This window comes from Bufo bufo, chromosome 1 (assembly GCF_905171765.1).
Source record: "Bufo bufo chromosome 1, aBufBuf1.1, whole genome shotgun sequence".
Classification (NCBI taxonomy): Eukaryota; Metazoa; Chordata; class Amphibia; order Anura; family Bufonidae; genus Bufo; species Bufo bufo.
This window is the reverse complement of record NC_053389.1, coordinates 308,798,916-308,871,004: the sequence shown is the minus strand read 5'-3', so window position 1 is coordinate 308,871,004 and position 72,089 is coordinate 308,798,916. Positions and strand designations below refer to the sequence as shown.

General features: G+C 44.6%; 1 long non-coding RNA gene across 1 annotated transcript; it reads right to left on the bottom strand.

Annotated features, from left to right (window-relative positions):
• Positions 1 to 40,145: 40,145 nt before the first annotated feature.
• Positions 40,146 to 57,683, bottom strand: LOC120986986. Its single transcript, XR_005775863.1, has 3 exons — positions 57,550 to 57,683; positions 56,832 to 56,835; positions 40,146 to 40,155 (listed from the first exon to the last, which is right to left on the bottom strand). It is a non-coding gene; the product is annotated as an uncharacterized LOC120986986 (long non-coding RNA).
• Between the last annotated feature and the right edge of the window lie 14,406 nt (positions 57,684 to 72,089).

Genomic DNA, 72,089 nt, shown 5'->3' with positions numbered 1-72,089 from the left:
GCATTGTGAGCGAGCACATGCAGTATTCTGCCTAATACCACCATGTGCCGAGCATTGAGATGCTCGAGCCAAATTGGTGTTCGGCCGAGCATGCTCGATCAACACTACTCTTTTCCACATGGTGTCCTATTTAGAGGAAGCACAACATGTGCATTTGAAAAAGAAATGGTAGTGAAACCATAAAACGCACCACCTAGTGGTACATTAGAAATTTACATTTTCTGGGGGGCGGAGCTTTCCGTACAAGATCCTATAAAGCACCAGCCTACATAAGCCGACAGACGAAACAATGGTCAAGATCGGGCACCCCAAATCCGGAGACACCTCTAATGTCGGCAAACCTCCAAACAATAGCGGAGATATGGATAAATTCCTAAAAAAAAGCTGCCGCTTCTCGGGTGGCACGCGAAACCAACATGACGCTGACCCCATCTTACAAGGTGAGCGAGCGCGCCGCTGACTTCTCCGAAGGAGAAAGTGACACAGAGGACTCTCATAGCAAGACGGCGCTTTCGATCACTCGCCGCTTCTTGAAACAGACGCTCAGCAAAGCTATGAAGCTAGTCTTGAGTGAACTCACAGCACATCTCCATGACATGCATCAAATTGGAGACTGGGTAGTAGCCCTAGAAACGCACCAGGCCGCAGTCCTGGATCATCAAACAGCTACCGCGTCATCCTTACAGAAATGTCACACTTATCTTAACGACCTCCATAATGCCCTGGAGAATCAAGAAAATAGAGGACGCAGGAACAATCTGCGATTCAGGGGAATACCCGAAACTGTCCTTGCAACTGACATCCCTGAGGCAGTACTCATGATTTGCAATTCCCTATTGGGTCAGGAATACCAGACGGACATAATCATCGAACGCGCTCACATGGACTTTCCCATTTGGATTATCCTTCTTCCATGCGGGACGCCGCCTTACCATCTCCACATTTGCCGATTTAATTGGAGCCTACGACCATCTACAGATACCTCCGCTGGAAGTAGAAAACTGGGAGCTGTGCCAAGACATAACGAAGCTGCCATATCTACCAAAAATCTCACCTTTCGAACTTCCACGTACCCCGAAGACACAAAGATTCAAGCGGAGGAACACATGTCTCATCCTTTTCAATTAACCTAGATGTGTTGAGGACCCCTCTGGCATCCATCTCTCCCGTCCAGACAACCCAGAATATGTCCGGAATAAATGCGTTTACCTGGGGAGTAGACACGTTTCAGCAAGGTAATGCCCACCATTGAAGACACTATGGCTGATCTATTGTTTGCGTCCTACAATGTTAGGGGCTTTAACTCCCCTTCTGAGAGGAGTCAGGTCTTCACATTGTTACGCAAATCTGGGATCAGTATCTTACTCCTCCAGGAGACGCATTTTAAATTTAATCAATACCCCAATCTATCTTTCGCTCACTACTCCCAATGGTATCACTGTGAAGGTGACTCATCTGCCTGTGGGAGGGGGGGTGAGTATTGGATTCTGGAGGAAGGTTCCCTTTAAATACATCTCCCATCTGCAAGACCCAAAAGGGAGATATTTACTGGTTAAGGGCTATATAGGTCCCCAACTCTGGACAATCTACCTAGTTTTCCAAAGTTTTCCCTATTATTGAGACCTTTGCTGAGGGCCTAACTGTTGTAGGAGGTGACTTGAAAGCCACTTTAAACCCACAACTCGATTCATCAGCCCGGAAAATCAGCCCTTGTAATTAGTGCTCTGCGCTCCATAAGAGAGGACTTTTGGAATCTGCACCTTATTGATGTATGGCGCACATTATACCCCGAAACAGCTGACTACACCTTTTATTCCCATGTCCATGGTACTTAGCAAAGTTTGGATTATTTATTTGTCTCCAAAGAACATCTCCAGCTCTGTCATAAGGCTAAAATAGGCTCCATCCACCTATCTGACCATGCCCCCGTCTTTCTATCGGTCTCTGCTCCTCTACTTAACCCGGGCAAATTTAAATGGCGTTTTAATGAATCCCTATTAGGTTTCCAGACTGTTAGAGAGAGGATCTCTGATCTCCTTAAGGAATATTTCTCCTTGAATAAACACCCAGAGATATCAGACCAATCCCTCTGTGATGCCCACAAACCCTATATTAGAGGACATTTCATAAGCTTTGGATCATTCTTAAAAAAAGAAAGAAATAAAAAGCTTGATTCACTATGTAAAAAGATACAAACCCTAGAATCCCTACACAAATGCTCCTTCTCGGAGTCACAACTACAAGAATTGTCAAATCTTAAGGCAGAAATGAAATCTCTCCTGTAATATTCCACAGCTAAATACTTTCTAAATCCACATCATAAATTTTTCGCACATGGAGATAAGGCATCTAAATTTATGATGCGTAGGGTAAAAAACAAAAGATCAGCGAATTATATCCACCAAATAGAATCCCCTCAGGGAACTCTCCTCTAGTCCTCTAAACTAATAGGAACCCAATTCCATGAATTCTATGAATCCCTATACAACCAACGCTTACTCCAAAGGCCCATTCCTCCCTTCTATCTTCCTTCCTAGATTCACTTACATTACCGACCATTTCAACAGACCATAAACAAAAATTACCTTCCAGGTACTAACTGCAGCTCTGAAACAATCCCCCCATGGCAAAAGCCCAGGCCCAAATGGGCTACCTGTCTCATACTACAAAACTTTCCAGCAACACATCCTCCCTCATCTGCTCTCGGTTTGTAACCGTGGACTGCAAGGGAAACAGCTTTCCAGAGATATGACAATGTCCCATATAACCCTGATACCCAAAGAAGGGAAAAATCCTAACCAATGGTAGATCTCACTATAGTTCTCACTTCTTAATATAGACCTCAAATTACTAGCGAAGATTTTGGCAAATCGACTAACGGTCCTTCTCCCATTGTTGGTGCATGGGGATCAGGTGGGCTTTGTCCACGGCAGAGAAGGCAGAGACAACACGTCCAGGGTTCTAAATGTAGCATATTTTTCTAACATCCGCTCTAAACCTCTTCTTCTCCTGAGTACAGATGCGGAGAAAGCTTTTGACAGAATCAACTGGACATACCTGCAACAAGTCCTAAATGGATTTGGCCTACCTGATCCCTTTGTACAAGCCACCTTTGCAATGTACTCCCAAGCATCTGCCTCGGTTAATTAATGGTGACTAGGGATGAGCGAACCCGAACTGTATAGTTCGGGTTCGTACCGAATTTTGGGGTGTCCGTGACACGGACCCGAACCCAAACATTTTCGTAAAAGTCTGGGTTCGGTGTTCGGCGCTTTCTTGGCGCTTTTTGAAAGGCTGCAAAGCAGCCAATCAACAAGCGTCATACTACTTGCCCCAAGAGGCCATCACAGCCATGCCTACTATTGGCATGGCTGTGATTGGCCAGTGCAGCATGTGACCCAGCTTCTATTTAAGCTGGAGTCACGTTACGCCGCACGTCACTCTGCTCTGATCAGTGTAGGGAGAGGATGCAGCTGCTGCTGTTAGGGCGAGATTAGGCAGGGATTTACTTGCTGAAGTGATCGATATACAGCTGTGTATCATACAACCTCTGCTATTCAATTGCTCACTGCTTTAAGGCTGCCCAGAGCGTTTTTCAGTCACTTTTTTCTGGGGTAATCGGCGGCCATTTCGTGTCTTGTGGTTCGCCAGCACAAGCTGCCACCAAGTCCATTTTTAACCATCAATAGTGTGTTGTTTTTTTTTTGCTATATCCTACATCAGGGGCTTGGCTGTGCTTGCTATTTTATTGAGGGGTAAAATACAATTGCCAAAATAGCAATACCCTAAATCTGGTGTTTCAGCTGTGGCTAGCCAATTGTAATACTGTCTGCTGTCTGCCGAAGCACAGTTTTTGTGCTGGGTTGAATACAATTCCCAACTTAGCAATTCCCTAAATTAGTGGTTTCTGCTCTATCAGGCCAAGTTTAAATCTATCCATAAAAGGGTATATTAGATTGAAGGTGAGGATAGGGTCATCCTCAATAACTTCACACGCTACCGTGCATTTCCAAGTCTAATTATGTCCGTAAAAGGGATACCTGTCATCAAGCGCCTAAATACTAGGCCTACAATTTATATTCAGCTAAATCTGTCGTTACTGCTGTGCCTGTATTAGTGTAATATGGTACCTAAATAGATAGCCAGATAGTGTTAGGTGCCTGTAAAAAAGGCCTGAATTTGAATTCAATACATTGGGCCAAATATTTCTTTTCTTATTGTGGTGAACGGTAACAATGAGGAAAACATCTAGTAAGGGACGCGAACATGGTCGTGGTGGTGTTAGTGGACCCTCTGGTGCTGGGAGAGGACGTGGCCGTTCTGCCACAGCCACACGTCCTAGTGAACCAACTACCTCAGGTCCCAGTAGCAGCCAAAATTTACAGCGATATTTGGTGGGGCCCAATGCCGTTCTAAGGATGGTAAGGCCTGAGCAGGTACAGGCATTAGTCAATTGGGTGGCCAACAGTGGATCCAGCACGTTCACATTATCTCCCACCCAGTCTTCTGCAGAAAGCGCACAGATAGTGCCTGAAAACCAAGCCCATCAGTCTGTCACATCACCCCCATGCATATCAGGGAAACTGTCTGAGCCTCAAGTTATGCAGCAGTCTCTTATGCTGTTTGAAGACTCTGCTGGCAGGGTTTCCCAAGGGCATCCACCTAGCCCTTCCCCAGGGGTGGAAGAGATAGAATGCACTAACGCACAACCACTTATGTTTCCTGATGAGGACATGGGAATACCACCTCAGCACGTCTCTGATGATGACAAAACACAGGTGCCAACTGCTGCGTCTTTCTGCAGTGTGCAGACTGAACAGGAGGTCAGGGAGGAAGAATGGGTAGAAGACGATGCAGGGGACGATGAGGTCCTAGACCCCACATGGAATGAAGGTCGTGCCACTGACTTTCAGAATTCGGAGGAAGAGGCAGTGGTGAGACCGAGCCAACAGCGTAGCAAAAGAGGGAGCAGTGGGCAAAATCAGAACACCCGCCGCCAAGAGACTCCGCCTGCTACTGACCGCCGCCATCTGGGACCGAGCACCCCAAAGGCAGCTTCAAGGAGTTCCCTGGCATGGCACTTCTTCAAACAATGTGCTGACGACAAGACCCGAGTGGTTTGCACGCTGTGCCATCAGAGCCTGAAGCGAGGCATTAACGTTCTGAACCTTAGCACAACCTGCATGACCAGGCACCTGCATGCAAAGCATGAACTGCAGTGGAGTAAACACCTTAAAAACAAGGAACTCACTCAGGCTCCCCCTGCTACCTCTTCTGCTGCTGCCGCCGCCTCGGCCTCTTCCTCCGCCTCTACAGGAACATTGGCACCTGCCGCCCAGCAAACAGAGGATGTACCACCAAAACCACCACCTCCGTCACCAAGCATCTCAACCATGTCACACGGCAGAGTTCAGCTCTCCATCTCACAAATATTTGAGAGAAAGCGTAAATTCCCACCTAGCCACCCTCGATCCCTGGCCCTGAATGCCAGCATTTCTAAACTACTGGCCTATGAAATGCTGTCATTCAGGCTGGTGGACACAGACAGCTTCAAACAGCTCATGTCGCTTGCTGTCCCACAGTATGTTGTTCCTAGCCGCCACTACTTCTCCAAGAGAGCCGTGCCTTCCCTGCACAACCATGTATACGATAAAATCAAGTGTGCACTGCGTAACGCCATCTGTGGCAAGGTCCACCTAACCACAGATACGTGGACCAGTAAGCATGGCCAGGGACGCTATATCTCCCTAACTGCACACTGGGTAAATGTAGTGGCGGCTGGGCCCCAGGCGAAGAGCTGTTTGGCGCACGTCCTTCCGCCGCCAAGGATCGCAGGGCAACATTCTTTGCCTCCTGTTGCCTCCTCCTCCTACTTGGCTTCCTCCTCCTCTTCTTCCACCTGCTCATCCAGTCAGCCACACACCTTGACCACCAACTTCAGCACAGCCCGGGGTAAACGTCAGCAGGCCATTCTGAAACTCATATGTTTGGGGGACAGGCCCCACACCGCACAGGAGTTGTGGCGGGGTATAGAACAACAGACCGACGAGTGGTTGCTGCCGGTGAGCCTCAAGCCCGACCTGGTGGTGTGCGATAATGGGTGAAATCTCGTTGCAGCTCTGGGACTAGCCGGTTTGACGCACATCCCTTGCCTGGCGCATGTGCTGAATTTGGTGGTGCAGAAGTTCATTCGCAACTACCCCGACATGTCAGAGCTGCTGCATAAAGTGCGGGCCGTCTGTGCGCGCTTCCGGCGTTCACATCCTGCCGCTGCTCGCCTGTCTGCGCTACAGCGTAACTTCGGTCTTCCCGCTCACCGCCTCATATGCGACGTGCCCACCAGGTGGAACTCCACCTTGCACATGCTGGACAGACTGTGCGAGCAGCAGCAGGCCATAGTGGAGTTTCAGCTGCAGCACGCACGGGTCAGTCGCACTGCGGAACAGCACCACTTCACCACCAATGACTGGGCCTCCATGCGAGACCTGTGTGCCCTGTTGCGCTGTTTTGAGTACTCCACCAACATGGCCAGTGGCGATGACGCCATTATCATCGTTACAATACCACTTCTATGTCTCCTTGAGAAAACACTTAGGGCGATGATGGAAGAGGAGGTGGCCCAGGAGGAGGAGGAGGAGGAGGAAGAGGGGTCATTTTTAGCACTTTCAGGCCAGTCTCTTCGAAGTGACTCAGAGGGAGGTTTTTTGCAACAGCAGAGGCCAGGTACAAATGTGGCCAGACAGGGCTCACTACTGGAAGACGAGGAGGACGAGGATGAGGAGGAGGTGGAGGAGGATGAGGATGAAGCATGTTCACAGCGGGGTGGCACCCAACACAGCTCGGGCCCATCACTGGTGCGTGGCTGGGGGAAACGCAGGACGATGACGATACGCCTCCCACAGAGGACAACTTGTCCTTACCTCTGGGCAGCCTGGCACACATGAGCGACTACATGCTGCAGTGCTTGCGCAACGACAGCAGACTTGCCCACATTTTAACGTGTGCAGACTACTGGGTTGCTACCCTGCTGGATCCCCGGTACAAAGACAATGTGCCCACCTTACTTCCTGCACTGGAGCGTGATAGGAAGATGCGCGAGTACAAGCGCACGTTGGTAGACGCGCTACTGAGAGAATTCACAAATGTCACAGGGGAACAAGTGGAAGCCCAAGGCGAAGGCAGAGGAGGAGCAAGAGGTCGCCAATGCAGCTGTGTCACGGCCAGCTCCTCTGAGGGCAGGGTTAGCATGGCAGAGATGTGGAAAAGTTTTGTCACCACGCCACAGCTAACTGCACCACCACCTGATACGGAACGTGTTAGCAGGAGGCAACATTTCGCTAACATGGTGGAACAGTACGTGTGCACACCCCTCCGCATACTGACTGATGGTTCGGCCCCATTCAACTTCTGGGTCTCCAAATTGTCCACGTGGCCAGAGCTAGCCTTTTATGCCTTGGAGGTGCTGGCCTGCCCGGCGGCCAGCGTTTTGTCTGAACGTGTATTCAGCATGGCAGGGGGCGTCATTACAGACAAACGCAGCCGCCTGTCTACAGCCAATGTGGACATGCTGACGTTCATAAAAATGAACCAAGCATGGATCCCACAGGACCTGTCCATCCCTTGTGCAGATTAGACATTTATAACTACCTCTCCTTAACCATATATTATTGTACTCCAGGGCACTTCCTCATTCAATCCTTTTTTTATTTTCATTTTACCATTATATTGCGGGGCAACCCAAATTTGAATGAACCTCTCCTCTGTCTGGGTGCCGGGGCCTAAAAATATCTGACAGTGGCCTGTTCCAGTGTTGGGTGACATGAAGCATGATTCTATGCTATGACATGAAGCCTGATTCTCTGCTATGGGACCTCTCTCCTCTGTCTGGGTGCCGGGGCCTAAAAATATCTGAAAATGGCCTGTTCCAGTGGTTGGTGACATGAAGCCTGATTCTCTGCTATGACATGAAGCCTGTGTCATGGTCTTACCTTCTTGCTGTTCTCCTTCGTTTGACATGTGCTGGCAGCCATCTTGGTTTCTGGGTTTCTTGTAGCCTTCCACCCTGCGGCTCCTCCTTCCCACTGGGAGGAGCTGGATGCCTAGCTCATATATATAGGAGGTCTGTGGCTTCAGTTCCTTGCTTGGTCCTCTTGTGTTCACATGCTTCTAAGACTGCTGCTGCTTCTGGTTCCTGATCCTGGCTTCGTCTGACTACCCTTCTGGTTCCTGACCTCTGGCTTCGCAAAGACTCTGCTCGGTTTCACCATCCGTTTGGACTTTTCCTTTACAGCTTTATTTTCAATAAAGCCTTCTTATTTTCACTTATCTCTTGTTGTACGTCTGGTTCATGGTTCCGTGACAGCCTGATTCTCTGCTATGGGACCTCTCTCCTTTGTCTGGGTGCCGGGGCCTAAATATCTGACAATGGCCTGTTCCAGTGGTGGGTGACGTGAAGCCTGATTCTCTGCTATGCCATGAAGCCTGATTCTCTGCTATGACTTGAAGCCTGATTCTCTGCTATGACATGAAGTCTGATTCTCTGCTATGGGACCTCTCTCCTCTGTCTGGGTGCCGGGGCCTAAATATCTGACAATGGCCTGTTCCAGTGGTGGGTGACGTGAAGCCTGATTCTCTGCTATGCCATGAAGCCTGATTCTCTGCTATGACTTGAAGCCTGATAATCTGCTATGACATAAAGCCTGATTCTCAGCTTTGGGACCTCTCTCCTCTGTCTGGGTGCCGGGGCCTATATATCTGACAATGGCCTGTTCCAGTGGTGGGTGACGTGAAGCCCGATTCTCTGCTATGACATGAAGCCTGATTCTCTGCTATGGGACCTCTCTCCTCTGTCTGGGTGCCGGGGCCTAAATATCTGACAATGGCCTGTTCCAGTGGTGGGTGACGTGAAGCCTGATTCTCTGCCATGAGACCTTTCTCCAATTGATATTGGTTAATTTTAATTTATTTTATTTTTATTTTAATTAATTTCCCTATCCACATTTGTTTGCAGGGGATTTACCTACATTTTGCTGCCTTTTTCAGCCCTCTAGCCCCTTCCTATTTTACAGCCTTTTTAGTGCCGAAAAGTTTGGGTCCCCATTGACTTTAATGGGGTTCGGGTTCGGGGCGAAGTTCGGGTCGAGTTCGGATCCCGAATCTGAACATTTCCGGGAAGTTCGGCTGAACTTCTCGAACCCGAACATCCAGGTGTTCGCTCAACTTTAATAATAAGTAATTTTGGTGGGAGTATAGCTGGTCAGCTAAGACCTGTCCTAGGTTGCTAATATAGCTTATATGTTTATACAGCTAAACCTGCCAATAACCTTAATACAGTTCCTATGTTTGTGTGTTAAAGACAAAAGCAGAGTTATTTGCAGTGACTTCATGTTTGGATGTCATAAAACTGTTATACTGTATATTGTGTTCACAGAAGCAGAAAAGGTGAAAAAAAGGGGGAGAAAAAGAATACCGAAACAGAAGCCGCACATCTAAAACATATCAAATTTATTTAAGGCAACAGACACGACAAAGAAGGATTAAAATCGTTGTATACAACAAATCAGGGCCATGTGAACCATGTATGTGCACATGCCACCCTGGCTCACCACAAAATCATGAACATGCCCCCACATCAATGAATATATAACATTATAAAGTGCATGAAATCCATCAACAATGAAAAAAAAGCTGAAATACTTATCATAGAGGTAGCATAGTGGGGGTATGTGTGGCGGTCAGGTAAGGTGCCCAACGCGTATCGCCAGGCTTGCTGGCTTCCTCAGGAGTTCCTCAAATTCATGTTCAAGTCCTACCACTAAGAACATAGAATAATAAGTAATTTTGGTGGGAGTGTAGCTGGCCAGCTAAGACCTGTCCTAGGTTGCTAATATAGCTTATATGTTTATACAGCTAAACCTGCCAATAACCTTAATACAGTTCCTATGTTTGTGTGTTAAAGACAAAAGCAGAGTTATTTACAGTGACTTCATGTTTGGATGTCATAAAACTTTTATAATGTATATTGTGTTCACAGAAGCAGAAAAGGTAATATGCCTTTAAGATTCATTATATAATGTAAGGTAAGTTAAATGACACAGCAGTTAAACTGTTGTTGCTGGGCAGGAGTCTTGACGAGTGTTGATCGAGCACCAAAGTGCTCCAGTGCTCAGGTGCTCTGGCCAAACACATCGGGATGCTCGGGTTCTCTACCGAGCAACCGAGTATAATGAAAGTCAATGGGAGAACCCGAGCATTAAACCAGGCACCCCCTGCTCTGAAGAAGGGAGGGTGCCTGGTTCATAGGAAAGGTTCAGAAATTGATGTAAACACCACTGAAACGGTTTGGAAACAGCATGGGGAGGATGTCTGGATGCATCTTGGATTACAAGGTTGATGCTGGGAACCATGTTGTCCGAGTAGTACGCCACTTTTACAGAATGACAATAATGCGCACAAAACCGAAAAAAATAGAGGAAAAATTGTTAAGAAACATTCTTTCCTGTATATTTACTTGTATATAAAGTGCAAAAAATACAAGGAAGAGGTACTCCGATACTACATGTATATCACATAATGGAGGGCCTCATTCACATTGTGGTACAATTGTTCAGGTAGTGGAACTCCTACACTCATAAAGCCTATACACTAAGTGAAAGGGCTGCCAAAAATTACAAGGAACTGGCATTGCAAAACACCCTTTGTTACACATAAAGGAGGGCATCATACACACCCTTGAAAAATTATGATTGATGGCCTGCTGATGACCCTCAAAAACATTTGGAGCAAGGGCCTGCTGATCTGACCATCTAAAACATTAGGGGCGAGGCCTGCTGCTGCATTGGTAACTCTAGATAACCTCTGGGTGATTGCACTTCCCAGTGACGGCAACGATCCATTCAGATGTCTGCACCATCAACTTTCGATGTTCTTTTCTGCGCCTACCATGGTGATCACGGGTAACGGGAAATCAGGATTCGATGCCGGAGAGGGAGCCTGAGAAACGGCTACCACATCCAAGGTAGGTCAATGGCTGAAATCTGATTGGCTGCTATTGCCTTGCCTCTTTTTTTCATAATTGTGAACCACCCAGGGTGGGTGGGACAAGTTATTAAAGCACAAGCGTCCAAGGAAGGCAGCAGGCGCGCGGCAATTACCCACTCCCGACTCGGGGAGGTAGTGACGATAAATAACAATACAGTACTCTTTAGAGGCCCTGTTATTGGAATGAGTACACTTTCCTTTAATGAGGATCTATTGGAGGGCAGAAGTCTGGTGCCAGCAGCCGACTTGCTCCCGGCCTCCACAACGTTCACCCAGTGCGCCGTCATGGTAAGGATTGTGTTGACCAGACTCTTGGCTACTGAGACTGGACTTGCAGGGGGGGGGGGCCTGCTGATGCTTGGTTGACTCTAGATCACTTCTAGGCGATCACACATCCCAGTGATGGCGACGATCCATTTGGATGTCTTTCCTATCAACTTTGGAGCAATTTTTCAACAAGGACCTTCTGGTATAGCACCGTTTTGCTTGTCCTTTCCACTAGAGGAATGAGAGATGAGTTCTCTTTGTAGCGGGGGTCGAGAAGGGTCAACAACCAGTAATCCGTGTTGTCTAAAATGCATATAACACGCGGGTCGTATGAAGTCAGCCATGTGTGCCAGAGTACCAACAGGCAAGACTTTGCTGTCGTCATCATAAGGTGAGCTGACCCTGGAAAAAATTGTAGGTGAGGGCCTGCAGGTGAGCTGACCCTGTAAAACATTATATGCGAGGGCCTGCAGATGAGATTTCACTTATATTTTTTCTATCTCTGGCCCTGACACACACTGCAGACACCCTTCTATAGAAAAAGTACGTAAAAGTATGGAAAAAATATACTAGATTTCAGTTATATTTTTTCTATCTCTGGCCCTGACACACACAAGGTATTGCACAGATGTCAGAAGTCATTGCAGACACCTTTCTATAGGAAAAGTATGGAAAAGTATGGAAAAAATATACTAGATTTGACTTATATTTTTTCTATCTCTGGCCCTGACACACACAAGGTATTGCACAGATGTCAGAAGTCACTGCAGGAACCCTTCTATAGGAAAAGTATGCTAAAGTATTGAAAAAATATACTAGATTTCACTTATATTATTTCTATCTCTGGCCCTGACACATACAAGGTATTGCACAGATGCCACAAGTCACTGCAGACACCCTCTATAGAAAAAGTATAGAAAAGTATGGGGGAAAAAAATTATGGTTATATTATTTTGCTGCCAGCCTGCCACCACAGATATTAGTCCTTAAAAGGACTTTTGGGTCTTTGAAACGTTTTTCAACTAAATAGATTGCGATCACACTCCCTATACTATCTGTCCGTTTCTAAGCGCAGCTCTCCCTGACTAATAATGAGCCGAACACGCGACATCGGGTGCTATATAGCAACCAATCACGTGTCCCGGCCAGCCAATTAGTGCAATGCCAGTAACCAACAAGGCTACAGCATTACAGTGATGGCAGTACATACCTGCATGTTTATTAGCTGCATAGCAGCCAAGAAACGTGCGGGGAGGAGACTCGAGCAAGGCGCTTGAGCACATGCGATACTCAGCCGAGTACTGCCATGTGCCGAGCATAGTGATGCTCGAGCCTAACAGCAGTTCGGCCGAGCATGCTCGCTCAACACTAGTCCTGACCAATCACAGCTAGCCTCACACACAGCAAGAGTTTTGACCAATCACAGCCAGCCTCACACACAGCCTGTGCGGGAAATTCCCAGAGTCATTACACCAGAGGAGAGGAGCTGAACAGACATTCACTGCACTAAGAGCTGTGTTTTATGAAAGCAGAGAGGCCAAAATTGTTCCACCATACAACTGCAAACTATAAAGTTCACAATCCAAATTCAAATTCCATATTGCAATCCAAATTACATGCAACCATACCAGATCATACTCAACCAATCTGCAAATAGTTACTGCTAACTAGTGATGAGCGGGAGGTGCCATATTCGATTTCGCGATATTTCGCGAATATTCACATGAATATTCGTGTTATATATTCGTCGAAATCGAATATTCGCAATTATTCCAATTATCGCGAAATATTTTTTTCGCATATTGCGAATATTTATCTTGATAGTATAAGGCAACGTTCCTATGCTAATGACTATGGCTAGGCTAATATGTGTATTTTACGAAATTTCGTAATATTGCTCTAACTTCGTCTCTTAGAATATTACGAATATTCTAAAAGATGAAGTTAGAGCAATATTAAGAACATTTGCAAAAGTCGAAATTGCGATGCGAGTAATATAACACGAAATAGTCGCATAAAGATTTAAACTTAGCACTGCTATATTCCATATTCTAGCCTAATATGGAATATAGCTGTGCTAAGTTAGCACTGCTATATTCCATATTAGGCTAGAATATGGAATATAGCTGTGCTAAGTTGAAATCTTCATGCGACTATTTCGTGTTATATTACTCGCATCGCAATTTTGACTTTTGCAAATGTTCTTAATATTGCTCTAACTTCGTCTTTTAGAATATTCGTAATATTCTAAAAGACGAAGTTAGAGCAATATTACGAAATTTCGTAAAATACATATAGATTGTATTTAAGCTAATATACTGCTATAGTAATAATTTTTAATAGTGTACATATTTTACAAAACTTAAGTTCAGAAGAGGCAAAAAAAAATTACAGGAAAAAAAAGGGATTATAGCACTATATTAGCTAAATTACAATCTATATGTGTATTTTACGAAATTTTGTAATATTGCTCTAACTTCGTCTTTTAGAATATTCGTAATATTCTAAGAGACGAAGTTAGAGCAATATTACGAAATTTCTAAAAGACGAAGTTAGAGCAATATTAAGAACATTTGAAAAAGTCGAAATTGCGATGCGACTAATATAACACGAAATATTCGCATGAAGATTTCAACTTAGCACTGCTATACTCCATATTCTAGCCTAATATGGAATATAGCAGTGCTAACTTAGCACAGCTATATTCCATATTAGGCTAGAATATGGAGTATAGCAGTGCTAAGTTGAAATCTTCATGCGAATATTTCGTGTTATATTACTCGCATCGCAATCGCGACTATTGCGAAATTTCGTAAAATACACATATAGATTAGATTGTAATTTAGCCAATATGGAATATAGCAGTAAGTTGAAAACGCCACTGACTGGAGCAGCCAGGAAGCCAGGAATCCAAAGGACAGGTAAGAACAACTTTAGGGAAGTGGGAAAGAAAAAAATATAATAAAAAAAAAAAAGAAAAAAAACGAATATTCGATTTCGCGAATATATAGAACGATATTCTAAATATTCGCGAAATCTCGAAATTGCGATATTCGAGAAAAAAATTCGCAATTCGAATATTCGCGCTCAACACTACTGCTAACTGCATACTGCAAATTGCGCCCAGATTCAGCAAGTAGAACTATTAGTTAGACCTCAGATATACCTCTCAGAGAGATCATAAAGTGCTTAAATAACTTAAAGTGAGAGTACAGATACTGAAGAGAGAAATATATCCACCATTTTATGTTGAATGACAAGATTGAACAGTTGAACCACCATCTTATGCATACCGCCATTTTGTGATATCTTTTCAATACATGTTATGTACATAGACAATCTGGTTTGGAGGCGGAAGTGTTATATATGAAGAAAAGTTGAATTTAATAAAGAAGTTATTTCAAGCATTTGGTGTGCTCTTTAAACTTACTGTTTCCATAGAACAGCGCTAGAGGAATTACAGAGTAATAGGCAGTCTGGATAGACTAAAAAGTCAGAGATATCAGAATTCTTCTAATGCCACAGCGCAAAAGGCACTTCACAGTGCTTTGTCTGCCACACTTGCTGCAGCAGTGCTATCCTTGAACTGACACTTCCCTCATCTAACAACTTTGCAAACCTGTTGGGGTGTGTCAGATCAGTGCGAACCTCCCTGGCACTCTTCCCTCTACCCTGCCTTCTGTTACCCAGCTAGCTACCTCACTTTCCTGTTCCTCCACACCACCACCCCTCATCTACTCTATCGAGTGTCTGTTCCGTGAGCAGCAAACAGGGGCGGACTGGGAACTTAAAGGGGTATAACCATCTTCTTCATCCTAATTTATTAAATCAAATACCCCCCCAATAAACTTTTTCCTAAATATATATCTTTTAAAAAAAAACTACTATTCTCTTTAATTCCAATTCTTTGTTGATATCCATGGGTTGCGCTTGCACAGATCTTTCCCTGGTGATCTAGTGGCCAGCCTCAATTCTATCCATGATCGCACACATCGCCGGCCGGCCGCACATGCGCTGATCTATTTTCCTTTGAGCCGCGTCTAAAATAGAGCCGCGCATGCACGGCTCCAACGCAGCTCAAAGGAAGATAGTTTAGCGCATGTGCGGCCGCCCGAACAGTTTGTGGGAGGAAGAGAAGAGTCCGGACATCGTTTGAGAGCCAGCGAAGGACCGGGACAGTACTTCAGAAGGGGTGAGTATTTTTTTTACATGCACTTCCAATTCCACCAATGATTGGAGGCTGATGGAGGCACTTGGGGGGTAGATGGAGGCACTTGGGGGGCAGATTGAGGAACTTGGGCGACTGGAGGCATATGTGGGGCTATTTGAGGCATATGGGGTCTGATGGGGGCATTATGAGGCTGATGGGGGCATATTTGAGGCATATTGGTGGCTATTCTAGGCATATGGGGGCTGTTTGAGGCATATGAGGGGCTATTTGAGACATATGGGGGCTGTATGAGGCTGATGGGGGCTGATGGAGGGTGATGGGTGCTGTATGAGGCTGATGGGGGCTGTATGAGGCTGATGGGGTCTGTTTGAGGCATATGGGGGGCTATTTGAGGCATATGGGGGCCGATTGAGGCTGATGGGGTGCTATTTGAGGCATATGGGGGCTGTATGAGGCTGATGGGGGCTGATGGAGGGTGATGGGGGCTGTATGAGGCTGATGGGGGCTGTTTGAGGCATATGGGGGGCTATTTGAGGCATATGGGGGCTGTTTGAGGCATCTGGGGGCTATTTGAGGCATATGGGGGCTGATGGGGCTATGAGGCTGATGGGGGCTGATGGAGGGTAATGGGGGCTGTATGAGGCTGATGGGGGCTGTATGAGGCTGATGGGGGCTGTATGAGGCATATGGGGGGCTATTTGAGGCATATGCAGGGCTATTTAAGGCATATGTGGGCTGATGGGGGCTGTAGGAAGCTGATGGGGCTGTTTGAGGCATATGGGGGCTATTTGAGGTATATGGGGGCTGATGGGGGCTGTTTGAGGCTGATGGGGGCTTTTTGAGGCATATGGGGGGCTATTTGAGGCATATGTAGTCTTCTGGGGCTGTTTGAGGCTAATGGGGGTTGATTGAGGCTGATGGGGGCTGTTTGCGGCATATGGCGGGCTATTTGAGGCATATGGGGGCTGATGGAGGCTGATTGGGGCTGATGGATGTAGCAGAGCTGAATATGCTGCTGTTCAGCCATAGTTCTAGTGGGGAAGGGAATAGACAGATGTAACAGAGCTGTATATGTGGCGGGTCAGCATCAATGCTGGTGTAAGAGAGAAACTGATGTAGCAGAGCTGTATATGTGGTGGGTCAGCATCAATGCTGGTGGAAGAGAGAAACAGATGTAGCAGTGCTGTATATGTGGAGGGTCAGCATCAATGCTGGTGGAAGAGAGAAACAGATGTAGCAGAGCTGTATATGAAGCTTTTCAGACACAGTGCTAGTGGGGGGAGTAGAATAAAGATGTAGCAGGGCTGTATAGGAAACCATTTAGCCAAAGTGATGTTAGGGGACTGGAGAAGACACATGTAGCTCAGATGTATATGCATCTATAAAGATACATAGTGTAAGGTTTATACACAACTGGAGTATAGCTGTAATGGAAACAAATCTGCATCAGTGCTGGTGGGTGGGGGTTGGTCAAGCTTTTGAACTAATGTATATTATGGAATTATAGTTTTTGATGCACAGAATGGGTTTGTAAAAGATCAGACTGAGATTTTATGTGTAAAACTGTGCAGAAGAGCCACGTGTTACTGTACACTGAGCTCACTTCATGTGGCTCTCTGATGATTCCCCAGCAGGGGGAGGGACCTCACAGACACTGCAGGCTGCCAGACTGATGAGTCCTACTCTTCACATGAACTAGCATGCAAGGACTGAGTTCTCAGTGTGATGTCATAAGGAGGCGTGGCCGGCCTTCACTAAAGCTGCCTAAGCCCCGCCCAGCCTTAGCAGCAGAAAACCAGGAAGTGAACAGCTAGCTGGCAGCAATTGAGGATGAAGTAGCAAGATGGGAATCCCCTTTAAAGTGGCCCTGGAAAATATACTAAAAGTGTTCCAGTTTTGTAGTTGGGTTAGAATTGATGGAAGGCAGGGCCAGCAATCCCATAGTGTGGCACATTATACCACCCCAACTGAGCCAAATAAAATATCATAGTGCATCACAAAATACTGCCAGCAGCACAAAATACATCCTCAAAAAACTTCCACTGGTCGGCCGTGAGGAGGGCCCAGGCAGCCCCCTGGCCATCGGTCCACCTGGAAATTTCCCTATAAGGTCTATGGCCAATCCGCCCCTGGAAACAAACCCCTTTCTATACTCTCAAGGTATCCCAGGGTTGTAATTAACTCATTTAGATACAGGATACATGCTTCTATGTAAACGTGCAATTTTCTCACATTTTACACAGCAATATGCACCCTCAAATGCCTGTTCCAGGACTGCATACAATGTATAGCATGTGCACTTGACTGCATTGTAAATCATGGAGCACATACTCCACCAGATTACACCAGATTTACCAGATTACGCAAGAAAAAAAAAAAAAAAAAAACATGCTGAATTATAGAATGCAGTCCTAAAGTCCCTGAATCTAAAATCACTTAATATCAAATTACACTTCTAAGACAAAACACATTTTAGATCAGGGATGCCCAAACTGCAGCCCTCCAGCTGTTGCAAAACTACAACTCCCAGCATGTCTGGACAGTGAATGTTGACAGTTGTAGTTTTGCAACAGCTGGAGAGCCGCTGATTGGGCATCCCTGCTTTAGATTAAAGCACACTTGTATGCTCTCCAATTTACTGCTGCTATTCCCAGTCAGCTTCAAGAGAGTCTGCAGATTTTTGATTTGCTCTGGAGTAGTTTAATATCTTCCAACCTAGAGATAATAGTAAAGGGAGCATCGGTAGGGAGAATTTTGTAGGATATCTTAAAGAGCATCTGTCAGCAGATTTGAAACTGGCTGACCTGTTGTATGTGAGCTTGGCAGCTGAAGGTATCTGTGTTGGTCCCATGTTCAAATGTGCCCGCATTGCTAAGAAAAAATATTTGAATACATGCAAATTAGCCTCTAGGAGCAATGGAGGGCGTAGCCATTACTTAGCTATCTCTGAAACTGCCACTTTGATTGACAGGGCCAGGCAGTGAAAACATTATCATGTATGGATGACCCTGTCAATTAAAGTGCAGAGGAAGCGGTAGTTGCTGAGCCTTTAGGATTAACGGCAATGTGCAAGTTGCTCTTAGAATCTCATTTGAATATAATAAAACATAATTTTTCTCAGCAATGCGGGCACATGTGAACATGGGACCAACACAGATGCCTTCAGCTGCCAAGTGCACATGTAACAGGTCAGTTAGCTTCATAGATACAAATCTGCTGACAGATGCCCTTTAAAGGGAACCACAATCTTGGACTATCATCTACCCTTAACCCCTTAGTGACCAGCCTATTATGGGCCTTACTGACCAAGCATTTTTCTTCCTTTTTTCATTGTCGACTTCCAAAAGCTATAACATTTTTATTTTTCCGTCTATGTAGCTGTTTGAGGGCTTGTTTTTTGTGGGACAAGTTGTAGTTTTAATGGTGCCATTTTGGGGTACACAGTACTTTATGATGAACTTTTAGGAACTCTTTCCGGGAGGGAGATGGAAGAAATAGCAATACTGCCACTGCGTTTTTAAGTTATAAATTTTACTGCGTTCATTCTTCGATATAAATAACATAATATCTTTATTCTCTGGGTCAGTATGTTTACAGAGATACAGAAAGGCACAGCCTTCTGGAGAATACTGAAGGCTGGCTTGGGGCCTATATGACACCCCAGTCAGACTTTACACGCATCAGCACCCCACAGTCGCATTTGCGGGGTGCTGATGGGAGACAGAGGGAGTCTGTCAGCGATCTACATGCGGCGGGTGCCATTGCCCATGGCATGTAAAGCATTAAATAGCATTAAGTAGCCTGGATCGGCACTCCTGCCAGACCAAGTTGTTAGAGCAGGAGCTGTGCTCTCATGTGTGAGCCGGGCCCCCACTCCCCACCCAGCCTAATGCCCCTAAGGTGTCACTAAGGGGTTAAAATAACTATTTTGGAACATATTTTCTTAGAACACAGCATTGTTCCACTGCTATTCCTCCTGAAAATGTTTGAATAAATTAATAACTGGGTAGTAGAATTCTCCTTTTGTGTTTCTTCATCTCTGCATTGTCCACATAATGCAGAGATTGTCAAATTCTATAGGGAAACACCCTGCCAGCAAAGGATATGCATTATGAATAGTGTTGGGCGAGCGTGCTGTTTTACTCGAGCATCACGTTGCTCGAGTCTCCTTCCTGCACGTTTGTTGGCTGCTATGCAGCCAATAAACATGCGCGGAGGTACTGGCACTCACTGTAATGCCGTAGCCATGTTGGTTACTGGCATTACAGTGATTGGCTGGCCGAAACACGTTATCGGGTGCTATATAGCACCTGATGACATATGGTTCGGCTCAGACTTAGTAAGGGAGAGATGTAGCAGAAGGGACAGATAGTGTAGGGACAAGAATTTATCTGGCTGCCATATATATTATTAGCGCAACCTGCGCTAAATTGCGTGCAATTGTTTGGACGTTGCTGACAGTGACACAACCTCTGCTACATCTGTTGTGTTCAATTTGCGCTGTGAAATTCAGCGCAATTGTTTGGCCGCTGGTGACAACGACATTACCTGCAGTACATCTCCAGTATAACGTTAGCGCATCCAAAATATCAGTGACATTCAGTGTAATTTTCTTGCCGCTGGTGACAGCGACGTTACCTGCGCTACATCTCCTGTATAACGTTAGCGCATCCTAAATATCTGTGACATTCATTGTAATTTTTTTACTGTTGGTGGCAGCGACATTACCTGCACTACATCTCCTGTATAATGCTTGCCAATCCTAAATATCAGTTAAATTCAGTCTAATTTTTTCGCCGCTGGTGACAGCAACATTACCGGTGCTACATCTCCTGTATAACGTTTCCGCATCCTAAATATCTGTGACATTCGGTTTAATTTATTTGCGCATACACTTACAAAACCTGTGCTACTGTACGTGTGACATACCTGCAAGCATATATACCATTTAATATGCTCAAGGCGAGCAGTAGGGATCGGGGAAGTGGCTGTGCTGCTGATGGTGCACGCAGAGGCCGTGGCTCTGGGCGTGTTGAAACTGTGCCTGCTGCCAGAGCACAAGAAACTGTCACGGAACCATGAACCAGACGTACAACAAGGGATAAGTGAAAATAAGAAGGCTTTATTGAAAATAAAGCTGTAAAGCAAAAGTCCAAACGGATGGCGAAACCGAAGCAGAGTCTTTGCGAAGCCAGAGGTCAGGAACCAGAAGGGTAGTCAGACGAAGCCAGGATCAGGAACCAGCAGGGTAGTCAGACGAAGCCAGGATCAGGAACCAGCAGGGTAGTCGGACGAAACCAGGATCAGGAACCAGCAGGGTAGTCGGACGAAACCAGGATCAGGAACCAGCAGGGTAGTCGGACGAAACCAGGATCAGGAACCAGAAGCAGCAGCAGTCTAGAAGCATGTGAACACAGGAGGACCAAGCAAGGAACTGAAGCCACAGACCTCCTATATATATGAGCTAGGCATCCAGCTCCTCCCAGTGGGAAGGAGGAGCCGCAGGGTGGGAGGCTACAAGAAACCCAGAAACCAAGATGGCCGCCAGCACATGTCAAACGAAGGAGAACAGCAAGAAGGTAAGACCATGACAGTACCTCCCCCTCAAGGGCCCCTCCTCCGCGGAGTAAAGAACGGTTTCTGAGGGAAGCGTGCGTGGAAGGCTCGGAGCAAGGCAGGAGCATGGACATCTGCGGAGGGAACCCAGGAACGCTCCTCTGGACCATAACCACGCCAATGGACCAAAAACTGCAACCGACCGCGGACCAGGCGTGAGTCCAGGATATTGCTCACCTCATACTCCTCACGATTACCCACTTGGACCGGACGAGGCCGAGGAACCGAGGAAGTGAAACGATTACACACCAGTGGCTTCAACAGGGAGACATGAAACACGTTGGAGATCCGCATGCCAGGAGGAAGCGCAAGGGCATAGGCTACCGGGTTTACCCTGCGAAGCACTCGGAAGGGACCAACAAAGCGAGGCGCCAGCTTGGGAGTGGGCACTCGAAGGTTGAGGTTGCGGGTGGACAACCATACACAGTCTCCGACCTGGTAGGAAGGAGCAGGCGCTCGTCTGCGATCAGCCTGGAGTCTCTGGCGCTGCGCAGAGACCTCAAGGGGCTTCTGGATAGTACCCAAGAAGCACGTAGGACGGAAAGGTGATCCTCCACAGCCGGAATATCCTGGGGAGAGAATACCTCCGGTAACACGGCAGGTTGGAACCCATAATTGGCCATGAAGGGAGACGTCCCAGAGGAAGAGTTCACCGCCATGTTCCTGGCAAACTCAGCCCAAGGCAGGAGGTCAACCCAATTGTCTTGGTGATCGGAGACATAGCAACGAAGGAATTGCTCCAAGGCCTGATTGGATCGTTCTGCGGCCCCATTGGACTGAGGGTGGTAGGCCGAGGAGAAGGAGAGATGAATCCCCAACTGGGAGCAAAAGGCGCGCCAGAACCTGGACACAAACTGACTCCCCCGATCCGACACAATCTCCTTGGGCAAACCGTGCAACCGGAAGACCTCCCTGGCAAAAATCGTGGCCAACTCTTGTGCAGAGGGTAACTTCTTGAGAGGAACACAGTGGCACATTTTGAAAAACCGATCCACAATCATGAGAATGACCGTATGGCCTCGGGATGCAGGGAGGTCCACAATGAAATCCATCCCCAGGTGTGACCATGGGCGCTCCCCGGTGGCTATGGGTTGCAGAAGGCCCAACGGAAGGTGCCGACTTACTCTGGGCACAAACGGAGCATGCCGCTACATATGCGGCGATGTCGGAACGTAGGGAAGGCCACCAGAACAGACGTGAAACAGCCCAGGACAGCTGATTCTTTCCAGGATGCCCCGCGGTCTTGGAGTTATGGTAGGTTCGCAACAACCGAGTGCACAACTCCTCAGGCACAAAACATCTGCCGTTGGGTCTCCCAGAGGGAGCACCAGATTGAGCCGCCAAAATCTGCTCACCCAGGGGAGAGGTCAGGCTGGTGCGAATGGCGGCCAAGATCTGATTCGGAGGTATGACCGAAGTCGGAATCGACTCCTCCCTGGACAGCTCGGAGTACTGCCGTGATAAGGCATCCGCCCTGATGTTCTTGGAACCGGGTAGGTAGGAGACCACGTAATTAAAACGTGACAAGAACAGAGCCCATCTGGCCTGACGTGGTGTCAATCTCTTGGCCTCAGAAAGGTAGGTCAGATTCTTGTGGTCCGTCAGGATGAGGACCGGAACCACCGAACCCTCGAGCAAGTGCCTCCATTCTTTAAGGGCCTGCACGATGGCCAATAACTCCCTGTCACCAATCTGATAGTTGCACTCCGCGGAAGACAGTTTCCGGGAGTAAAACCCACAAGGAAGCAGAGGACCCTCTGGTGTTCTACGCTGAGACAGAAGGGCGCCTACTCCCGTCTCAGACGCGTCCACCTCGAGGACAAAGGGCAACCCAGGGTTGGGATGCGACAGAATCGGAGCCGACACAAAGGCGGACTTTAGAGCCTCAAAAGCTCGGATGGCCTCGAGCGGCCAGACCTGGGAATTACTGCCCTTCCTGGTCAGATCCGTGAGAGGCTTGGCTAGCATGGAAAAGTCCCTGATGAACTTCCGATAATAATTGGCGAAGCCCAAAAAGCGCTGCAGGGAACGAAGACCACTGGGCTGGGGCCACTGTAAGACAGCCGAAACCTTCTCAGGATCCATGAAGAACCCCTCAGCGGAAATGATGTAACCTAAGAAGGTTACCTGGGATCGGTGAAATTCGCATTTCTCAAGCTTACCGAACAGCTTGTTCTCTCGTAACGGTTGCAACACTCGTCTGACATCCAGAATGTGGGCCTCCATGGATTCAGAATATACCAAGATGTCATCCAAATAGACCACCACACACTGCTGCAACAGGTCACGGAAAACATCGTTGATGAATTCCTGAAAGACTGCGGGCGCATTGCACAACCCAAAGGGCATAACCAAGGATTCATAATGACCGGTCCTGGTGTTAAACGCGGTCTTCCACTCATCGCCCGCCTTCATCCTTACCAGGTTATATGCCGCCCTCAGGTCGAGTTTGGTAAAGACCGTGGCCCCTTTAAGGCGATCGAACAGCTCGGAAATCAAGGGTATCGGGTAAGCGTTCTTGATCGTGATGCGATTGAGACCCCTGTAATCGATGCAAGGCCTCAACTCACCGCCCTTCTTTTTCACAAAGAAAAATCCAGCCCCTGCCGGGGACGAGGATTTGCGAATGTGTCCGCGTGAAAGCGCCTCCCTCACGTACTCCTCCATGGCCTCATTCTCCGCTACCGACAGTGGATAGACTTTGCCACGAGGAGGAACGGCACCAGATTGTAACTCTATGGCACAATCGTATGGGCGGTGCGGAGGTAGGGCAACCGCGCGCACCTTATCGAATACATCCCGGTACTCCTCGTATTCAGGAGGCAACAGAGAGTCCTAGGAAGTACACAGCAACTTGACAGACCCATGGATGCAACTAGCCCCACACTGCGGTGACCACGAGAGGATCTCGGCCGATCTCCAATCGAAAGTCGGATTATGCTTCCGGAGCCAGGGGTACCCCAAGACCACCGAGTAGTGTGGAGACAAAATAACCTGGAGGCAGACCGACTCTCTGTGAACGGCACCAATGGCTATCCCCACTGGAAGGGTCTCATGAGTCACGTGTGGCGGCAGAAGGGGTCTGCCGTCTATCGCCTCAAGAGCCAGTGGGGAACCTCGAGCCTGCAGAGGAATGGAATTGGCGGCAGCGAACACATTATCAATGAACAAACCACCAGCACCAGAGTCCACCAACGCCTGGGTCGTCACCGAGCCCCCGACCCAGGAGAGGACAACAGTGATCAGTGGTTTGTCAACACGGGAAACCGGGGACGAGGAGACTCCACCCAAGATCTGCCCCCGACAGGATCTCAGGTGCGAGCGTTTCCCGGACGGTTCGGACATGCCAACCGAAAATGCCCACCGAGACCACAGTACATGCATCGGCCCTCGCGTCTCCGGAGTACCCTCTCCCCCTCGGACAGGCGAGCAAACCCCAGCTGCATGGGTTCACCCCCAGACAAGTCATCCCCAGGAGGCGTGGGAGGAGAGGGAGGCACGGGTGGGACAGCAAACGTAGGCGCCAATCTGTTAGAAAACCTCCGCAGGCTCTCCTTAAAGGAAGGTCTCTCCCTGAGTCTGGTGTCAATCAAAATCAGGAAAGAAATAAGAGACTCGAGCTCCACTGGTAGGTCCTTAGCTGCAACCTCATCCTTCAAGGCATCCGAGAGACCATGAGAGAAAGCAGCGACCAGAGCCTCATTATTCCAGCCCACCTCTGCTGCCAGGGTACGAAACTCAATGGCGTATTCAGCTACGGATCGTGAACCCTGTCTGATGGACATAAGGAGCTTCGCAGCAGAGGCAGCACGAGCCGGCACATCGAATACCTTCCGAAGAGAAGCAACAAAACCGGAAAACTCGGCAACCACCGGATTGTTGTTCTCCCATAAAGGGCTGGCCCAGGCCAAGGCCTTGTCCGAGAGCAGCGAGATCAAGAAGCCCACCTTTGATCTCTCAGTAGGAAAGGCATGTGGCAGCAACTCGAAATAAATGCCCACCTGGTTAAGGAAACCTCGGCACTGAGTTGGCTCTCCCCCAAAGCGCTGTGGAAGAGGGGCAGAACCGGTCATACCCCGAAACACCGCAGGTGCAACAACAGGTGTCGGGGTAGACTCTGGCGCAACAACCGGAGCGGCAGTAGGAGCGGGCCCAGGAGCGACAACCGACACATCGGCAACGGGAGCGAAATGAGCCGTGCGTTCAAGCAGGGTTTGCAACGCCACAGCGAACCGACCCAACAGGTGATCCTGCTGATCAAGTCTGGCAACCAGCGTGGGTAGCGAGGATGGCCCTGTACCGTCAGAATTCATGGCTTGGTCCTAATGTCACGGAACCATGAACCAGACGTACAACAAGGGATAAGTGAAAATAAGAAGGCTTTATTGAAAATAAAGCTGTAAAGCAAAAGTCCAAACGGATGGCGAAACCGAAGCAGAGTCTTTGCGAAGCCAGAGGTCAGGAACCAGAAGGGTAGTCAGACGAAGCCAGGATCGGGAACCAGCAGGGTAGTCAGACGAAGCCAGGATCAGGAACCAGCAGGGTAGTCGGACGAAACCAGGATCAGGAACCAGCAGGGTAGTCAGACGAAACCAGGATCAGGAACCAGAAGCAGCAGCAGTTTAGAAGCATGTGAACACAGGAGGACCAAGCAAGGAACTGAAGCCACAGACCTCCTATACATATGAGCTAGGCATCCAGCTCCTCCCAGTGGGAAGGAGGAGCCGCAGGGTGGGAGGCTACAAGAAACCCAGAAACCAAGATGGCCGCCAGCACATGTCAAACGAAGGAGAACAGCAAGAAGGTAAGACCATGACAGAAACACACTCATTCTGGATACCTAGCTTCATGTCCCAGTTTGCAGGTCGGCGCAGAACACCACTCTCGTAATCAGATCAGTGCGACCAGGTGGTCTGTTGGATTGCAGCAGATAATGCTTCCAGTCGTTTAACCCCTTAAGGACTCAGCCCTATTTCACCTTAAGGACTTGGCCATTTTTTGCAAATCTGACCAGTGTCACTTTAAGTGCTCGTAACTTTAAAACACTTTGACTTATCCACGCCATTCTGAGATTGTTTTTTCGTCACATATTGTACTTCATGACACTGGTAAAATGAAGTAAAAAAAAATTTTTTTTTGCATAAATAAATACCTAATTTACCCAAAATTTGGAAAAATTTGCAAATTTCAAAGTTTCAGTTTCTCTACTTCTGTAATACACAGTAATACCCCCAAAAATTGTGATGACTTTACATTCCCCATATCTCTACTTCATGTTTGAATTATTTTGGGAATGATATTTTATTTTTTGGGGATGTTACAAGGCTTAGAAGTTTAGAAGCAAATCTTGAAATTTTTCAGAAATGTACAAAAACCTAATTTTTAGGGACCACTACAGCTCTGAAGTCACTTTGCGAGGCTTACATAATAGAAACCGCCCAATTCTATAAACTACACCTCTCAAGGTATTCAAAACTGATTTTACAAACTTTGTTAACCCTTTAGGTGTTGCACAAGAGTTATTGGCAAATGGGGATGAAATTTGAGAATTTCATTTTTTTGCCTAATTTTCCATTTTAACCCATTTTTTCCACTAACAAAGCAAGGGTTAACAGCCAAAAAAGATTGTATCTTTATTGCCCTGACTCTTCCGTTTACAGAAACACCCCATATGTGGCCGTAAACTACTGTACGGCCACACAGCGGGGCGTAGAGTGAAAGGTGCGCCGTATGGTTTTTGGAAGCCAGATTTTGCTGGACTGTTTTTTTGACACCATGTCCCATTTGAAGCCCCCCTGATGCACCCCTAGAGTAGAAACTCCATAAAAGTGACCCCATCTAAGAAACTACACCCCTCAAGGTATTCAAAACTGATTTTACAAACTTTGTTAACCCTTTAGGTGTTGCACAAGATTTAATGGAAAATAGAGATTCAATTTCAAAATTTCACTTTTTTTAGCAGATTTTCCATTTTAATATTTTTTTCGAGTTACAAAGCAAGGGTTAACAGCCAAACAAAACTCATTATTTATCGCCCTAATTCTGTAGTTTACAGAAACACCCCATATGTGGCCGTAAACTGCTGTACGGCCACACAGCATGGCATAGAGTGAAAGGTGCGCCGTATGGTTTTTGGAAGCCAGATTTTGCTGGACTGTTTTTTTGACACCATGTCCCATTTGAAGCCCCCTGATGCACCCCTAGAGTAGAAACTATATAAAAGTGACCCCATCTAAGAAACTACACCCCTCAAGGTATTCAAAACTGATTTTACAAACTTTGGTAACCCTTTAGGTGTTGCACAAGATTTAATGGAAAATAGAGATACAATTTCAAAATTTCACTTTTTGGGCAGATTTTCCATTTTAATATTTTTTTTCCAGTTACAAAGCGAGGGTTAACAGCCAAACAAAACTCATTATTTATGGCCCTAATTCTGTAGTTTACAGAAACACCCCATATGTGTCCATAAACTACTGTACGGCCACACAGCGGGGCGTAGAGGGAAAGGTGCGCCGTATGGTTTTTGGAAGCCAGATTTTGCTGGACTGGTTTTTTGACACCATGTCCCATTTGAAGCCCCCCTGATGCACCCCTAGAGTAGAAACTCCAAAAAAGTGACCCCATTTTAGAAACGACGGGATAGGGTGGCAGTTTTTTTGGTACTAGTTTAGGGTACATATGATTTTCGGTTGCTCTATATTACACTTTTAGTGCGGCAAGGTAACAAGAAATCGATTTTTTGGCATGTTTTTTTTTTGTTATTTACAACATTTATCTGACAGGTTAGATCATGTGTTAATTTTATAGAGCAGGTTGTCACGGACGCGGTGATACCTAATATGTATACTATTTTTTTATTTATGTAAGTTTTATACAATGACTTCATTTTTAAAACCAAAAAAATGTTTTAGTGTCTCCATAGTCTAAGAGCCATAGTTTTTTCAGTTTTTGGGCGATTATCTTAAGTAGGGTCTCATTTTTTGCGGGATGAGATGACGGTTTGATTGGGTTTGTTTATTTTGGGGTGCATATGACTTTTTGATCGCTTGCTATTACACTTTTTGTGACGTAAGATGACAAAAAATTGCTTTTTTTACACCGTTTTTAATTATATTTTTTTACGGTGGTCACCTGAGGGGTTAGGTCATGTGATATTTTTATAGATCCGGTCTATACGGACGCGGCAATACCTAATATGCATACTTTATTTTTATTTATGTAAGTTTAACACAATGATTCCATTTTTTAAACAAAAAAAAATCATGTTTTAGTGTTTCCATAGTCTAAGAGCCATAGTTTTTTTCAGTTTTTGGGCGATTATCTTAAGTAGGGTCTCATTTTTTGCGGGATGAGATGACGGTTTGATTGGGTTTGTTTATTTTGGGGTGCATATGACTTTTTGATCGCTTGCTATTACACTTTTTGTGACGTAAGATGACAAAAAATTGCTTTTTTTACACCGTTTTTAATTATATTTTTTTACGGTGGTCATCTGAGGGGTTAGGTCATGTGATATTTTTATAGATCCGGTCTATACGGACGCGGCAATACCTAATATGCATACTTTATTTTTATTTATGTAAGTTTAACACAATGATTTCCTTTTTGAAACAAAAAAAAATCATGTTTTAGTGTTTCCATAGTCTAAGAGCCATAGTTTTTTCAGTTTTTCGGCGATTATCTTGGGTAGGGTATGATTTTTGCGGGATGAGATGACTGTTTGATTGGTACTATTTTGGCGTACATGCGACTTTTTTGATCACTTTTATTACCTTTTTTGGGAAGTAAGGTGGACAAAATTTCAATTTTCTCATAGTTTTTATTTTTTTTATTTTTATGGCATTCACCGTGCGGGGAAAGTAACATGACTGTTTTATAGATCAGGTCGTTACGGACGCGGCAATACCTAATATGTGTAGTGTATTTTAGTTTTATTTTTTTTATTCAGTGATAAATGTTTTTTTTTTTTTCTCACATTTTTTCACTTTTTTAATTTTTTTTTTACCCAGACCCACTTGGTTCTTGAAGATCCAGTGGGTCTGATGTCTGTATAATACAGTACAGGACACTATATAGAGTTCTGTACTGTATTTTACTCACACTGAACAGATCTATGCTTTTAGCATAGATCTGTTCAGCACCATGGACAGCAGGACGCCTGAGAAGGCGTCCTGTTGCCATGGGAACCTTCCCCGTCTGCCACAACTTCGCAGACGGGGAAGGGTGAGCACGGGGCTGCAGGGGGCTGTCGGGGGGGCTCTCTCCCTCTCCATCGGGGGGAGAGGGAGGGAGCTCCCTGACCGATGACAGATAACCTTTTCCATACCGCGGTCCGTACGGACCGCGGTATGGAAAGGGTTAAACGGCTGACATCTGCACAGATGTCAGCCGTTTATACCAGGGTGTCAGCAATGTGCTAACACCCTGGTATAACCACTAGAAGCCAACGATCATTCAAAGGGAGGCGGGCGGGGGATCGCGATCCCGTCTGCCGCACCGCCCGCCTCCCGCACCGCCCGCACCGCCTGCGACACCCCCACCCACATAAATCATGCAGGGGTGCAGGGGGGTGCAAATCAGCATTTTGGGCATTTTAAAAGTTTCTGATTCCCGCAGTCAGGGACCGCGGGGATCAGAAACTGCAGAAATCGCAGCAAACCGCAGGTCTGAATTAACCTGCGGTTTGCGGCGATCGCCGATACGAGGGGGTCACATGACCCCCCCTGGCGTTGTGACAGGATGCCGGCTGAATGATTTCAGCCGGCATCCCGTTGCGAATAACCCCCGCCAGAATGCCTATTTAAAGTTAGGACGTACCGGTACACCCTGAGTCCTTAAGGACTCGGGAAATAGGGCGTACCGGTACGCCCTGCGTCCTTAAGGGGTTAAGCACCACCCTGTCTTCCACAAAGTCCAGTCTCAGTAGCCAAGAGTCTGGTCAACAGAATCCTCACCCTTATACTCCATCCACCCACCATGGAGAGTCTTGGCAAACAAGTGATCCCACACTTGGATATTCCGAGGAGCTGTTTTCATCACCGTTCCTTAATTTGGGCCTCTCACCAAGCCCGCTTGAAGAGGGACATGAGGAGATCTTGTGCCCTGATTCCCAAACTCTGGAGCACTCACAGTCAGAAGAAGATGACAGTGGGGAACGGCAATTAGTGTTTCACGAGGTGGATATTGATGATGAAACACAGTTGCCAATAAGTCAACCGCAATTAGTGTCTCAAGAGGTTCATGATGAGGATGAGACACAGTTGTCAATAAGTAAAGTTCTTGTTAGGTCAACAAGTCAGAAAGATGACCAGAGTGAGGAAGTGGAAGAGGAGGTGGACAATAAAATCACTGACCCAACCTGTTAAGGTGGCAAGCCGAGCGAGGACAGCAGTTCAGAGAGGGAGGGATCCGCCGCATCACAACAGGCCGGAAGAGGCAGTGGGGTGGCAAAAGGGAGAAGGCGGGCCACACCAAACAGGCCCACAACTGTTCCCCGGAGCACTCCCTTGCAGCAATCTCCCTTGCACATCCACTTCTGTGTCCCAGCGCAGCGTACAGATGTCCATACCCCAGGCCTTTGAACGAAAGCACAAACACCCAGCAACCCACCCACAGGCCATAGCACTAAATGCACACCTTTCCAAATTGCTGGCCCTAGAAATGTTGCCATTTAGGCTTGCGGACACTGAGGCTTTCCGCAGCCTGATGGCGGTGGCGGTCCCTCGCTACTTAGCACCCAGACGCCACTATTTTTCCCGGTGTGTTGTATCATCACCCGTGCGCTGACCAACGCAGTTTTTGGGAAGGTCCACTTAACAACTGACACATGGACAAGTGCTTTTGGCCAGGGATGCTACATTTCCCTGATGGCACAGTTGGTGAACGTTGTGGAGGCCAAGAGCGAGTTTTACCCTGGGATGGCACAGGTGCTACCGACAACAAGGATTGCGGGCCCAACTTCCATCAGGATTTCCACCACCCCCTACATTAGTGGCTGCAACCCTCCCTTCTCTTCCTTCACCGATACCTCCTTCTCCACTTCCACCTCAGAATTCTCATCTTGCAGAACCAGTCAGTCATCAGTCAGTAGCTGGAAGCAGTGTAGCACTGCAGTGGGGAAGCGTCAACAGGCCGTGCTTAAACTAATTTGCTTAGGTGACAAACAGCACACTGCCGCAGAGCTGTGGCAGGGTATAAGGGACCAGACTGAGCTGTGGCTCTCGCCACTCAACCTAGAACCAGGCATGTTTGTGTCTGATAATGGCCGTAACTTGGTGGCGGCTTTGGAGCTCGGCAAGCTCACACACATATTATGCCTAGCCTACATGTTCAACCTAGTGGTTCAGCGGTTTCACAAAACCTACCTCAATTTGTTTGAGCTACTGGTGAAGGTGCGCCGCATGTGTGCTCATTTCCGAAGGTCATCTACAGCTGCCGCTGTTCTGGCAACTCTGCAGCAGTGCTTCCAATTGCCAGTTCACCGACTGCTGTGCGACGTGAGCACGTGATAGAACTCCACGTTCCACATGTTGGCCAGGTTTTGTGAGCAGCAGAGGGCAGTAGTGGAATACCAGCTGCAACATGGTCATCCCCTTTCCAGTCAGCTTACTCTCTTCACAAGCGATGAGTGGGCATGGATGTCTGACCTCTATGAGGTTTTACGCAACTTTGAGGAATCAACACAGATGGTGATCGGCAATGCCGCTATTATCAACGTAACCATCCCACTTCTGTGTCTACTGAAACGCTCACTTCTCACAATGAAGGCGGACGCTTTGCATTTGGAAGAGGTGGAAATGGGGGAAGACAGTACACAGTGTGATAGCCAGACAACCCTTCGTTCATCTTCTTACCTCGAATTAGATGATGATAAGGAGGAGGAGGAGGAGCAGGAGACGGTTGCCTTGCTACAGAGGGTAGTACCCATAGCAGGTTTATTCCATCTGTTCAGTGTGGGCCGAAGAGGAGGAAGAGGATGAGGAGATTGAGAGCCATCCTCCTGATGAGGACAGCAAAGTCTTGCCTGTTGGGACTCTGGCACACCTGGTTGACTTCATGTTAGGCTGCCTTTCCAGAGACCCACGCGTTTTATGCATTTTGAACAACACCGATTACTGGTTGTTCACCCTTCTCGACACCCGCTACAAAGAGAACTTCTCATCTCTTATTCCTGTGGTAGAGAGGACTAGCAAAATGGTGCAATACCAGAAGTCCTTGTCAAAAAATTGCTACAAAAGTTTCCAGCTGACAACGCTGGCCGCATAGTACGTAGTTCCTTGGGCAACCGAGGAGGGTAAACGAGGGGAACAAACAGCAGTTCCAACAGAGGCAGGGCAACACTCTCCAAGGCCTGGGCCAGTTTCATGGCACCCCGCCAGCACCCTCACCCTGATGTGCAGCAGCCTACTATCACAAAGATGGAATAGTTTTGGAAGATGGTGAAGGAGTACGTAGCAAACCGTGTCAGCGTCCTCAGTGATCCCTCTTTGCCTTACAACTATTGGGCACGAACTGGCGCTCTACGCCTTGGAGGTGGAGGCCTGCCCTGCCGCCAGCGTTTTGTCAGAACGAGTAATTAGTGCTGCTGGGGGCATAATAACTGATAAGCGCATCCACCTGTCAACTGAACAAGGCCTGGATTGCCCCTGACTTAAAGCGGTTGAACATAAAGGCAGTTTAAATGTTGCTTTTATGGTACCGTATTTTTTGACCTATAAGACATACCTGCCCATAAGACGCACCTAGGTTTTTGAGGAGGAAAATAAGAAGAAAAGTTTATTTTTAACCAAAAGGTGTGCTTTTGGTGGGTTTTGAACTAATGGTGGTCTGTGGATGACACTATTATGGGGGATCTGTTGAGGACACTGTTATGGGGGATCTGTGGGTGACACTGTTATGGGGGATCTGTAGGTGACACTGTAATGGGGGATCTGTGGGTGACACTGTTATGGGGGATCTGTGGATGACACTGTTATGGGGATCTCTGGATGGCTCTTATTGGGGTCTCTGGATGGCACTGTTATGGGGATCTGTGGTTGACACTGTTATGGGGGGGATCTGTGGATGACACATATATAGCATCTTATGCTATGTGTCATCCACAGATCACCTCAAAAACAGTGTCCCTGTAGTGTGAATGACCCCCAATACAGGGGGTAGGGGTCACATCTGGTTTTATAATGACAGCGGGGCCTGTGCAGTGACTGTATTCTACTACACGGGCCCCGCTCACTGTATATAATCGTATCTGTAATTGTAGGCATTGTTAATGTATACAAATTCTGGGTATCAGAGCCTGTATTACGGTACTTACAAGCGCTCGGTAGCAGAGAGGAGGGAGGAGGCAGGCCGGGAGGCAGCGTGAGTCACTACGTCATGCACCCACGCCGCATGCTTCATTCATAAAGTGGGCGGCGCAGGCGCGTGACATAGTGACTCACGCTGCCAGTGACAGTCCTCCCGGCCTGCCTCCTCCCTCCTCTCTGCTACCGAGCGCTTGTAAGTACCGTAATATAGGAGCTGATACCCAGAATTTGTATACATTAACAATGCCTACAATTACAGATACGATTATATACAGTGAGCGCGGCCCATGTAGTAGAATACAGTCACTGCACGGGCCCCGCTGTCATTATAATAGCAGATGCCAGTCCCCAGCCCCTCCTCCCTCTCAGCTGATACACCCGCGGCGCGATGTATCATTGAAAATTGGGCAAGATGCAGCATTCGCCCCATAAGATGCACTGCTATTTCCCCCCCACTTTTTTTGGGGGGGGAATGTGTTTTATAGGGCGAAAAATACGGTATATTGAATACACTGTATTCTCATGCACCATTTCCACCACAAATAAGGGTATATGGTTCAATCTTCCTTTTCTCGTCCTCCTCCATCATATCAACATGCTTATTAGGCTGCCCTCGCTCCTAATGTTTTGGAGGGTCAGCTCAGCAGCAGACTCTCACCCCTAATGTTTTAGAGGGTCACCAGCAGGCCCTCGCCCATAATGTTTTAAAGGGTCAGATCAGCAGCAAGCCCTCGCCCCAAATTTTTTAGAGGGTCAGCTCAGCAGCCACTCACGTCTAATTTTTTAGAGGGTCAGATCAGCAGCAGACCCTCACCCCTAATGTTTTAGATGGTCAGCTCAGCAGCAGACCCTCACCCCTAATTTTTTATATGGTCAGATCAGCAGCAGGCCCTCGTCCATAATGTTTTAGAGGGTCACCAGCAGGCCTTTGCTCCAAATGTTTTTGAGGGTCACCAGCAGGACATCAATCATAATTTTTTAAGGGTGTGTATGATGCCCTCCTTTATATGTAATAAAGGGTGTATTGGAGTGCCTGTTCCTTGTAATTTTTAGCAGCCCTTTCACTTAGTGCATAGGCTTTATAAGTTTAGGAGTCCCACTAACATAAAAACAAAGACAGGTGCACTCTGCAGTCTTACTAACCCTCGTACTGGTGTAAAATAGAGAATTAGCCAACATATCCTGCTTGGAGGACATGTCTGAGCCCGAGCACCGCGCCTGTGTAGGATGTCCATTGTGGTACTTGTGGTCCGCTGCAGGCATCCTCCATTGTATGCATTTTTGCTGGGGATTGCCATTAGCAACGGGCCACAAGTGCAGGATCTGCCCTCCCGGTATAGATGCACCACTGCATATGGGGTTGAGCACTTCCTGCTTTTTAATACCACGCCAATTTGTAGTTTGTATTTTGAATTTTTGGAGGTGTAGAAACTCCTAGTCTGAATGTGCCTTCATTTCCATCCACAGGCAGCATTCTGGTGCACATGTGAGGCCCGGGCTATATCAGCCAGTCTTGGGTGGGGCTCAGAGCTCTCTGCCTCCTCCCATTGTATGCATGGTCACATGCTGGAGGTTACTGGGAGATTGCTTTGAGTCGGACCTTGCGCACCTGTAATTCGCCCACTGGCTCCTGGTATTGCCCATACGGCCCAGGTAGGTTTAGCGTTAGGTTCCCAAGCTACTTGAGAAACCTTGGCGCGGTGCTCGGGCTCAGACATGTCCTCCAAGCAGGATATGTTGGCTAATTCTCAATTTTACACCAGTACATACACACAATTGCTATCCTGTGTAGTACTTGTGGTACTTGTGGTCCGCTGCAGGCATCCTCTGTATGCATTTTTGCTGGGGATTGCCATTAGCAATGGGCCACAAGTGCAGGATCTGCCCCCCGGTATAGATGCACCACTGCATATGGGGTTGAGCACTTCCTGCTTTTTACTACCACGCCAATTTGTAGTTTAGGAGTCCCACTACCTGAACAATTGTACCACAATGTGAATGAGGCCCTTCTTTATGTTATATACAGGTTGTATCGGAGTGCCTCTTCCTTGTAATTTTTGGCATCACTTGCACTTTATATACAAGTAAATATACTGGGAAGAATGTTTCCTAACAATTTTTCCTCTAAAATCGATTTTATCTTCGGTTTTGTGTGCATTATTGTCAGTTTTACAAAAGTGGCGTACCACTCGGACAACATCCTTCCCAGCAGCAACCTTGGAGTCCAAGATGCACCCAGATATCCTCCCCATGCTGTTCCCAAACCATTTCAGTGGTGTTTCCATCAATTTCTCACCATTCCCTATGAACCAGACACCCTCCCCTCTTCAGAGCAGGTTTAATGCTCTAGTTCTCCCATTGACTTCCATTGTGCATCCCAAAGTGTTCAACTCGAGCACTCGAGCACTTTGGTGCTCAATCAACACTAATTATTAACAAAATGGAGGATTACTTGACAGATTTCAAAACACAACAGTTCCAATAAAAATTTCTTTGAGTAAGGTGCCACATGATGGAAGCTCTATACGTGTCCCATTAAAGCCTGATTATAATCTCTAATAAATTATACACACAAGTTAACATTGTGTTATTCTTTTCATCACTTAAATTGCCTTGTACCCATGGATGTAACATAATGTATCAGTGGCGCAAAGTAATGCAGTGTACCTGTCTGACCTATTTTAATCCTACTACTTGCAAGCAAAAGCCTTAAAATTATTTCTCTCAATCTCTTGACAAACAGATAAAAGTGGAAAAAAACTGAATGACTTAATCTGGCTGCAGAACAAAAAGAATAACGCTTAGAAATCAGCTTTGAGTGTATGATTCTTGTACATCTGACAGGTAAGAGAACCTTTAAGTTATAAAGAGGCTTTCATTTTTATGGTGGTTTGCAGAGATGCCACTTCATATTTGTATGCTTTTCTTGAAGTTTATACTGTCTCTTTAATAACTTTTTGCTGTTACAAATGCGTACAGAAGAGATATAAAAAAAAGTAGCAGTCTGGGTGCTATTACTGTATTTGGAACAGTTATAAATCAACTCCACAGATTTGAGATTTATCCAGGAGAATCAATGGTAAAAATAAAATTTTTAATAGTTTGTCAATCTTGAATTTGAAACAGAGTCGATTCTCTGTTTGTTGGCTCAATCTTTTTAGCCAGCCATATCTACCCTGAGATAACTTTAGGTAGAAAGATAGATGTGAGAAGTTATAAGACGAGGAACAGATAGATTAGATACATGTAGATAGATAGATAGATAGATAGATAGATAACAGATAGCCATAAGCTTTATTACTTCTGACTTTAATGCTGATAATGTCACGGGGTTCCGAAGGTGCACTCGGTCCCCCATCGCCCGCAGACCTGTTGCTTAGCTTTGGGAATGAGGATCTGTGTTTGACCTCATTCCCAGGGCGGCTTTACTAGCTGGGTGGCTCCCTGCTCCTAAGTCTGCCTTGAGCGCCGAGCTGATCACTCTGTGCTCGACTGGTTGGTCTGTCGGTCATGTGACGCTGGCCACGTCACATGACCCTCACTCCCCACTATAAATACAGGCAGCCTGCTGGCTACAGGTTGCCTGTTAATTTCTAGGTTCCTGGCTATTTGTTGGACTACTGAATATTTACCTGATCCTGTTCCCTGACGATCCTCTGCCTGCTCCTCCTGTACTGCGCATACATCCTGGTATTGTGACCTCGGCTCCCACCTGACTACTCTCTTAGGACTCCTCTTGTACTTCGCTACTCTCCTGGTATTTGACCCCGGCTTCTCCTGACCATTCTTTGCTTAATCCGTTGTACTGCGTAGCTCTCTTGGTTCTGACCCGGTCCGTTCATGTTCCGTATTTTGTCTTGTCTGTCTTCCCTGCACATATCCTAAGTTAGGGACTGCCGTCCAGTTGTCCCCTGTCATCAGGACTCGTGAGGCAAGTAGGCAGGGCCAGGGGTGAGGGTGGAGCGCAGTGGTCACTACCCTTCCCCCTGTGTGTGTGTGGACGTGACCGTTACAGATTAACAGGCCCAATAACCACTGTATCATGAATCCTCTTACTACCCTGACTGACCATGTCTCTAACTTGACACAGAGGGTGCAGGAGCTAGGAGAGAAACTCCGTTCTTGTGAGTTAGGGCAAGGTTCTTCCACTCCTCTGTCCTCCAGTCTATATTTTGAACCCCAGATCAAGCTCCCAGAACCCTTTTCTGGAGACCGGAAGAGGTTTCTCTCCTTTAAGGAGAATTGCAAACTCTACTTCCGTTTGCGTCCCGTGTCCTTCGGTCCCGAGAGCCAACGCGTGGGGATTATCATTTCTCTACTACAGGGTGATCCCCAGGACTGGGCATTTTCGTTACCTCCTGGGGCCAGTTGTCTAACTTCTGTGGAGGAGTTTTTTCAGGCCCTGGGTACCCTCTATGACGAACCAGACAGGGCCCTGGTAGCCGAGACAGCTCTTAGGGCACTGGTTCAGGGCCATCTCCCTGCGGAGGAGTATTGCACCCAATTCAGACGGTGGTGTGTCCCCTCAGGATGGAATGAACCAGCCCTGAAGAGTCAGTTTAGGTCTGGTCTATCTGATAATTTAAAAGATCTATTGGTCAATTACCAAATTCCTGAGACCTTAGACGAGATGATGACCCTAGTTGTCCGACTTGACAGACGAGTTAGAGAGAGACGACAAGAACGACAGTTCTGTTCTCAGATGGTGGTCCAGCCAGAGACCTTTTCCAGGGACAACACTGAGGTCTCCACCGAGGAACCCATGCAGGTTGGCATGACCCGGGGTAATCTTCGTCGCAGACGCAGAGAGTGCTTCTACTGTGGAGATCCTGGCCATTGGATCAACAAGTGTCCTAAGAGGGACCTCTCTGACAAGTCTTCTAAGGCAAGACAACCTAAAGACCAGGTACACCCTGATTTTTCTAAAGGTAAGCTTTTGGTACCCATAACAATTTCTCTGGGGGTTAATAAGTGGCCGGGTAAGGCCTTTATTGACTCCGGTTCAGCGGCCAGCTTTATTGACTTTGAGTTTGCTTGTAAATTGGGTATTCCAATGTTTGCTTTACCTACACCTATCCATGTCATGGCTATTGATGCTACTCCCCTGATTGGTGGTACGGTGAGGTCATGTACCTCTGAAATTTCTCTGTCCGTGGGTGTGTGCCACTCTGAGAGATGTTCTCTTCTAGTCCTGGAGAACCTACCGGTTGAGGTGGTACTAGGGTTGCCTTGGCTCCGTTTACATAACCCCACAATTGATTGGTCCAAAGGAGAGTTGGTGAAATGGGGACCTAAGTGTGACTCATGCTTGTCCGTGGTCAAGGCTGGGGTTTCAGTAAGGTCTAATACATTACCCTCTGTTATTAAGGAATATTCTGAAGGTTCTACCCCCCCATAGACCTTATGATTGCGCCATAGAGCTAATTGAGGGTGCCGAATTTCCTAAAGGTCGAATTTATAATCTTTCAGGGCCCGAACGCAAGGCTATGGAAGATTATATTAAGGAGAGCCTTGCTAAAGGGCATATTAGACCTTCAGTCTCTCCTATGGGAGCAGGGTTTTTCTTTGTTAAAAAGAAGGATGGTGGTCTTAGGCCTTGTATTGATTACCGGAGATTAAATAAAATCACTGTCCAAAATAGATACACTCTCCCATTGATTCCGGATTTATTTAACCAGGTTTTGGGGGCAACCTGGTTTTCCAAGATTGACCTGAAAGGGGCATACAATCTAATCCGAATCAAGGAGGGAGACGAATGGAAAACAGCGTTCAATACTTCGATAGGACACTTTGAATATCAGGTGATGCCTTTTGGACTCAGCAATGCCCCAGCTGTGTTCCAAAACTTAATGAACGATATTCTTAGGGAGTTCTTAGGTAAATTTATTATTGTCTATCTTGACGACATTTTGATATTCTCTCCTGATTTCGAATCTCATGTGTCCCATGTCAAACAAGTATTAGAGGTGTTGAGGGAGAACCAGCTATCCGCTAAGCAAGAGAAATGTGTCTTTGGTGTACAGGAGATACTGTTTCTAGGGCATGTTTTGACTCCTCACGCCTTTAAGATGGATCCTGGTAAGGTTTTAGCAATTAAGGAATGGGTAAGGCCTTCATCCTTAAAGGCTTTACAACGGTTTTTGGGTTTCGCAAATTACTACCGTAAATTTATCATGAATTTTTTTGTAATTGCTAAGCCATTGACCGACCTTACTAAGAAAGGGGCGGATTTGGAGGCCATTTCTTCATTTGAAACATTAAAAAAGGCATTTAGTAGCGCTCCCATTCTGATCCAGCCTGATCAGGAGAGACCCTTTATTGTGGAGGTGGATGCGTCCGAGGACGGCGCAGGAGCAGTCCTTTCACAAGGTCCTGCTAGCCTCACTAACCTGAGACCGTGTGCCTTCTTCTCTAGGAAATTCTCTCCCACGGAGAGAAACTACGACATAGGGAATAGGGAGCTTTTGGCCATTAAATGGGCATTTGAGGAGTGGAGACATTTTTTGGAGGGGGCAAGGCATCGAGTAACTGTTGTCACTGACCATAAAAACCTAATGTTTCTCGAGTCCGCTAAGAGGTTGAATCCCCGACAAGCCCGTTTTGATTTCTCCATTACGTTCAGGCCGGGAAGTAAAAATGTGAAGGCAGACGCATTATCTCGGAGCTTCCATGCTTTTCAACCCACTGAGACGCCGCCTGAATCCATCCTACCAGCAAACATCTTCTTAGCGGCTCTAACCCAGGATATCTCGGCTCGCATTAAGGCTGAACAACATCTGGCACCGGCATCCCCCCTAACAGATAAGTTGTTTGTTCCCGTACAATTTAGTCTCCAGCTGTTGGGTGAGTGTCACGATTCTGCCTTTTGTGGACATCCGGGTATTGAGGGCACTAAGGATCTGGTTTCTAGATCTTATTGGTGGCCCACTCTGACCAGGGATGTCAAGTCCTACGTGTCAGCCTGTGAGGTTTGTGCCAGGTCTAAGACACCTAGGACTCGTCCTGCTGGTAACCTACGACCCCTACCCATTCCCAGTAGACCCTGGTCCCATATCTCGATGGACTTTATAACTGACCTACCGCTGGCGGAGGGTAAGACTGTGGTTTGGGCAGTGGTCGATAGGTTTTGCAAGATGGTTCATTTCATTCCCCTGTCTAAACTTCCGAATGCTAAAACCCTGGCGTCTATTTTTGTGAGAGAGATTGTTCGTTTACATGGCATCCCGGAAAATATTGTTTCTGACAGGGGTGTGCAGTTTGTGTCCAAATTCTGGAGGGCCTTCTGTCAAAGATGTAAAATTTTGTTGTCTTTTTCTTCCGCCTACCATCCTGAGAGTAATGGGCAGACTGAACGCCTTAATCAGTCTGTGGAACAATTCCTGAGGTTGTATGTTGCTGATGACCAGCAATTATGGGTCAAATTCCTTCCGTTGGCTGAATTTGCTCTGAATAACCGTGTCAATTCTTCTGCTCGGGTCTCCCCTTTCTTTTGTAACCATGGTTTTCATCCCCGTTTTCATTCTGGGTCGTCCGTCTCCTCCTCTAACCCTGAAGCTGATAAACTCTCCTCCGAACTGTGCACAGTTTGGGCCCGGGTTCAATCGAACCTAGAAAAGGCTCAAAGTTCTCAAAAACTCAAGGCCGATAGGAGACGTTCAAGGGGGGTGAACTTTCAGGTTGGGGATAAAGTATGGTTGTCCTCCAAGAATCTATCTCTCAAGGTAGCTTCTAGAAAATTTGCTCCTCGTTTTATTGGACCATATAAGATCAGGGAGGTGATTAACCCGGTATCATTTAGGTTGGAGCTGCCCGAGTCATTCCACATTCATAATGTGTTCCATAAATCTCTGCTTAAAAAATATTTTGAACCGGTAGTACCATCAAAAGCCTCGCCTCCGCCGGTTCTTGTTAATGATGCTGTCGAGTATGTGGTGTCTAAAATAGTGGATGTCAGGAAGGTGCGTAATTCCTTGCAGTACCTGATTCACTGGAAGGAGTATGGACCTGAAGAGAGATCCTGGGTACCTGCCAGGGAGGTTCATGCTCCTATTAACCTACAAAAGGCCACCCGTCGGCTAAACAGTAAACAAAAAACCACTTGTATAACAACCAAGGTAAACCAAAAACTAACAAATGGGGGATGGTATAAAAATATAATTTTATTGATAAAAATTCAAAGGATGGAGCTACTACAGAATTACAAGAATGCGGAGAAGCACAGGGTCACAGACAACACAATACACCAAGATGTCAATGAATAATGACATCTATTACAGGTACCAGAGTAAAGTGCAAATGTGCATAAAAATAAACCAATGTGCAGTTGCTGTACGATTCCTTCCAACAATTGATGCAGAGTGCCCTGTTAGTAGCAGGGGAAAGACAAAGCGAATCCACACATAGCATAGAGGCCAGAGAGTAACAAATGAATTCCTCTCATAAAGAGCAGTATATAAACAATAATCGACATAAGTATGTAAAGAGGCTCGCTATGGATACGTGCAGAATCACCAGCAGGGTTAGAACAGGAAGAAATCAATGCAGACCGTACCTGAAGACATGGTGATGAGTGGGTGTGAGGACCCTGAGCGCACAACCTCGACGCGCGTTTCGCCCTGCGGCTTCGTCAGACTTGCTCCTAGACTTGTTCGTAAATTTCATTTAGAACACCCTGAAAAGCCATCGCCTGAAGTCTTGGGTCCGGTGGCCCCTCGTAAAAGGGGGGGTACTGTCACGGGGTTCCGAAGGTGCACTCGGTCCCCCATCGCCCGCAGACCTGTTGCTTAGCTTTGGGAATGAGGATCTGTGTTTGACCTCATTCCCATGGCAGCTTTACTAGCTGGGTGGCTCCCTGCTCCTAAGTCTGCCTTGAGCGCCGAGCTGATCACTCTGTGCTCGACTGGTTGGTCTGTCGGTCATGTGACGCTGGCCATGTCACATGACCCTCACTCCCCACTATAAATACAGGCAGCCTGCTGGCTACAGGTTGCCTGTTAATTTCTAGGTTCCTGGCTATTTGTTGGACTACTGAATATTTACCTGATCCTGTTCCCTGACGATCTTCTGCATGCTCCTCCTGTACTGCGCATACATCCTGGTATTGTGACCTCGGCTCCCACCTGACTACTCTCTTAGGACTCCTCTTGTACTTCGCTACTCTCCTGGTATTTGACCCCGGCTTCTCCTGACCATTCTTTGCTTAATCCGTTGTACTGCGTAGCTCTCTTGGTTCTGACCCGGTCCGTTCATGTTCCGTATTTTGTCTTGTCTGTCTTCCCTGCACATATCCTAAGTTAGGGACTGCCGTCCAGTTGTCCCCTGTCATCAGGACTCGTGAGGCAAGTAGGCAGGGCCAGGGGTGAGGGTGGAGCGCAGTGGTCACTACCCTTCCCCCTGTGTGTGTGTGGACGTGACCGTTACAGATAATTTGGTATTCTCGAAATCTGAGGAATGATGAAGGGTTGGTTTTTAAGACCAGGACCGACTAGATAGATAGATATAGATAGACAGATTTAGACGATATAGACAGATGATAAATAGATAGATAGATAGATAGATAGGTAGATAACAGATAGCAATAAGCTTTATTACTTCTGATGCTGATAATTTGAATAATGAAGGGATGGTTTTTAAGGCCAGACAGTTGTATTGGCAGAAAAGGCTTCAATTTTGGCATCAGTATCGGAATTGGACCTCCACCGATTGGCAAAGCCTTCTCCAATAAGTCATGTTTTTTTTGCTACATCGAAAGGATGGACATTGCACAGATTACACCCTGAAATTATTGTTGGAAGAACACAAGCTGGTGGTGGCAGAATTATTTTATGGGGAGTGTTTTTGTGGTGCTCTCTGGGACCCCTCCTCTATGTGGAAGGTACTCTCAAACAATTTGGGTATGAGTCCATCCTTGCAGATCACATACACCCATACATGCTGATTGTTTTCCCTGGCGTGTGTGGGATCTTCCGCAAGACAATGCAACATATCACACAGCAAAAATTTCCAACATTGGTTGGAAGAGCATGACCAAGACTTCTAAGTACTACCTTGGCCCTTAATTCCCCAGACTTGAACCCAACTAAACATCTGCATCATATTCCCTCTATGGATTCTCCCCCATGCACCCTGTAGCAGCTGTGGGATGCACTGCAGTCGGCATGGCCCCAGATACCTGTGACAACCTATCAGGACCTTATTGCGTTCTGGTCTTATTGAGTCCTTGTCTAGCTGCTATCTGTGATGCACACAGTGGTTACTCTGGATATTAGCTGGTGGTCATAATACCGTGAATCGATTGTGTATATTACACTTACTAATACAGCTTTTGTTGATATTCTGCATCATTTTCTATATTTCATAAGGTATGCCCCCTTGTTGGCCAAGTCTTTTGGGCTTTCCACAGGTGTCACGGACATTTCCGCGACAGGTGGCAGGAGATCGGTGAGACTGGTAACATGTGGTTTGATCTGACATGTTTTCTGTTTGGATCAAATGACATCTGTGTTGTTTCTGGTGCTTGCCACACCTTCTTTCCCCAGGTGTGGCTATTATGGTAATTTAACCTTCTCTATTTATTGTTGTTTCTCCCACTATGCTATGTGGTTAATAGCTTCAGTTTGAGTTGTGGATAGCTGGTGTGTGGATCTCGGCTGAGTTCCTGGTGCTGCCATAGCCACTTGAAGTTAAGTGTTTTCTTTCCCTTTTGTATTTTGTTTGGGTTATTTTGTGTATTGCATTTCCCTGTCATTTGTATTGAGGCCTGAGAGAGACTCCTGTTCGTCCTTCCTTTTGGAGGAACAGGTTTTCTCACTCCTGACATTAGTACCAGGGTCCTATAGGGTAAGTTAGGACATTAGGTATTCCTGTGTATGAACTTGTCTACCTTTGGGGTCTGTTCATACTGGTAGTTAGTCAGGACTTTGAATAGGGTTCTACTAGGAGGTGCCCATATACTTTCCCAAGTTTCCAGACCTTATTCCCTCACCCCTTGTTCGGTGTGGTGTTTCTCTCCCACACCCAAACGTGACATTATAAACCGCCAAAACCGTAATTTTTTATTTTTTTGCTTGTTTCAGTACAGCCATGGATCCTATTGCTGCACTGGCCAGAGAGCTGCAGGGCATGTCTTTGGAGGTAGCTGACCTCCGCATGACTGTCTTGCAGAACCAGAGATCACAGGCTGCTGGTCCTAGTGGTGATTACCAGGCCTGTCTCGAACCTAAAGTTGCCCTCCCAGACAGATTCTCTGGGGGAAGTGATAATTTCATTTTGTTTAGGGAGGCGTGCAAATTGTATTTTAGGGTACCTTGGCATGGTGAGTGGGCTTATGCCTTTTGATCAAAATATACACTAATGCCTCTTGTACAGCATGCAGTATAGGGGTCTGTACACTTTAATATTGCGCTTAGAAGTGACTTTAATTAGATCTAAGCATAGCATTGTGGATGTGTGATCCAGTTCTGTTTTTTTCCCCTTGATATATGCATGTTGAATCTTTCTTTTTTATTACTGGTATCACCACTCCTCCCATTCGGCACAGGTGGTTTTAATTTCGCAGAAGACTGCATATAAGTGGTAATTGACCTGCAGTTCCTAATAGCAATGGACATGTTGTATTAGACAACTGTTCACATGGTGCTGTACTGCGTGGTGGCCTTTGTTTTTGTGGCGCTGTGCTGGTGGGTTGGTGGGACCCTGTGCCATGGTTGGCATTGTCAGACAGCAGGGTTGCTGTTTGACTTCTGGGTCCTGCTGCCTACTAGGGCAGTGCCGCTTTGTCATTGTCACCACATTGTGCTGCGCCTTTTTGTCAGAGTCAGTCCCACTCAAAGAGGAAACCTTTGCGTGGTGAGTGGGCGTATGCCTTTTGATCAAAATGTACACTAATGCCTCTTGTACAGCATGCAGTATAGGGGGCTTTACACTTTAATATTTCGCTGAGAAGCAAGTTTAATTACATCTAAGCATAGTTTTGTGGATGTGCGTTCCAGTTCTGTTTTTCTCCCCTTGATATATGCATGTTGAACCTTTCTTCTTTATTACTGGTATCAGCACTTCTCCCATTCAGCACAGTTGGTTTTAATTCCGCAGAAGACTACATACAGTATAAGTGGTAATTGACCTGCAGTTCCTGTGTTACACAACTGTTCACATGGTGCAGTACTGCGTGGTGGCCTTTGTTTTTGTGGCGCTGTGCTGGTGGGTTAGTGGGACTTAATGCCATGGTTGGCATTGTCAGAAAGCAGGGTTGCTGTTTGACTCCTGGGTCCTTCCGCCTAGTAGGGCAGTGCCACTTTGTCAACACATTAAGCTGAGCCTTTTTGTCAGAGTAGGTCCCACTCAAAGAGGCAACCTTGGCGTGGTGAGTAGGCTTATGCCTTTTGATGAAAACGCACACTAATGCCCCTTGTACAGCATGCAGTATAGGAGGCTGTGCACTTTAATGTTGCGCTGAGAAGCGAGTTTAATTAGATCTAAGTATAGCACTGTGGATGTGCGATCCAGTTCTGTTTTTTGGACCTCCCTGGCCGAGACCAAGCTTCATGGACTACATCAAGAAGAGCATTCTGTTAAGATCTATTGCTCTGAGTTTAGGAGGTGGACTACGGATACTGAGTGGAACAATCCGGCTCTCCGTAGTCAGTTCTGTCAGGGATTATCAGTGTTCTGTCTTAATACACGTTCACACAGTGTGCAGTCTGACATTCAGCATAAACTATCACTGCCTTTCAAATAAGAGGACTGTTCTTTGTAGTCTAACTTGTTTATTGGTAAAACAGGAGTATTTGGTAAAACTACAAGAATACTAATAGCATGTATAGGTATTAAGCATAGAATTGCATGTACTATAACATTAACAGTCATCAGTGAAAGCACATGGTAAAATGGCTGCCTAACATAGGACTGCATGTATATCTAACAGTAGAAACAACTGCCTAAGTAACAATTATAACTAACTAAACAGCTCTGCATAACATAATGTCCCTGAAACAAAGGTAGATCTCTCACCAGATAAGCTTTTACAAGGATGGTGGAGTTTGAGAATGAGACATGCATAGGACAGCTCTATACTGTGTCCTGGAGACTTCTCTTTCCCAGGATGCTTTGCACTCCCACAATGCTTTGCACCACCCACAATGCAGCAGTCTTTGTAACAGGAAATCAAAGTGTAATACAACTTAAAACAGAAATACCAAAACCCTGGAATAAAATAGAATCATTTTTTTAACCCTGCTTGGCAGAACAATCAGAGAGCCTGAAGGACACTTTGGCCTTTCATGAGAATCCTGAGTCTCTGGAAGCCGCTATGTCTCTTGCAGTACGCATTGCTAGATGCTTGATAGAGAGATCTAAGGGCCCCCACTCTCAGGACGTACTATCACATAACGTATCATCTTCCTCTGACACTTTGGGTGAAGATACTCCTGGGTTTATGTCTGTGGATGAACCCATGCAATTAGGGGGAACTACTCCTGGATCTGCTTTTAAGCAAATTAGTCTTAGGAAAAGAATGTTTTTTTTCTGCTGACAAAAGGGACATTTTATCGATGTATGTCCATGCATTCAGCGTCAAAAAAGAAAAAAAAAGGGACGTCTAATTCCCATCTGACTCTTGGAGGTATGAGATGGGAGTCTTCGACTGGTAGTACCCGATTTCTCCTGAATGCTGAGGTGGCACTAGAGTCCAAGACTGTGGGAATTGAGGTGTTTATCGACAGTGGCGCAGGGATGAACCCGATTGATGCTCAGTTCGTCCATAGGCACGGGTTGTCTCCAAGAGCATTAGAGAAAAACATTTCCATTTTTGCTATTGATTCTGCACCTCTAACTCAGAAGTGTTTATCTCAGATGATGCATGACATCCGATTAAGAGTGGTTTTCTTTCATCAGGAATTCATCTTGTGTTTTGTGTTGGAGGGTCTCCCTGCTCCGTTGGTTCTGGGTTTACCGTGGTTAGGCAAGCACAATCCAACCATCGATTGACAAGCTAGACAGATTCTGGATTGGGGTGATTATTGCGTTGACAATTGTCTGAATACATCTTTTTCTGCTTTAACCACAAAAAAATTACCCTCTTTTATATCTGATTTTGCCGATGTATTTTCTGAAAGTGGATGCCATTGTCCTATCAGCCTTATTCCTCGAGCTAAGTTGCCCAAATCTAGGTTGTATAACCTTTCTGGACTCAAAAGAACGACCATGATAGAGTATATTACCGATAGTTTAGCTAAAGGACACATAGGACCTTCCAAATCTCCAGTGGCAGCAGGGTATTTAATTGTAAAAAAAAAGGATGGAACTCTTAGGCCATGTCTGGATTTCTGTGAGCTCAATCAGATTACTGTCCGTGATCCTTACCCCATTCCTTTGATTCATGATTTGTTTAACCAGATTGCTGATGCCAAGGTGTTCTCCAAGTTGGACTTAAGGGGGGCATATAATCTGGTCAGGATCAAGGAAGGGGATAAATGGAAGATGGCTTTTAATACTCCAGAGGGTCACTTTGAGAACCTGGTCATGCCTTTTGGGTTGACCAATGCTCCTGTGGTTTTCCAACATTTTGTGAATTACATTTTTCATCATCTGGTGGGAAGGTTTCTTGTCGTGTATTTGGATGACATACTAATTTATTCTCCAGACGTGGAGACTCATCAGGATCACGTTAGACAGGTGTTACAGATCCTAAGAGATAATAAATTGTATGCAGAATTAGAGGAGTGTGTTTTTTCTGTACATGAGGTGCAATACTTGGGCTACCTTCTGTCATCTTCAGGTTTTTTAAATGGATCCAGAGAAAGTCCGTGCTGTATTGGACTGGGATTGACCCAAAAATCTGAAAGCTTTTATGCGGTTTTTGGGGTTCACCAACTATTACCGAAAATGTATTCAGAACTATTTGACAGTGGTGAAACCCTTAACTGACATGACTAAAAAAGGGATGGATGTTTCAGTGTGGTCTGATTTGGCATTGCGAGCCTTTTCTGAGGTTAAGGAGTGCTTCGCTTCTGCCCCTATATTGGTGCAGCTGGACCTATCACAACCTTTCATTGTGGAAGTTGACGCGTCCGAGGTGGGGGTAGGAGCAGTCTTATCGCAGGATCCATCACCTGGTAAATAGCGCCCACGTGCATTTTTCTCTAAAAAACTCTCTGCCGCAGAGAGAAATTACGATGTGGGCAGCAGTGAGTTGCCGGCCATTAAGTTGGCTTTTGAGGAGTGGCGTCATTGATTGGAAGGGGCGATTCATCTGATCACGGTGTTCACAGATCACAAAAATCTGGCTAACCTGGAGTCGGCTAACCCGAGGCAGGCCAGATGGTCTTTGTTTTTCACCAGATTCAAATTTATTGTCACTAATCGTCCTGGGGTTAAGAACATCAAGGCAGATGCCTGTAGTTTTCCTAGAGGCGGTGATTTTAAGTCTGAATCCGATACTGTCGGAGGGGGTGGTGATATCCGCTTTATACCCTGACCTAGAAAGGAAGGTGTTAGAGGCTCAGGGAGACACATCGGAGTCTTGCCACTCTGGGAAATTGTTTGTTCCATCAAAATTGCGTCATAAGGTGTTTGAGGAACATCACTGTACAACTGGGAGTAGATCCACTGCCAACCTTATCTTTCATAGATTCTGATGGCCAGGGTTGCATAAGTGTGTTGAGGACTAAGTGTCGGACTGTAGTATCTGTGCACGCGCTAAGGTGACACATACTCGACCTTCTGGATCTCTACTTCCATTGCCCATACGGTACAGACCATGGACTCACTTGTCTATGGATTTTATTACTGATCTGCCTAATTCATGTAGAAAGAAAGTTATTCTGGTGGTAGTTGATTGTTTTTTTGTAAAATGGTGCACTTTATAGCATTGCCTGGCCTACCTAATGCTAAAACATGTGTGCAAGTGTTTGTTGACCACATTGTGAAACTTCATTGCATTCCCTCTGACTTGGTCTCGGATCATGGGACTCAGTTTGGGACAGAGTGACAATAAAATAATAATTTACAGCAACTTGGGAGTGCCGGTCCTTCATTGTCATTACTCCTAAAGTCATATATATTGCATTCTTCTCATTAGCCCACAAGCAAAAAGCAGTGAGGGATCATGGCTACTGATGAAATAAAATCTAGAATATGTGCGATTACGAAGATATAGCTCTATATTCTAAATATTCGGGAATTTTTGAAGTGGCAATATTCGCAATAAAAATTTGTGATTAGAATATTCGCGATCAACACTAGTTATAACCATGTTATAACGAAAAACAAAAATGGAATTCATAACGCTGATGTGAACCCACCCTAATAGAGTAATTAAGAATTACTCAGGGAATGCATGCTGAACTTGGATGGCCCTGGTCCCAACACGCGTTTCGGCGTATCTTTGTCTGTGATGTGAGTTACCAGCGATGTTCCCTTCATTCCTACCACTCATCCCATTCTTACTTAGTGTATTGTATTTTTTAACTATCTACAATGTGTGTCAATAATATTTTTATATTTTTGGTAAGCTGTGGCTCTGGTTTATCATAGTTTTCAACCATTGATCATAGTTACTGTATTTTTCGCCCCATAAGATGCACTTTTTCCCCCCAAAAAATGGGGGGGAAATGCCCCTGCGTCTTATGGGGCGAATGCTGACAGTTTAACATCGCTGGATGCGATGTACAAGCGAGCAGGGGCCGGGGGAGGGAATGGGAGGAGGAGCTGGGGGCCTGCAATAGCGGCGGGGCGGTGCAGTCAGTGTACTATAGCCCCGCCCCGCCGCTCCGGTATACTAATATAAAATGTCTTATTCAATTAAAAATTATTACACATGCCCCCTCACTCCTAATAGTACCTTACATCATATTCCTAATAGCTTCTGTAAAATGCCGGCAGGCAGGCCGGGCGGGCGGCAGCGTAACTCCCTGATGTCACGTGCCTGCGCCGCCTACTTTATGAATGAGTGATGTCAGTGAGTGACGCGCCGGCCACCCGGCCTGCCTGCCGGCATTGTACAGAAGCTATTAGGAATAGGATGTAAGGTACTATTAGTAGTGAGGGGGCATGTGTAATAATTTTTTATTGAATAAGACATTTTATATTTGTATACTGGGGGGGCTGATCTGTGGATAACATCCGTGGATGGCACAGTTAAGGGGGGGGTCTGTGGATGGCACTGTTATGGGCTGGGGGGTCTGTGGATGGCACTGTTATGGGCTGGGGGGTCTGTGGATGGCACATATATAACAGTACCATCCACAGATCCCCCCTGTAACAGTGCCAGCCACAGATCCCCCCTGTAACAGTGCCAGCCACAGATGACCCCTGTAACAGTGCCAGCCACAGATCCCCCCTGTAACAGTGCCATCCACAGATGACCCCTGTAACAGTGCCATCCACAGATCCCCCCTGTAACAGTGCCATCCACAGATCCCCCCTGTAACAGAGCCATCCGCAGATCCCCCCTGTAACAGTGCCATCCACAGATCCCCCCTGTAACAGTGCCATCCACAGATCCCCCCTGTAACAGTGCCAGCCACAGATCCCCCTGTAACAGTGTCTGTCATCCACAGATCCCCCCATAACAGTGTCCATCATCCACAGATCCCCCCTGTAACAGTGTCCGTCATCCACAGATCCCCCCTGTAACAGTGTCCGTCATCCACAGATCCCCCCTGTAACAGTGTCCGTCATCCACAGATCCCCCCTGTAACAGTGTCCGTCATCCACAGATCCCCCCTGTAACAGTGTTCGTCATCCACAGATCCCCCCATAACAGTGTCCGTCATCCACAGATCCCCAGTAATAGTACCATCCACAGACCACCATTAGTTCCAAACCCACCAAAAGCACACCTTTTGGATAAAATTTATTTTTTTCTTATTTTCCTCCCCAAAAAACCTAGGTGCGTCTTATGGGCCGGTGCGTCTTATAGGGCGAAAAATACGGTATGCCCTAATAGAACAGAGCAAAAAAGAGCCAAGTGACCAATATATAAGAAAATTAATATCAATAAATTAACAAATTAATTAACAGCTAAGTAAATAAAAACTAATTATTAATGATAAATATTTGTAACACTCTTTCCTGACAGGGAATGAAAGTGCAGGGATAGTTGTGTGGCTGGGGCACCATATAGGCACTGCACCACAACGCACAATGCTCAATAAGGTCAATTTTGTAAAAAGCTACAGAAGTTATACTATGTATTGTGCTGTGTGTGACAAACCTTGAAACTTGAACTGTATATTTTTGGATTGTGGGAGGAAACCAGAGTACCTGGAGGAAACCCATGCAAACACAGGGAGAACATACAAGTTCCATCCAGATATATTCCCTGGTCAGATTCCAACCCAGGACTCAGACCTGCCCATAATAATAATCTTTCAGAACATGTAGGGATGAAATAGTTGGGACTACATTCATACCTGGTCCAAGAGCTTATGAGGTACCAAGGGTTCCTTATGAGGAGAACAGTACTATAGATGGCATATGGTGGGTCTGTTATGACTCTGATTAAATATTTAGTACAGTACATTGACAATTCATTTATCTCCAATTGTCTTTGTCATTTCTATTAAATCCTGATGATATCACTCTGATGTAATCAGACTTATACGTTATGTCTGCACCATGGCCATCCAGTATGGTGATTTATGTATTACTCATTTAGTCCCAGCACATTCAGCAGCACATTATTGCATGAAATAATGCCATTTGGATGGGCCAAAAGGTCATCACTTTAACAGAGGAGCCAAATTAAAATGAATGCAGCAAATCATGTCTCTCTTTTGCTGTTATTATAAAATTACCATTAGTGGTGCAGTTGCAGAGCTTAACTATCAGTCAATTTTATGTACTGTTTATTTTCCTTCTGCTGCTTGTGTTAGGCCACACAATGAGAATATAAGGATCTGAGAGACCATCCTGTGGTTTAAAGCAATTTCATATATATTCAATGCAAAAGCATAATTTGAAGTTTCTGTGCATCAATACTACATCTGCAACAGGGATCCCACTACGAGGTGCCATTTATCATACTGGTGTCTCATGCACCAGGTTTAGCAGTGACTGCTACTGGGGCATGTGTGTGAGTGTGTGGCTGGATAGGAGTAGCAGTAGTTGTGGTACCCACTGTATTGAGGCTCCCTGAGCAGACCTGCAGTGATGTGGGAGGGTGTACCTTTCTTCCCTGAGGCACTCTTTGTTCTAAGGTTCTCCTGCCTGATGACTATTGAGGTGCCTTTGGTGGTGTAGGTTTTGAGGTGCAAGCCAGGGTCCCTCCAACATTTTGCATCATAGTAGTATTGCATGAAGCAATGATGAGGCCAAGTTAGTTGCAACAACTTTACTGTACTTTACTGCAGCAGTAAACGGATAATTAACACAGGCACTGTTCACATGAGATGCCGTTTCCGCAGTTGGTATATGCAATTCCCAAGGCTGTGTATAAAGAGTTAGTTGCTTTCCCTTTCCCATATTTCCTTTCCCAGCCTAAGAGGTTCTATATCTTGTTCTCTTAGGTACACCACTATCCTCAGTGGAATACAGTGTCTGAACAGAGGGCACTTTCTGTCTGGGAAAAACTAAGGTTTGTTTTCTCCCACCACATTCAGAGACGTCTGAAGCCTCAATACCAGGGCATCTACCTTTCTCTGGCAAATCAGTCTGCAAACCTCTTTAATATGTCCTCTGTCAAGTCATGTAGATTGTCCCTTTTTACTTTTGTAATCTACAAAAGCCTTCTGGGAATTCTGCTATACACTGCCTTGTAGCTGCTCACAGGTCTGTAGCTATTTTAGAACTGAGCTTCACTTCTTCTTTGAGAGGAAGGGGGTGGTGCCAGCACACCCTAGCAACTAAGGTACTTCCCACTCCACACACAGCCTATGGGAAATGGAGAACATAAACATCATGTATGAAATAGTGATTTTCACACTAGCAAAGCTTTTCAGCAAGCTGCAGGATGCTACACTAGTTTTGTATACTCCTGCTTACATGCATTGTGCTTTTCTCAGATATGATAATATTCAAAGATGAAAAGTACTATCAGTTCCACATGGTGGCACTCTAATCTGACTCAATAATATTTTGTCTTTTTGGCTAAGCCAGTGAAATTTGTTCACTACCATTAATATACGGCATATGATTGACAATTTCCTGGGTGGGCAAAAAGCTTTTTCCTTCATTTTCCAGCAACAGACTGTACTGTTCCCTCATTGAATATGATATCCTCCTACAGTACAGCTTCTTGGTAATCTATCGCCAATGTACTTGGAAATGATTTGCAAATGACTTGGCAAAAGAAGATGCCATACTGTGGGAAAGCAATAATTATGAAGGGAACGTAGAACCAGTTATAATAGTATTGCGCTGTAATTTTACAAAAAGTCTAAATCTTAATGTAACAGCATTCATCATAATGTCCAATTTATACCTAGTTACATTACTCCCTTTAATATAAAGCAGATTTTTAAATCCTGTTGATATCCAAATAAGTAGAGTAGATATCATTTGCTTTATGTTCACTGTGAGATATCTACGTATCAAATATGCTTGGTTATATAGATCTATTGTAAAATAATGGGTGATTGAAATGGTTCTCCACCCTGGACAATCCTGTGTCATTAAAATACCCCACGCACATTTAGCCCTAATGGACCTATTAGACCACTTGATTTTTGGGCTATTTCTTAGGAACAATTGTTCATAAGAATGCTTGTTCCTGATAACTGGCCCTAATAATCGAGCAGACAGTCGGCGGATAAATGAGCAGATGTTCCTTTGTTGGCTGAGAGGCATCTTTCATAAGGGTGAGAGATGCCTGATTATCGGCGGCACATCTTCCTGTGTAAGCTGAAAATCAATATGACTGAATATACGAGGAATGACTGTGTTAGCAAGTTGCAAACCTTCCTCACCGAATTATTTTGCATCGGCTTGTGTAATCATGCCGATGCAAAAGAGTGGGATGGATATCATGTATTTGCATCCGCACTGCCCTAAGATCTAATGCTTAATACCATTCCGTTTTGAGGCTTGCATGAGGCCACTACTGCACCTATGGTTGACTCTGATTTGATGCAGATGCATACAGAGTTTTTCCATATGCATCCAACAGAAAAATATTGTGGCATGCTCCATTGGTTGCCATACGTATGAGGCTTTAATCTCTTAATAGCATTTCTGTTATGCAGGTCCTCTGGATTCTAAAATTTCACAACTTTCCTTATGACTGATAATACGCCATTGTGAAGTTTAGATCATCTAGTGCTCATATTATTAGAACCAGAAATATTTAATTAACCCTTTAGTGACCATCCATATACCTTTTTACTGTGGTCACTAAGGGGCCTTGGGCTGGGCCGCCACCTTTTTGTCTGGACTAAGCCCTGCACACATCTCCCGTGCAGCAGAGAGCCAGGGCTTGGCTTTCTCATGAGAGCCGCGCTTCTGCTCTAATGGCCATTTAACCCCCAGGGAAATATGTATGAGGTTTTTGTGGGGTGGCAATGTCAGTGCACGCAGGCCGGTGCCTAGTGAAGGCCTGATGCCTGCCTCTAGCATTTCCAAGCATGCTGTGGCTCACTGGTGCAGCCTACTGGTGAATGTCAGTATAGTACTGACATTAAAATACAATGCACTACAATAATAGTGTATTGTATTTTAGAAGCAACCAAAATATCACCTATTATAGTTCCCCTGTGGGACTATTAAATGGTTAAAAAAAAAGTGGAAACAATTCAATTAAAAGATATGATTTATTTTCCATTGAAAAACGCTAAAATCAACTAAAAAAATTGCAGAATTGCTGCTTTTTGCTTATTCACAACAAAAAAACTGAATAAAAAAAAAAAACTGAATAAAAAGCGATAAAAAAGTACCCCAGTATGATACCAATTAAAAGTACAAGGTATCACGTAAAAATCAAGGCCTCACACAGCTCTGTAGGGATAAAAATAAAAAAGGTTATTGGTCTTGGGATGTGGCGATGCAAAAACATTTTCTTCTTTAAAATAAAAATTGTGCAAAAGTAGTAAAAATAAAAACTATATATACAGTCAGGTCCATAAATATTGGGACATGGACACAATTCTAACATTTTTGGCTCTATACACCACCACAATGGATGTGAAATGAAACAGACAAGATGTGCTTTACCTGCAGACTGTCAGCTGTAATTTGAGGGTATTTACATCCAAATCAGGTGAACGGTGCAGGAATTACAGCAGTTTGCATATGTGCCTCCCACTTGTTAAGGGTCCAAAAGTAATGGGACAGAATAATAATCATAAATCAAACTTTCACTTTTTAATACTTGGTTGCAAATCCTTTGCAGCCAATTACAGCCTGAAGTCTGGAACGCATAGACATCACCAGATGCTGGGTTTCATCCCTGGTGATGCTCTGCCAGGCCTCTACTGCAACTGTCTTCAGTTCCAGCTTGTTCTTGGGGCATTTTCCCTTCAGTTTTGTCTTCAGCAAGTGAAATGCATGCTCAATCGGATTCAGGTCCGGTGATTGACTTGGCCATTGAGTAACATTCCACTTCTTTCCCTTAGAAAACTCTTTGGTTGCTTTTGCAGTATGCTTTGGGTCATTGTCCATCTGCACTGTGAAGCTCCGTCCAATGAGTTCTGAAGCATTTGGCTGAATATGAGCAGATAATATTGCCCGAAACACTTCAGAATTCATCCTGCTGCTTTTTTCAGCAGTCACATCATCAATTAATACCAGAGAAGCAGTTCCATTGGCAGCCATACATGCCCACACCATGACACTACCACCACCATGCTCACTGATCAGGTGGTATGCTTAGGATCATGAGCAACTCCTTTCCTTCTCCATACTCTTCTCTTCCCATCACTCTGGTACAAGTTGATCTTGGTCTCATCTGTCCATAGGATGCTGTTCCAGAACTGTGAAGGCTTTTTTAGATGTCGTTTGGCAAACTCTAATCTGGCCTTCCTGTTTTTGAAGCTCACCAATGTTTTACATCTTGTGGTGAACCCTCTGTATTCACTCTGGTGAAGTCTTCTCCTGATTGTTGACTTTGACACACATACACTTACCTCCTGGAGAGTGTTCTTGATCTGGCCAACTGTTGTGAAGGGTGTTTTCTTCACCAGGGAAAGAATTCTTTGGTCATCCACCACAGTTGTTTTCCGTTGTCTTCCGGGTCTTTTGGTGTTGCTGAGCTCACCGGTGCGTTCCTTCTTTTTAAGAATGTTCCAAACAGTTGTTTTGGCCACGCCTAATGTTTTTGCTATCTCTCTGATGGGATTTTTTTTTTTTCAGCCTAATGATGGCTTGCTTAACTAATAGTGACAGCTCTTTGGATCTCATCAGAGTTGACAGCAACAGATTCCAAATGCAAATAGCACACTTGAAATGAACTCTGGACCTTTTATCTGCTCATTGTAATTGGGATAATGAGGGAATAACACACACCTGGCCATGGAACAGCTGAGAAGCCAATTGTCCCATTATTTTTGGTTCCTTAACAAGTGGGAGGCAGATATGCAAACTGTTGTAATTCCTACACCGTTCACCTGATTTGGATGTAAATACCATCAAATTACAGCTGACAGTCTGCAGTTAAAGCACATCTTATTCGTTTCATTTCAGATCCATTGTGGTGGTGTATAGAGCCAAAAATGTTAGAATTGTGTCCATGTCCCAATATTTATGGACCTGACTGTATTTGGTCTTTTTTCAGCCTTATAAACTATGTTACTATGTTACTATGTATATTATGTATACAATTTTTATATTCATATATACTGTACATTGCACTTGCATATTCTGCGGCGCTGTACAGATTCTCATCACTCAAATTATTAGCATCCTGTATTAGCTGATCATATGTACAGTAAAAAGGTAATGTATATCTCCACATTTTAACACCATTTCATTTATAAGGTTACTTTCACATCTGCGTTTTTTCGTTCCAGTATTGAGATCTGGCAGAGGATCTCAATACCGCAGGAAAACTTTGTCATTTATTGTCAATGGGGACAAAACTGAATGAAACGGAATGCACCACAATTTATTCTGTTCCATTTGATTGCTGCAAGCAGCATTTATCTGTCCGTGATGTGGTGTGGAGCAAGACGGATTCGTCATGAGTAATGTAAGTCAATGGTGCCATAAACAAAAGAAAACAAAAGAAAACGGATCCTGCACCCATTGACTTACAATGGTTTTAATGATGGATCCATCATGGCTATTTTAAAGATAATCCAGCCGGATCCATTCATATTAGATTCTGCTGGTTGTATTATCTAGACAAAGCATTTGCTCGTTTCATAGTTGGGCACCGAACACATTTCCCGCAGGGTTTAAAACCCCACTGTGGACCACAGAGCGAATACGCTAAGTTCGAATTTGGTAAAGAGTTATCTGGAATCCAAGCCCCGACAGATTATTCCTGGGGATAGGGGTCCACAGTGGGGTTTTAAACCCTTCGGGAAATGTGTAGCGTGCCCAAATATGGAATGAGCAAATGATTTTACGGGCTCTGGAGGTACGAAGACATTCAAAATGACACATCATATTACCTGCTCTACCTCCAAAGTGATCTATTACGCCACTTGTCCGTGTCCAAAGATCTATATTGGACTTATGACTCGTGAACTAAACGTCCGGGTACGGGAGCATGTAAGGGACATCATTGCAGCAGAAAATACAGACGATTGGGAGGACCTTAAACCCATTGCAAAACACTTCAGGATTTGCCATGCGTGTAACCCTAGATTTTTGAAGGTAAGGGGAATTGACTGCATTAGAACGGATCTAAGAGCAGTGGATATATCTAAAAAACTAGCCCAGAAAGAGAGCCGTTGGATCTGGACACTGGGGACTTTCCGTCCCTTAAGTATTAATGAAAATTTGGGTTTCTCTGCGTTTTCTTACCATCTAGACCACTTACTGTGGATCAATTGTTTTTAATCTTGATGATAATTTTTAACATTGTGTTTTCTCTCTTTCTTCCTTTCATAGGTTGCATTAGGCCTGGTATTATCAGGCTCACTCCTGGAACTACTATCTTTTCATCATGAGTGCACAGTTTTTGTCAGCGGGGATTTCTTCAATGTTCATATTCTATGTTGATCTATTAACTTATGTGTTAATATTATGCTTATGCAATGTAAAAGAGGGTGGGCATAGGAACTTGAAGGAAAAGAAAATCCAGCACCTTGTTTTTCTTGCTTGACGGTGTTTATTCCACAAACCAAGTGTACAGCGGTAACGGAACCCTCAATGTATAAGCCCCAATGCGGTCTACATGTTTCGAACCAGATGGTTCTTAATCATGACCTCCATGATTAAGAACCATCTGGTTCTTAATCATGGAGGTCATGATTAAGAACCATCTGGTTCGAAACATGTAGACCGCATTGGGGCTTATACATTGAGGGTTCCGTTACCGCTGTACACTTGGTTTGTGGAATAAACACCGTCAAGCAAGAAAAACAAGGTGCTGTATTTTCTTTTCCTTCAAGTTCATTTGTTTGGGTCTCATCCCATCCGTGCACTCTTGAAACTGCTGATGCAGGTAAGCTGGACTTTTACTATTATAGGGTGGGCATAGGGTCTGGGTGGATGTCCCTGGTCCATCCACCTCTTTCAACAGCCTATTGGGTGAGGTCACTTGCACTTTAATATAATTGTCTGCACGTCTGATACATTTTCATGTATCAGGTTGTTTGTTTTCTTCCCTTCCTTTTTCCCTTTTCCCTTCCCCCCTCCCCCTTCCTTTTTCCCTTTCCCTTCTTTCCCACTATCACTCATCCTCCACACATTCTAGTATTGTTTTCATAATTTGTCACTAATTCACTCTCCACACCCTTTTCATTTTTTTCAGCCTTTGGCTTATGGTTCACGCATGCTCCTGCTTACGTTTTATGTACACATTTATGTGTTTTATATACACATTTATGTTGAGCACACTAATTATGTTAATTTCACTCATCATAAAAAAATTTATCATCATTCATTATTTTTTTCATCATTCATTATTTCACACATACACTCACCTAAAGAATTATTAGGAACACCTGTTCTATTTCTCATTAATGCAATTATCTAGTCAACCAATCACATGGCAGTTGCTTCAATGTATTTAGGGGTGTGGTCCTGGTCAAGACAATCTCCTGAACTCCAAACTGAATGTCAGAATGGGAAAGAAAGGTGATTTAAGCAATTTTGAGCGTGGCATGGTTGTTGGTGCCAGACGGGCCGGTCTGAGTATTTCCCAATCTGCTCAGTTACTGGGATTTTCACGCACAACCATTTCTAGGGTTTACAAAGAATGGTGTGAAAAGGGAAAAACATCCAGTATGCGGCTGTCCTGTGGATGCTAGAGGTCAGAGGAGAATGGGCCGACTGATTCAAGCTGATAGAAGAGCAACGTTGACTGAAATAACCACTCGTTACAACCGAGGTATGCAGCAAAGCATTTGTGAAGCCACAACACGCACAACCTTGAGTTGGATGGGCTACAACAGCAGAAGACCCCACCGGGTACCATTCATCTCCACTACAAATAGAAAAAGGGGCTACAATTTGCACAAGCTCACCAAAATTGGACTGTTGAAGACTGGAAAAATGTTGCCTGGTCTGATGAGTCTCGATTTCTGTTGAGACATTCAAATGGTAGAGTCCAAATTTGGCGTAAACAGAATGAGAACATGTATCCATCCTCTGATGGCTACTTCCAGCAGGATAATGCACCATGTCACAAAGCTCGAATCATTTCAAATTGGTTTCTTGAACACGACAATGAGTTCACTGTACTAAAATGGCCCCCACATTCACCAGATCTCAACCCAATAGAGCATCTTTGGGATGTGGTGGAACGGGAGCTTCGTGCCCTGGATGTGCATCCCTCAAATCTCCATCAACTGCAAGATGCTATCCTATCAATATGGGCCAACATTTCTAAAGAATGCTATCAGCACCTTGTTGAATCAATGCCACGTAGAATTAAGGCAGTTCTAAAGGCAAAAGGAGGTCCAACACCGTATTAGTATGGTGTTCCTAATAATTCTTTAGGTGAGTGTATACTTTCATTGTCATCATCACTCAACTATTTATCACCACTATTTTTTTTATTATTGTCCATTATTTTTATGGAGTCACCCAAAAACTTTTTAATATTAAAATTTTTCCATTTGTCACTTCTTCATCAGTTCATTCATATGACATGATTTTTTTACACATTCATTCTTCCGATAGTGTGCACTTTATTCACCTTACACCTTATTTAGGCTGATATCACACATATACAATGTTCTGTATCATATTTACAATATATATTGAGATAAAATATTTATAGTTTTTTAAGTATTTATTTATTTATGAATGGATGATCAATTACCCATGCTTTATCATACGAATAATCATGTTTCTTTTAGTTTTATTATGAAATACAGCTCATTTTGTACTATGTACCTATTTTTGAAATCATGTATCATGAAACTTTGCATAGCATATTTATTGTATATTGTTATATTTTAACATTATTGCTCGATGTGCACAACGAACACATATATTCTGCAATGCTGGACTATATAAATATGCAGTACAGACCAAAAGTTTGGACACACCTTCTCATTCAAAGAGTTTTCTTTATTTTTATGACTATGAAGGCATCAAAACTATGAATTAACACATGTGGAATTATATACATAACAAACAAGTGTGAAACAACTGAAATATGTCATATTCTAGGTTCTTCAAAGTAGCCACCTTTTGCTTTGACTACTGCTTTGCACACTCTTGGCATTCTCTTGATGAGCTTCAAGAGGTAGTGCCCTGAAATGGTCTTCCAACAGTCTTGAAGGAGTTCCCAGAGATGCTTAGCACTTGTTGGCCCTTTTGCCTTCACTCTGCGGTCCAGCTCACCCCAAACCATCTCGATTGGGTTCATGTCCGGTGACTGTGGAGGCCAGGTCATCTGGCGCAGCACCCCATCACTCTCCTTCATGGTCAAATAGCCCTTGCTTTCAAAGTTTTCCCAATTTTTCGGCTGACTGACTGACCTTCATTTCTTAAAGTAATGATGGCCACTCGTTTTTCTTTACTTAGCTGCTTTTTTCTTGCCATAATACAAATTCTAACAGTCTATTCAGTAGGACTATCAGCTGTGTATCCACCTGACTTCTCCTCAACGCAACTGATGGTCCCAACCCCATTTATAAGGCAAGAAATCCCACTTATTAAACCTGACAGGGCACACCTGTGAAGTGAAAACCATTTCAGGGGACTACCTCTTGAAGCTCATCAAGAGAATGCCAAGAGTGTGCAAAGCAGTAATCAAAGCAAAAGGTGGCTACTTTGAAGAACCTAGAATATGACATATTTTCAGTTGTTTCACACTTGTTTGTTATGTATATAATTCCACATGTGTTAAATCATAGTTTTGATGCCTTCAGTGTGAATCTACAATTTTCATAGTCATGAAAATAAAGAAAACTCTTTGAATGAGAAGGTGTGTCCAAACTTTTGGTCTGTACGGTATATATATTGTTACTATCTACAGGAGGTGCCGGGAGAGTGAATTTTAATATGCTGAAATGGTTAATATGAGAGACATGCGGAATAGGGTCAGTAGAGGGAGCCTGACCGCTCTGTTTTTCTTCTCCTGTGATGTGTGCACGGGATGTGCGAGACGGTGTGGGGCACCTCCCACCTGGCGTCTTGTCGTCGGCCACATGACGTGAGACGTCACGTGTCATGGGCGGTACGAGGTGACGCCGACAGAGGGGAGGATCATGCGTCGTATCTTGTTCATCAGGTCTTTGCCGCTGAGCATCCAGGTGATCAAAATAATTGACTATATTGGGAATGCAACCTCATTGGTGGGAAGACCTTTATAATCACATGATCCGCGGTGATGGGTTTACCTCCTGACGAAGGCACGCCGAAACGCGTGTTGGGGTAGCACCATCCCGGCTCTGGATACACTTGCTCCATAGGTGATTCTCTCTTGTTTATGGCAATTATTTTCTCACTGTCAGCAGTCTGTAAGATCTTATGTCCCCACTTATGAGCACTATATCTTCCTGTGATATTCTTTGTCTAGACTGCTGTGTATTTTTGGTAGAGACTTTTTGTTCTACACACAGATATTTTTGCAATATACAGTCAGGTCCATAAATATTGGGACATCTAACATTTTTGGCTCTATACACCACCACAATGGATTTGAAATGAAACAAAGATGTGCTTTATCTGCAGACTGTCAGCTTTAATTTGAGGGTATTTACATATAAATCAGGTGAACGGTGTAGGAATTACAACAGTTTGCATATGTACCTCCCACATGTTAAGGGGAAAAAAGTAATGGGACAATTGGCTTTTCAGCTGTTCCATGGCCAGGTGTGTGATATTCCCTTATTATCCCAATTACAATGAGCAGATAAAAGGTCCAGAGTTCATTTCAAGTGTGCTATTTGCATTTGGAATCTGTTGCTGTCAACTCTCAAGATGAGATCCAAAGAGCTGTCACTATCAGTGAAGCAAGCCATCATTAGGCTGAAAAAGCCAAACAAACCCATCAGAGAGATAGCAAAAACATTAGGTGTGGCCAAAACAACTGTTTGGAACATTCTTGAAAAGAAGGAACGCATCGGTGAGCTCAGCAACACCAAAAGACCCGGAAGACCACAAAAACATCTGTGGTGGATGACCGAAGAATTCTTTCCCTGGTGAAGAAAACACCCTTCACAACAGTTGGCCAGATCAAGAACACTGTCCAGGAGGTAGTTGTATGTGTGTCAAAGTCAACAATCAAGAGTATATAAAAGAAGAAGGAAAATTTCTGCCTCGGCGCAAAATACTGGAGAAGACAATCTTGGTGCAAGAGGAATTCTTGGTTTTAATAGAAACAACGCGTTTCGGGGATTACAGACTCCCCTTCATCAGGTTTCATAGTGATACAATAAATACAACAAAAAGGAAGACATTTATAGATAAAATGTATCAAAAAAACCGCCAAAAAGACGCACCTGGGTGACGCCCCCTAAGGGGAGGGGCCACCCCCAGGTGTCATCCGATGTGCGGCTTCAGTTTTTGTAAAAAGATGTAGATATATAGCCGTTTTAGAGGTTAGGGCTAGAATCGCCAATCAGTTTGTGCAATAAATTTTATTACAAGTAGATTTCTTAATACTATTATTATTGTTCGAGAGAAGTTCTGTCATGTGATCGCTAACGATCACATGACCTCGGAGACCGGAAGCGGCAGCATCCTCTAGTGTTTGTGTACACCTCCTGTAGCTAGGGGAAACCAGCTCCCCGCTGACTATACAGGGTAAGTTGCGCATGCGCAGGAGTTTGTTTCGGAGCGGCCACTGGTTACTGTGACGTATGATGTCACATGATCGCTTGTTTCCAGTCACCTAATTCTATTTGCCGCTACTAGGTTTTTACTCAGCGATCCTGGCCATAGGTTGGTATATATTGGCTGTGGCTATTCATATGGACTCTGCTAGATATTGTGATAGCTCATACTAAAATACATATAGTAAAACATGTGGCTAAAAAATGGTAAAAATTGGATAAAAAACATAGATAAAGGTATTGATGATAAAATAAACAATAAATAGTTGAATGGTATTCAGATACAATTCTAGAAGAATAAATAAAAATCAAAATAATGGCTGCTCTGTATGATATTTCCACAGTGCTATCCAATAGTGACATTAAATATATCATTCCAATGAAACCATAAATTAATAAATTAGATATTTCAACACGATACTAGATAAACACAATGAAGCTAATAGACAAGTAAAATTCGTATTTTTGTATATGTGTGTGGTATATAGGTTTTTATAAATTGATTTCAAAAGCCTCATTTAGCCCATAAGGATTCAGGCTATTAAGTTTGAAAATCCAGTACATCTCACGGCGTCTGAGATACTGGACATCTTTTTGGAGGTGGATTGGTATGAATTCAATGGGTGTTACAGTAAACCCGACACTGGTGCCATCGTGGTGTTCAGCCGCGTGTCTAGACACGCTATGTTTCATAAATTTTTTCTTTATATTTGAACGGTGCTTATTAAAACGGTTCCGTAGGGTTTGTATGGTGCGGCCTACATATTGTAAATGGCATGGGCATTCTAGTACATAGATTACATAACTGGAGTTGCAGGTTAAGTGGTGTTGTATTGGGAAAGATTCTCCAGTGATATGGCTATGGAAGGATGATCTTTGAAAGATACTATTGCAGCATAGGCATCTTTGGTGACCGCATTTGAAACTTCCTTTATGGGCTCTAGTGTCTGTGTCCTGATCATTATTAGGTTGTGTAGTTGGTCTTAGTTTGCTGGGAGCCAGAAGATTTTTCAGGGTTTTTGCTCTTCTATATGTGAACCGGGGGGTATCTGGAATAATCTGGCTTAGTATGGGGTCTCTTTTCAAGATATACCAGTATTTCCCCAGGGTTGCCTTTATGGCAGTATGTTTCTGGTTATAGGTGGTCACAAAATTATAGCAATATAGCCCAAAGTCAGTATTCTCCTTTCTTTTCTTTGTTGGAGCCAGGCATTCTAGTTGTGTTAGGCTTTTGGCTCTATCTTTGGCGCCCATAATGATCTTATTTGGGTATCCTTTTTGCTTGAACCTGGATATGAGAATGTTACTTTGCATATTGAAATCCGTATCCAGGGTACAGTTGCGCCGAATGCGTTTAAATTGGCTAAAAGGGATATTTGCCTTCCATTTCCTGTAATGTGTGCTGTCAAAATTGAGATAGCTGTTGCTATCTACCTTTTTGAAAAAGGTACAGGTTTTTATTTTATTGTTTTGGATAAAGATCTCCAGATCTAAGAATTCTATTTTCTTCCTATCTGATGTGCCTATAAATGAGATGCCCCAGTTGTTAGCATTGAGGTGGAGTATGAAATCCTCAACTGTAGATTTCTCTCCATCCCAAATGAAAATGAGATCGTCAATATATCTTTTAAAAAAGACGATATTTCCCCAGAATTTACTATTATATATGAAAGTAAATAGTAAATTCTGGGGAAATTTTGTTATATTTTAACATTATTGCTCGATGTGCACAACGAACACATATATTCTGCAATGCTGGACTATATAAATATGCAGTACAGACCAAAAGTTTGGACACACCTTCTCATTCAAAGAGTTTTCTTTATTTTTATGACTATGAAGGCATCAAAACTATGAATTAACACATGTGGAATTATATACATAACAAACAAGTGTGAAACAACTGAAATATGTCATATTCTAGGTTCTTCAAAGTAGCCACCTTTTGCTTTGACTACTGCTTTGCACACTCTTGGCATTCTCTTGATGAGCTTCAAGAGGTAGTGCCCTGAAATGGTCTTCCAACAGTCTTGAAGGAGTTTTAAAAAAGACAATATTTCCCCAGAATTTACTATTATATATGAAAGTAAATAGTAAATTCTGGGGAAATATCGTCTTTTTTAAAAGATATATTGACGATCTCATTTTCATTTGGGATGGAGAGAAATCTACAATTGAGGATTTCATACTCCACCTCAATGCTAACAACTGGGGCATCTCATTTATAGGCACATCAGATAGGAAGAAAATAGAATTCTTAGATCTGGAGATCTTTATCCAAAACAATAAAATAAAAACCCGTACCTTTTTCAAAAAGGTAGATAGCAACAGCTATCTCAATTTTGACAGCACACATTACAGGAAATGGAAGGCAAATATCCCTTTTAGCCAATTTAAACGCATTCGGCGCAACTGTACCCTGGATACGGATTTCAATATGCAAAGTAACATTCTCATATCCAGGTTCAAGCAAAAAGGATACCCAAATAAGATCATTATGGGCGCCAAAGATAGAGCCAAAAGCCTAACACAACTAGAATGCCTGGCTCCAACAAAGAAAAGAAAGGAGAATACTGACTTTGGGCTATATTGCTATAATTTTGTGACCACCTATAACCAGAAACATACTGCCATAAAGGCAACCCTGGGGAAATACTGGTATATCTTGAAAAGAGACCCCATACTAAGCCAGATTATTCCAGATACCCCCCGGTTCACATATAGAAGAGCAAAAACCCTGAAAAATCTTCTGGCTCCCAGCAAACTAAGACCAACTACACAACCTAATAATGATCAGGACACAGACACTAGAGCCCATAAAGGAAGTTTCAAATGCGGTCACCAAAGATGCCTATGCTGCAATAGTATCTTTCAAAGATCATCCTTCCATAGCCATATCACTGGAGAATCTTTCCAAATACAACACCACTTAACCTGCAACTCCAGTTATGTAATCTATGTACTAGAATGCCCATGCCATTTACAATATGTAGGCCGCACCATACAAACCCTACGGAACCGTTTTAATAAGCACCGTTCAAATATAAAGAAAAAATTTATGAAACATAGCGTGTCTAGACACGCGGCTGAACACCACGATGGCACCAGTGTCGGGTTTACTGTAACACCCATTGAATTCATACCAATCCACCTCCAAAAAGATGTCCAGTATCTCAGACGCCGTGAGATGTACTGGATTTTCAAACTTAATAGCCTGAATCCTTATGGGCTAAATGAGGCTTTTGAAATCAATTTATAAAAACCTATATACCACACACATATACAAAAATACGAATTTTACTTGTCTATTAGCTTCATTGTGTTTATCTAGTATCGTGTTGAAATATCTAATTTATTAATTTATGGTTTCATTGGAATGATATATTTAATGTCACTATTGGATAGCACTGTGGAAATATCATACAGAGCAGCCATTATTTTGATTTTTATTTATTCTTCTAGAATTGTATCTGAATACCATTCAACTATTTATTGTTTATTTTATCATCAATACCTTTATCTATGTATTTTATCCAATTTTTACCATTTTTTAGCCACATGTTTTACTATATGTATTTTAGTATGAGCTATCACAATATCTAGCAGAGTCCATATGAATAGCCACAGCCAATATATACCAACCTATGGCCAGGATCGCTGAGTAAAAACCTAGTAGCGGCAAATAGAATTAGGTGACTGGAAACAAGCGATCATGTGACATAATACGTCACAGTAACCAGTGGCCGCTCCGAAACAAACTCCTGCGCATGCGCAACTTACCCTGTATAGTCAGCGGGGAGCTGGTTTCCCCTAGCTACAGGAGGTGTACACAAACACTAGAGGATGCTGCCGCTTCCGGTCTCCGAGGTCATGTGATCGTTAGCGATCACATGACAGAACTTCTCTCGAACAATAATAATAGTATTAAGAAATCTACTTGTAATAAAATTTATTGCACAAACTGATTGGCGATTCTAGCCCTAACCTCTAAAACGGCTATATATCTACATCTTTTTACAAAAACTGAAGCCGCACATCGGATGACACCTGGGGGTGGCCCCTCCCCTTAGGGGGCGTCACCCAGGTGCGTCTTTTTGGCGGTTTTTTTGATACATTTTATCTATAAATGTCTTCCTTTTTGTTGTATTTATTGTATCACTATGAAACCTGATGAAGGGGAGTCTGTAATCCCCGAAACGCGTTGTTTCTATTAAAACCAAGAATTCCTCTTGCACCAAGATTGTCTTCTCCAGTATTTTGCGCCGAGGCAGAAATTTTCCTTCTTCTTTTATATTGAAAACTCTTTTCTGGGGGAGTGGACATCCCACCGAAAAGAACAAACCATCTGCGGCTGCATCCCTGGAAAAAAGACACTACTATTACGAAGCTTTCAGTAGAGTTGTGCCTATTTAAGCACAACACTACAAGGTGAGTGTGGATTAATCCCACTATTTACTATCTTTTATTTGATTGTGTAAACAATATTACCCTATTGTGCGCTTCTCTTCACCCCTTCTTTTCCCTCTTTTCGGAGGGAAATCTAGATTTGTCCTGGACAAAAAAACAATCAAGAGAAGACTTCACCAGAGTGAATACAGAGAGTTCACCACAAGATGTAAACCATTGGTGAGCCACAAAAACAGAAAGGTCAGATTAGAGTTTGCCAAACGACATCTAAAAAAGCCTTCACAGTTCTGGAACAACATCCTATGGACAGATGAAACCAAGATCAACTTGTACCAGAGTGATGGGAAGACAAGAGTATAGAGAAGGAAAGGAACTGCTCATGAACCTAAGCATACCACCTCATCAGTGAAGCATGGTGGTGGTAGTGTCATGGCGTGGGCATGTATGGCTGCCAATGGAAGTGGTTCTCTTGTATTTATTGATGATGTGACTGCTAACAAAAGCAGCAGGATGAATTCTGAAGTGTTTCGGGCAATATTATCTGCTCATATTCAGCCATATGCTTCAGAACTCATTGGACGGCGCTTCACAGTGCAGATGGACAATGACCCAAAGCATACTGCAAAAGCAACCAAAGAGATTTTTTAGGGGAAAGAAGTGGAATGTTATGCAATGGCCAAGTCAATCACCTGACCTGAATCCGATTGAGCATGCATTTTACTTGCTGAAGACAAAACTGAAGGGAAAATGCCCCAAGAACAAGCAGGAACTGAAGACAGTTGCAGTAGAGGCCTGGCAGAGCATCACCAGGGATGAAACCCAGCATCTGGTGATGTCTATGCGTTCCAGACTTCAGGCTGTAATTGACTGCAAAGGATTTGCAACCAAGTATTAAAAAGTGAAAGTAATACCTAGCCTAGTCCACACAGATCAGACAGGGTTTATCCCTGGGCGACAGATCCAGACAAATATACGCCGGACCATCCTTAACATTCAGATTGGAGGGGGGGAGGACCGCTCCATCCTGTCACTGGACGCCGCCAAGGCGTTCGATCGGGTGGAGTGGTCCTTCCTTTGGCGTGTTATGTATAAGATGAATCTGGGTCAGGAATTTATTGGATGGGTCAAATTGCTATATAGAGAAGCTACAGCCAGAATCAGGGTTAATAGGGTGCTCACGCCGGCCGTCTCCCTAAAACGGGGGACACGACAGGGATGCCCCCTCTCTCCACTCCTCTTTTCAATTTTTATGGAACCCTTCGCCTGCAGGATACGGGCTGAACCTTGTATAGTGGGGTTTGGGGGAGAGGGACGGATGATAAGATCTGCCTATATGCAGACGACGTGCTGCTCTATCTGAATGACGGATGGAGAAGTGTCCCAGACGTTATGCGGATAGCAGAGGAATTTGGTAGAGTTGCTCGATATGAGATAAACTGGACAAAATCTGTTCTCTTCCCCCTGAATCGGATGCCCCCCTTGAACGATCTTAGAGTTAGAACTATTGCTCCAAGAGACCATTTGGACTATTTAGGGATAAAAATTAGTAATAACATCAGGGACTATAATATACTAAATATCACCCCTCTAGTCGGGAAAATAAGGGAAAAAATAAGGGTATGGCAGAAACTTCCGCTTTCGCAGATTAATAGGATTGCTTTGATCAAAATGGTTCTGTTGCCTTGGATACTGTACACGGTTAGTTCCTGCCCTGCCTGGATTGAGGATAGTGTCTTCAATTTGATTGATCGATTGATAAATGACTTGATATGGGGCCGAAAAAGGGTCCGCATTAAGCTACAATACTTGCGAATGGCGGCAACTGATGGCGGCCTAGGCCTGCCCCATTTTCAAATCTACTACTTGTGCTCACAACTACAGTGGTGCGTCAATACCGGAGATGGAGTATTATTATCCCATATTTCCGGGCAACTTCAACAGCACACATATAATATATTTAGTATACTGGAATCCGGGCTTCTCGAGCGTGCAGATATTTGTTGCCCCATCGGGGCCGCGCTACAGAAGACCTGGAATAAAATCAAGGTACTTATCCAGGCCCCCCAAATTCTGGATTTCTCCCCGCTATGGGATAATCCTGCGTTAACAGAATTCCTGGCACTCAACGAAAATGATTATTGGACTCGAAGAGGTATCACGTTATTTTCACATATATACACGAAAGGGAAAATTAAATTAATAGGGGAACTGTTCCAACACACACCAATAACTGCATTAGAACAATATAGATACCTTCAAGTACAACACGCATTAGCATGTACGCTTAAAAAAATATCTTTTATAGCAGCCACTCAGAGGTTTCTATTATTTTGTTATAATATAGTAGGGAATAAAGTTAAGATTTCACTAATATATAAGAGATTTATTGAGGAACTAAGCACGGTCATTAAATTTAAAAGTGTAGATAAATGGAAGATGGATATAGGGGAATGTAACTCTTCACAATGGCGGGAAATATATCAAAATATCAAGAAGGCTTCGCCTTCGAGACAATACCGGTTGACACAATTTAAAATAATACACCGTTTATATGTTACCCCGAGTCTTCTATCTAAAATGTATAGTAATAAGGGACAAGAATTCAGTTGCTTGAAATGCTCCCTGGTAGCTGCTGGGTTTGTACATATGCTGTGGGATTGCCCAGTTATTAAGCTCTTTTGGGGTAGCATATTCCAGGCGATGGTGGTACAAAGTGGGAATAGTCCCCCCTTAACTATCCAAGTAGTTGTGCTTGGACTTCTCCCTCCAGAGTACAAAAAAAGAACTACCAAAAACGAACAGGTTTATTGGCTGAAGGGATTCTTATTGGCCAAGGTAATAATAATGAGACAATGGGTGAAAGACAGGTCGCCATCAATAAATGAATGGCAAAGCTTAATGACACGAATAACAGACTTTGAGGGTATGAAAAGGCGCGGGGTGAGCTACGCCACAGAAATGGGCGTATAGATAGGGGAAATGGCGAGAAGGGAAAACCCTGACTGGAACTGATGATCACCCTCTCGCTGTCGCTGTGACTAGGTCCTAATACTAAACAAATAAATTGTTGTGCTTTTTTAAATAATGAATATCATCATAATAGTCCATACTAAATAGGATTTGATATCATGAAGGTTTGAAAAATACCCAATAGAGGGGCATGAGCGCCCTAACGCCCCTCGTGGCGGCCGTACCAGGCCAGGTACGCTGGGTGGGGGATGCACGGGGGGTTCTTGGAACTTAGGGGCAGGGATGGGTCTTGGTTTTGTTATATGTGACAGAGAATTGATACTAATTGAGGGTATTTCGAGATTTAGATGCCCTTATATGTATATACGCTGTTTAGCATCGAAGTGACGCATTGCTTTAAATGTACCCACCCGCTGCGACCAGATAACTTTTCTACATTGGTTTTATTAAGAAAAACAATAAAGATATTTAAAATAAAAAAAAAAAGTGAAAGTTTGATTTATGATTATTATTCTTTCCCGTTACTTTTGGTCCCTTAACAAGTGGGAGGCACATATGCAAACTGTTGTAATTCCTACACCGTTCACCTGATTTGGATGTAAATAACCTCAAATTAAAGCTGACAGTCTGCAGTTAAAGCACATCTAGTTCATTTTATTTCAAATCCATTGTGGTGGTGTATAGAGCCAAAAATGTTAGAATTGTGTTGATGTCCCAATATTTATGGACCTGAATGTATGAGACTCGGCCATATATACAGACTTTACAAGTGTTGATTACTTTACTACAACCTGTAGCTAGTGTCCTACTGGGATGGTGTTTTTTCTTGCTGCTACCTTTTTAATCACAACGTCTTTTATGTATGTATTCATGTAATTCAATAAAATATATCTTATGTATTGGTACCTGTGAGCTTCAATTTTTGTAGGTCTTTGTTTTTTTATAGGAGCTGGTACTCTTACATATTTTTCAAGTTGTTGG